Source organism: Herpailurus yagouaroundi, unplaced genomic scaffold (assembly GCF_014898765.1).
Source record: "Herpailurus yagouaroundi ecotype Mexico unplaced genomic scaffold, PumYag 253, whole genome shotgun sequence".
Taxonomy (NCBI): Eukaryota; Metazoa; Chordata; class Mammalia; order Carnivora; family Felidae; genus Herpailurus; species Herpailurus yagouaroundi.
In genome coordinates, this window is record NW_024412470.1 from 6,124,883 (window position 1) to 6,196,971 (window position 72,089).

At 40.4% G+C, this 72,089-nt stretch overlaps 2 protein-coding genes across 8 annotated transcripts in view; both read right to left on the reverse strand.

The window, feature by feature from the left end:
- HHIPL2 (HHIP like 2) overlaps positions 1–827 on the reverse strand; it is a 22,957-nt gene extending 22,130 nt beyond the window's left edge. Inside the window, exon 1 of one of the 2 annotated variants that reach the window (XM_040461038.1) lies at positions 464–825. In XM_040461038.1, the coding sequence (XP_040316972.1) occupies positions 464–766 (303 nt within the window). In that variant the 5' untranslated portion in view covers positions 767–825. Of the gene's footprint in view, positions 1–463 lie in introns of both variants that reach the window. The other variant, XM_040461039.1, reaches the window with a different exon arrangement.
- A 4,511-nt stretch (positions 828–5,338) lies between these two features.
- Positions 5,339–44,747, reverse strand: TAF1A (TATA-box binding protein associated factor, RNA polymerase I subunit A). 6 transcript variants are annotated; one of them, XM_040461041.1, is made up of 12 exons: positions 44,630–44,747; positions 42,875–43,007; positions 37,888–38,057; positions 33,145–33,258; positions 27,039–27,237; positions 23,516–23,646; positions 22,052–22,210; positions 18,253–18,319; positions 17,311–17,434; positions 16,098–16,252; positions 12,926–13,086; positions 5,339–5,413 (listed from the first exon to the last, which is right to left on the reverse strand). In XM_040461041.1, exons 2-11 carry the CDS (start codon positions 42,993–42,995, stop codon positions 12,974–12,976), a joined length of 1,353 nt encoding a protein of 450 aa, XP_040316975.1. In that variant the 5' UTR covers positions 42,996–43,007; positions 44,630–44,747; the 3' UTR covers positions 5,339–5,413; positions 12,926–12,973. The 6 variants fall into 6 exon arrangements, with proteins under 6 accessions (XP_040316975.1, XP_040316974.1, XP_040316979.1 ...); XM_040461040.1 differs by lacking the exon at positions 5,339–5,413 and having other exon boundaries at positions 12,806–13,086; XM_040461045.1 differs by lacking the exons at positions 5,339–5,413; positions 44,630–44,747 and adding an exon at positions 40,840–40,880 and having other exon boundaries at positions 12,806–13,086; positions 42,875–42,946.
- Positions 44,748–72,089: the final 27,342 nt, after the last annotated feature.

The following is a 72,089-nucleotide window of genomic DNA, read 5'->3' on the forward strand; positions in this document are numbered from 1 at the left end:
TCCTTGCCTCCCGGCTCCACGATGCTGGGGAGGGCCCCCCACCACCCCACCTCGCCACCTCCATCATCACCCTGAGGCCCCCTGGCACAAAGGACCCAGACGAGGACCCCAGCAGGTGCCTCCACTCCCTCCACCTCCCCCCTCCTCCCCGTAACCACCACCTGTACGTGCTGTGCCCCGCTCCCCGAGCAGCGCAGAGGGACCCAGACAACGCAGCCCTGAGAGCTCCATGAGGGACACCCACCTCCTCCTCCTGTGTGACAAACCAGGAGGGCCAGCAGACCCCAGGGGAGACTCTTGGAGCCCACCCCAGCACCCCCTGGCCTCAGTGCACCCACGCAGAGAGGCAGATGTCAGGTGCCCACGGAGCCCTCCACCCAGGACCCACGCCACCAAGCCCAGCACCCGACACTTCGCTAAGCCTCCCCCCCTCACTGCGCTGAGGGGTTAGGCTCAGGCCCACCTGGCAGAGGATGTCCTTAATATAGCCACCACACAGCTCGTGGCCCTTGAGGTCAAGGTAATCCATGATGACCCTGTACCGGGCAGCAAGGCGGTGGTCCTTCTGCTGGTCACAGCAGCCGAAGGACTCATAGTCTGAGCAAAATTCGAGGTGCAGCAGGGGCTGGAAGGGGGGCCCGTAGTCCAGGCACTGGGGGTGTCCCTGCAGCAAGCCCACCTGGCCCAACAAGAATGTGAGGCAGAGGTGGAAAATGCCAGAAGAGGTGGGGAGGCTGGGGGCCCGGGGAATAGATGTCCTCAGCATTCTGGGCTTGGGAAGTCTCAGGCTGCTGTGTTGGCTCAGGTTGGCTCCCTGCTGTGCACTAGCTCCCTCCCTCTCCCCCCCCCCCGGGTGTTTTGTTTCCTCCCCCCCCCCCCCCCCCACCTCCCCCAACCAGGTTCCCTGAGGTGGTTTCTGAGCAGTGTCCCTTCCGCGGTCTGGGTGGCCAAGTGTCTCCGTGAAAACAGTGAGAGGTGTCCCTGCCCCTTCCCACCCAGACACGAAGCTGGTGCCACGTTCTGCCCCCTACTGCTGAGTTATTGGGGTGCGTGGCTGCTTAGGAAGAGGCACAATGATGTATGTCCCTGGCAGGCGTGCTGTGATTCATTAAAACTGCTAAGAATTCCTGCAGTGGGGGTCTGGAGGGAGGGCAGGAAATTCACAATTTGTTTACAGTTTCTTCACAAGCTGGAGACCAGCACATATTATGTGGTTCCAGACGTCAGACTATGAAAGGGCAAGATGCTAGAGAGGTCCTGTAGTGCTGAATGGCACCCACTGGACCTCGGGTGTGGATCTGGGAGGATAGGGGGGTCGGTAGGGGGAGGCAGGGGGAGCTTATGGTTCCTGTGATCCGGACAGCTCTATATTTGCCGTGGCTGGAAGAGAGGACATTCCATGAATCTTGGATCCACAGCAAGGAGTAAGAAGAAAGGAGACAGTGAAGGAAGCGGGGAGTGTGGCCTGGTACAAACAAGGAGTCGGCAAGGGCTGTTGGGACAGTGTCTGTCCTGTTGGGACAGTGTCCTCGGGAGGCACACAACACCTGGGGTCTTTATTTTTGCCAAGTCCATACCTGCTCTCAGGGCACACTTCCCCACTTAGTTTATGTTTCAACATTAGCATTTAAGAATGTGTTTTGCTTTATACACGTTCTTGGCACATGACAGGCCTTTGATAAATATTTCTCAAATGACTGAAGGACATGGAGTCCCAAACTCACACGACCCCAAACCCAGACAGAGGCATGAACCGGGGCACAAGCCTGCAGAGGCATTAGGTTCTGAGTTCACCTTCCTTCTGGTACTTTCCACGATTCTCCTCTATCCTGAAATTTCCTCACTGGCAAAAAACCACGCTTTGAAATACAGATGAAATCAAAGACTTTTCTTGGCCTGGATCCACTTCTAAGGAGGGATCCCACTCACCACTCCAAACAGCCTTTCCAGGATGTCAAGAGGGGATGAGCCTCAGTCTAACGGGTGTGTGTTCACAGTGCTGTGGATTGCGAAGGCCCAAAATGGCATTTAAAATACAAACACACTACACTTTGGGGCACCTGGGTGGCTCAGTTGGTTAAGCATCCAACTTCAGCTCGGGACATGATCTCGAGGTTCGTGAGTTCGAGCCCCGCTTCGGGCTTTGTGCTGACAGCTCGGAGCCTGGAGCCTGCTTCGGATTCTGTGTCTCCCTCTCTGTCTGCTTCTCCCCTGTTCATGCTCTGTCTCTCTCTGTCTCAAAAATAAATAAACATTAAAAAAATAATAATAAATAAAATACATAAAAATAAAATACAAACACACGACATCTCTATAAGTAAGGGACAATTCAGGAGGGAGTGGTTAAGAATCATCAACAACACACCCCTGCTTTCCTGTCTGTACTGTTCAAGAGCATCCCTAGTTGAATGCTGCTTTTTAAAACATAATACAGGGGCACCTGGGTGGCTCAGTCGGTTAAGCGGCCGACTTCAGCTCAGGTCACGATCTCGCGGTCCGTGAGTTCGAGCCCCGTGTCGGGCTCTGGGCTGACGGCTCAGAGCCTGGAGCCTGTTTCCGATTCTGTGTCTCCCTCTCTCTCTGCCCCTCCCCCGTTCATGCTCTGTCTCTCTCTGTCTCAAAAATAAATAAAACGTTAAAAAAAAATTAAAAAAAAAACAACATAATACAGCATCCATGATTCATTGATGACTGTACTGTTTCCATGGGGTTGTTTGGTGAGAGGTTAGATAATGTCACCCTTCTGGAAGCCTTGGGTGGGAGGAGTAAAAAACACATGGACCGATTTCAGCCAGTGGATTCACACACCATGCCTTCTCAGAAATGGGAGGTAACAGTCTGACCCCACGAGGAGTAGGAATGAGTGCATTCTCTCTTTCCACGTGGGACCTGAGGGTACTTCTGGATCTTTTATTGACATTTATGTCTCAGTTTTCCCTTTGCCACAAAAAAAAAAAAAAAAAAAAAAAATACTGAGTTTAAAAGGAATGCCTCCTTCTTGGAAAATAATTCTTTTTTAAAAAAAATGTTTGAGAGAGAGAGAGAGAGAGAGAGAGAGAGAGAGAAAGAGATCATGACTGGGGGAGGGCCAAGAGAGAGGAGACAGAGAATCCCAAGCAGGCTCTGTACTGTCAGCACAGAGCCCGACTCCGAGGTGGAACTCATGAACTGTGAGGTCATGACCTGAGTTGAAATCAAGAGTTGGACACTTAATCACTGAGCCACCCAGGCACCCTGGAAAATAATGCTTAATGGCTGTGTTTACAGAATTATAGCACAGTATTAAAAAAAAAAAAAAAAAAACCAGAAAACACAAAAACAAGGTGCTTAGGTGGCTCAGTCAGTTAAGCATCTGACTTCAGCTCAGGTCATGACCTCATAGTTCGTGAGTTCGAGCCCCGCATAACACTCTGTGCTGACAGCATAGAGCCTGCTTGGGATTCTTTCTCTCCCTCTCTCTGCCCCTCCCCCCCTTGCTCACGCTCTCTCAAAATAAACAAACTTATATTTAAAAAAAACAAGAAAACAGGGGCGCCTGGGTGGCTCAGTCAGTTAAGCGTCCAACTTCAGCTCAGGTCATGATCTCGCAGTCCGTGAGTTTCGGGCCCCGTGTCGGGCTCTGGGCTGATGGCTCAGAGCCTGGAGCCTGCTTCAGATTCTGTGTCTCCCTCTCTCTACCCCTCCCCTGTTCATGCTCTGTCTCTCTCTGTCTCAAAAATAAATAAACGTTAAAAAAAAAAATTTAAAAAAAAAACAAACAAGAAAACATAAAACCTTGGACATAATAATTCCTATCTACCCAGGACATGTAAATCCAAATCAGATCTTACTGTTTTGGGCAAAGATGGATTTCAAAATTGACAGGGAGAGATTGGCTAGCAGGTCCCATCAGACACAGTGACAGCACAAATTTCTGATTATTAAAAGATGCAACATTTCAGATGGGACTACATAATATTTTAGACATAATAACATAATACAGGTGATTATATAACTATACAGTTACTAATTTTACTATAGATATTTATCATCATGCACAAAGCATGATACTGAAAGAGAAACATTTAACAGAAAATGGATGCACGAAATGAACTTTTTCAAGGAGTTTATGCTCTGAGAAGAAAGGCTAAAATCAGAGTCCAAATAATCGTAGGCAGATGATATTCAGACAACAATAAGGAAGGAACAAACTGCCCGTAGGAATCCCAAGGAAGGAGAGGGGGCATCAGACTGGAGTGGCTAAGAAAATCCTAATGAAGATGGAACAGAGTATTCAGATGAAGTCCAGGTGGAGAAGAACAGAAAACCAAGTTTTGACTGTTAGGTGAGCTTAGGAGAAAAAAATCTAGAACTGCAAGCTGGGACCAGATTGTGTAGCAAAATCACTTTAGCTCCAACCTTGGAGGCAAACAGAACATTTTTAAAAATATTGTTATTTGGTCAGCTAGGGTTGGCTGTAACAAAGTATCACAAACTGGGCGGCCTGAACCACAGAAATGTATTGTCTCACACTTCTGAATGCTGGAAGATGAGGTCAAGCTATCAGCAGGGCTGGTTTTTCTCTGGGCTGTGAAGAATTTGTTTACAGGCAATCTTGTACCCTTGGCTCGAGGACACATCACCCCAATTTCTGTCTTTGTGTTCACATGGCATTCTCTGGGTGCATGTCTGTGTCCAAATGTCCCCCTTTTTATGAGGAAACCAGTCATTTTGGATTAGACCCACCCCAACGACCTTATTTTAACTTGATTATCTCTGTAAAGACCCGATCTCCAAACAAGGTCACATTCTGAAGGATTGGGTGTTAGGACTTGACCATATCCTTTTGGGGATACACGATTCAACCAATAACAGCCACACACACACACACACACACACACACACACACACACACACACACACACTTTCATATAGAAAGTGACTTTCTTTTTTTTAAGTTTATTTTTTTAGTAATCTCTACACCCAATGTGAGCTCAAACTCATGACCCTGAGATCAAGAGTTGCATTTAAAAAAGCCATATTGAGAGGTTCAGGTCTGGTGTTCATTCTAGCATCATGTCATGGAACAGAAAAGAAAAAAATAGAAAAGGAAATGCTCTAGGGGCACTCTAGAGGCACTCTGGGGGCACCTGGGTGGCTTGGTCAGTTAAGCATCTGACTCTTGAATTTCGGCTCAGGTCATGATCTCTTTGTGAGTTTGAGCCCTGCATCAGGCTCTGCACTGATGGCACAGAGCCTGCTTGGGATTCTCTCTCTCCCTCTCTCTCTCTACCCCTCTCCCGCTTGTCCCCTCTCTCTCTAAAATAAATAAACTTAAAAAAAAAATAGATGTTCTAGCCAGTACCTTCTCATGTAACTTCGTTTTCTCTCGAAGTTTATCTGTCTTCACAGCCACAGCCTAACTGCCTTCTCACTGTATGAAAACGAACAGGTGTGTTTGAGATTAAGGAAAGTATTAATAACTCTTCATTTGTATTATGCATTACAGTTCACAAAGTATTGTCTCCCACTTCATCTCATCTGATCGTCACAAAAATTCTGAGGTAAGCAGGGGAGATACTCTATCACGAACGTATAGACAAGTGAATTAAGTCTCAGCGAGGTTCCATGAAATACTTAGGGTCCTGCTTTGGGTGAATGGATGGCAGTAAAATTTAGGTGTTCTGAATTACAGCCCAGATCTTGTTCATTCCTTTATGATGATGTATCAAAACATGAAAAGTATAGCAATCACTTTAACTTGTTTTCTTCACTTAGAAAAATCTGTGTCAGACGCAGCCTGCCAATTAAGGAGTATATTGACTGAATGAAGATCCAGGCACATCGATAAGAATGTGTGAATTCTTGGTATACGCATAATAGGAGGTAATAAATAAACAACGGACAGTGGTGTCTCTCATCGTAGGGCTGACAAGGCGGAAACAAATTCAAGATCTGCCTCTAGGGGCGCCTGGGTGGCTCAGTCGGTTAAGTGGCCGACTTCAGCTCAGGTCATGATCCTGCGGTCTGGGGGTTCGAGCCCCGCGTCGGGCTCTGTGCTGACAGCTCAGAGCCTGGAGCCTGCTTCAGATTCTGTGTGTCCCTCACACTCTGCCCCTTCCCTGCTCATGCTCTGTCTCTGTCTCTGAAAAATGAATAAACATTAAAAGAAACAAAATTTAAAATATATTCCTCTTTATATTTTTATTTTATGTATTCTTTTTACTTTAGAGAGAGTGTATGTGGGTGAGAGGGGTAGAGGAAGAGAGAGAATCTTAAGCAGTCTCCATGCTTAGCTTGGAACCTGATGCAGGGCTTGATCCTATGACCTGAGCCGAAATCAAGAGTTGGACACTGAACCAACTGAGCCACCCAGGTGCCCCTAAAATATAAATACTCTAATGCAATCCAGCAGATAAAGCCCTTGTGCTATAAATATGGATAAATAACTAGACCCCAAAAGGCTACCCCTTCATTAAAGAATGGTTGGACTGGTTTTGTGTTCGTTTTTTTGGTTTAATTTCCTTTGTTGTTGTTGTTGTTCATAATAATAAATGTTACCACTTATTGAGAAAACCAGTGCACCAAGACTCATGCTAAGCACTTTCTGCCTTTCTCAGATCACCCTGTTTTACAGAATAAACCTGAGGCTCAGTTAGGTGAGGTGCTTGGTTGAATCCAGACTTTCTGACTCCATAAAGCTAGTTGATTTTTTGGTTTTGTTTCTTTTTGGTAATAGTGTCACTGATAAAATTCACATGCCATACAATTCACTCGTTCAAAGTGCACGATTAAATGCTTTTTAGTATATTCGCAGAGTGAATTCTGCAACCATGATCCCAAAGGAACCCTGTACCCACCCCTCCGGCTATCACTTCCGCCTCATCTTCTCATCCACCCCCCTCTCCTCACCCTAGGCAATCTCTAGTCTACTCTCTCCATTTCTGTAGACTTGCTTACTCTGGACATTTCGTATAAATGGAATCAGATATTGTAGGGTCCTTTCCATTTTTTACAGTAGCCCCAAGTGCACAAAATGGGATAAACCACAACCCGTGGCTCATCATGCACTGTCAATATTAGTCCACGGAGAGCCTACCACTTAATTAAAAAACTAGACCATTAACAATAATTTACGTCCCTTAATGATGAGCTTTTCCTCCATCCTTTCGCTCTGCCCTCCCATTCAGAGGTAACCACTCTGCATGGGAGTTTCGTTTATCATTCTCTTGTTTTTCGTTTTTTTTTTAATTTTTTTTTTTATGTAGCTTCATCACAAGCTATATATATTTATAAGCATTTTGGTTTAGTTGCACTTTAGAGTTTGAACTCTATGTAGTCATGAAGTCGTACACAGGGACACGTTTCTTTCACTGTGTTACGGGGTTCCCTCTACATTGGTGTATAAATCTACAGTTTATTCATTTTTCCTTGTGCGACTATCACAATTTATCCGCTCTCATGCCACTAAGCATTTGTGGGTTTTTTCTAGTATTCCCAGTCTGTTGGTGCACACGTACAAGCATTTCTCGAGTAAACACTCAAGAATGGTATTGGTAAATGGTACCAAAAAAATCCAACCTATTTCTTGTATTTTACTCCCCATCATCTTAATTTTTGCTAATTGAGTGGGTCTGAACTGGAATTCCACTGTGCTCTTGATTTGCATATCTCGGACTTAGGTGTTTGTGGTCCATGTTTACCTTCTGTGAAATACTTGTTCATGTGTTTTGTCCATTTTTTTCTATTGGGCTCTTTCTCCTGTTCTTATTGATCTGAATTTATTTTAATCCTGTCAGTTTATGTGTTGCAAATACTTTGTTTTTTTAAGATTTTATTTATTATTTTTTCATTGTTTTTTAAATAATTTTTTATGTTTATTTATTTTGAGAGAGAGAGAGAGAGAGAGACAGCACGAGCAAGAGTGGGGAGGGGCAGAGAGAGAAGGAGAGAGAGAATCCCAAGCAGGCTCCATGCTGTCAACACAGAGCCCAGTGCACGGCTCAATCTTGAGAACGTCCAAGCAACTGGGCCACACAGGTACCCCTTTAACATTTTATTTTTCAGTAATCTCTGCACCCAGTGTAGAACTCGAACTCACAACCCCGAGATCAAGAGTCACACGCTCTACCAACTGAGCCACCCAGATACCCCACAAATCTCTTAACAGACTACATTTAATTTTCTTAAAGGTATCATTTGACAGGCAAAAGGTCCCAATTTTAGTTTAGTTATTTTGCCTGTCATCTACTCTAGATCAACTATATGAGGAACTGTTTCTCAGGCAGTGGACAACAGACAGCACAAGACCGGGATTACCGAAGAAGTGGAACTCATAAACTAAGTTCTACACAGTCTGACTTCTCCACCTTGGAACAACCTCTCCTGAACAGAGCACTGGGCCGGAGTCCCAAGCAAAGCACGGCAGTCCCGCTAAGCCAGTGAGCCGGAGATCAGAGCTGGGGGCAGCTGAGCAAGGAGGGAACTGTGCGGTGGACTGCGTATCCTCAAAAGTGTGTGAAGCCCTTGAGTCCGTGGTTGATGGCTGCACTGTCCATAGACTGAAAGATGGGTGTATTTTAGCAGAAAGCATGAACTCAACTATTGCACAATTTCTGTATTTCAGAGGCTTTTAAGAGAAAACAAGACTTTAAAATTATCTTTATTTAGTTCCTGTTATCTGCTGTCTAAAATCGTCATGATGGGTGTTCACTTAAGATTTGTTAAGTATTGGGGCGCCTGGGTGGCTGTCGGTTGAGCTTCCGACTTCAGCTCAGGTCATGATCTCACGGTTTGTGAGTTCGAGCCCCGCGTCGGGCTCTGTGCTGACAGCTCGGAGCCTGGAGCCTGCTTCAGATTCCGTGTCTCCTTCTCTCTCTGCCCCTCCCCTGCTTGTGCTCTGTCTCTCAAAAACCAAAAATAAATTTAAAAAAATACAAATAATAGATTTGTTAAGTATTCATTATTATCCTAGGCATTGGTTATATTTTTCATTCTTCATAGCAATCCACTGAGAGAAATCCTACTATCTCTCAACTACAGGTAAAGAAACTATGAAAGCTCAGTAATTTGTCCAAGAAGTCACAGAACTACCTAATGATAAACCCAGAAGTCAAAACTAAGTCTCCCGAGGCCCCTACCCTGGGCACAGGAGCCCCAAGATACTATTTCCCATACAACAGGCACACTAAGTCAATAGCTTTCATGAATTTCCATTCAGTTCTACTCAATATTTATTTCTTTAACGTTTATTTATATTTATTTTCGAGGGTAGGGAGGGGTGGAAACAGAAAGAGAGACCATCCCAAGCAGGCTCCGCACTGTCAGCACAGAGCCCTATGAGGGGCTCAAAGTCACAAACCGTGAGATCATGACCTGAGCTGGAATCAAGAATCGAACGCTCAACTGACCGAGCCATCCAGGTGCCCCTTCTATTCAATATTTAATGCGCTAGAAATTCTGTTGAGGGTTGCCGATAAAAGATTATTAAGTTCATGGGGCGCCTGGGTGGCGCAGTCGGTTAAGCGTCCGACTTCAGCCAGGTCACGATCTCGCGGTCCGTGAGTTCGAGCCCCGCGTCGGGCTCTGGGCTGGTGGCTCGGAGCCTGGAGCCTGTTTCCGATTCTGTGTCTCCCTCTCTCTCTGCCCCTCCCCCATTCATGCTGTCTCTCTCTGTCCCAAAAATAAATAAAAACGTTGAAAAAAAATTAAAAAAAAAAAGATTATTAAGTTCAGATAATGTACTATTAAGAAGGACAGGGATGCCTGGGTGGCTCAGTCGGTTAAACGTTCAACTTTGGCTCAGGTGATGATCTCACAGTTCGTGAGTTCAAGCCCCATGTCGGGCTCTGTGCTGACAGCTCAGAGCCTGGAGCCTGCTTCGGATTCTGTGTCCACCACCCCACCCGGCCTCTCCCCTGTTCGCGCTCTGTCTCTCTCTCAAAAGTTAACTAAATGTTAATAAAAAAAATGTACAAAGATAACATAACAATGTGATGATTTGAGAAGAGGCTGTGAGGGACCAGTGAGGACACAGAGGGGAGACTGACCTACCAAGCCCGGCAGAGGACAGGCTTTGCTGGAGCTGCTAGGCTCTGGGTTGCGAATCCCCTCTACTCTTTTCCTGGCTGCCTAACTCAGGGCTCTGCGGGTCACAAACACTGACGGAACTGGGAGGCAGTACACGCAGTACAGATAGAGCGCGTGCTCTCTGGAACCGCAGTGGCCAGGTTAGGGTCCTGGTGCCACCATCTATGAGCTGTGACTTTGTGCAAGTCACTTAACCTCTGAGACCCCCCTTCCTTCCTGGGTAAAACAGGAATAACTCATAAGATTGTGGAGACAGAAAGACATCATGTAAAGCCCAAAGTGCTTGATAAATTTTAGCCATTATTATTCATGAAACTGACTATAGTGGACCTAAAAATCACAGTAGATTCACACCGCTCTTACTGCATCGTGCAATATGATCATCGGGCATGAAAACCCTAGCAAGTTAAGCTCTGTGTGGAAACCAAGAACCAAGTCTACTCGTTTCTCTTGCATTCCCACCTCCATTTGCCAGAGATCATGAGAACCTGTAAATCCTACTTAACAGCTTTTGACTAAAGTTTCAGAGAGGAGATGCCCTGACAATCTCGGCCTGAGCTTTGAGACCTTGCCCGTGTCATCCGGGCATTTCGTTCCTGTAGGGCTGACCTTCCACAGAAGGGTGGGTCTCCAACCCACTCGCCAGCCCCCAGTAGTAAAGCTGGTCCTACACATGTGGTCGCTTGAACTTGGTTTATGTTGGTCTGTGGGGCACTTACGTGTTTCACATGTATATTATAAGGATGAATATTTATTGAGTCATCTTACTAAGTATAAAATATTGAACCAAGTTACTGACAAGGGATAATTTGTGCTATTTTCTTGCAGATGGTTTAAATTTTCTTTTTAATTTTTTTTTTTTTAATGTTTGTTTTTGTGAGAGAGAGAGAGAGAGAGAGAGAGAGAGAATGTGGACACACAAGTGGGGGAGGAGCAGAGAGAGCAAGACACAGAATCTGATGCAGGCTCCAGGCTGTCAGCACAGAGCCTGATGCGGGGCTTGAACTCATGAACCATGAGATCATGACCTGAGCTGAAGTCACACACTTAACTGACTGAGCTACCCAGGAGACCCTTGCAGACGGTTTAAAGCCAGTGGGGAAAATGTGAGGTTTGCCATCTAAATACTGGGCTTGTTCTAAAGTTAGTGAGCCCTTCACCTCACGCCAGTCAGAATGGCCAAAATGAACAAATCAGGAGACTATAGATGCTGGAGAGGATGTGGAGAAACGGGAACCCTCTTGCACTGTTGGTGGGAATGCAAATTGGTGCAGCCACTCTGGAAAACAGTGTGGAGGTTCCTCAGAAAATTAAAAATAGACCTACCCTATGACCCAGCAATAGCACTGCTAGGAATTTATCCAAGGGACACAGGAGTACTGATGCATAGGGGCACTTGTACCCCAATGTTCATAGCAGCACTCTCAACAATAGCCAAATTATGGAAAGAGCCTAAATGTCCATCAACTGATGAATGGATAAAGAAATTGTGGTTTATATACACAATGGAATACTACGTGGCAATGAGAAAAAATGAAATATGGCCTTTTGTAGCAACGTGGATGGAACTGGAGAGTGTGATGCTAAGTGAAATAAGCCATACAGAGAAAGACAGATACCATATGGTTTCACTCTTATGTGGATCCTGAGAAACTTAACAGAAACCCATGGGGGAGGGGGAGGAAAAAAGAAAAAAAAAAAGAGGTTAGAGTGGGAGAGAGCCAAAGCATAAGAGACTGTTGAGAACTGAGAGCAAACTGAGGGTTGATGGGGGGTGTGAGGGAGGAGAGGGTGGGTGATGGGTATGGAGGAGGACACCTTTGGGATGAGCACTGGGTGTTGTATGGAAACCAATTTGACAATAAATTTCATATATTAAAAAAAAAAAATAGCTTCACCTAAAAAATAAAAAAAATTAAAAAAAATAAAATATTAAAATAAAAAAAAAAAATAAAGTTAGTGAGCCTTCAAGGAACTCAAATACAAGTTATCTGAACCGTAAATGTGTAAGAGCTGAGACAGTTTCGAAGAAGCACTCACTCTACCAGTTACCACAACATATTACATAAAGCGCCAGCTCCTGTTCCAGGAACGCTGTTCTTGGCTTCTGAGCCAAGCTTTCCCGTTGGGCTGTGTGACCCTGGGATACCATCTCACTGGCAGATTCTTCTCCACTGTCCAGCTGCCTACTGCCACATCCCCGTTTCCAAGAGAAAGGTCAGGGACACAGGAGTTCCAAAGCATGTCTCAGATTGCTGTGCTTGGCAAAACAACAACACACTAGAGCCCTCTGAAGTCAGGCCAACCCTCTACCCGCTCTGACCCAAATTAGTCTTCTAGAGTCAAAGGTAGCTCTCTTGTCAGAAGGTCACTTAGCCCCAAGCCCCCATGTCTTAATACCCCCAAAACAAAGAGAATTCCTTTCCTAAATCCTTCTCTGTTTCCAAAATTCCTCAAGAGAACGCATGACCAATATATTCCTTATGATGGTAAACCTAAATGTGGATCGTTTAGAAACTCCAAGAATAGAAATCCACTTAACAACACTGCAAGTTATGTTTTATTATACAACAGTCAGAAGGAAATTATCTGCAGACAGCAATAACTGCCATAGACCTGTATTCTCTAATTAAACAAATATATTTCTTATTTGAAGGTTTATTTCTTAATAAATATTATATTTAATGGTACAAAAAAGAAAAATATGCTATTTACAAAGAACAAAAGCAGCGAGGCTGTTTCTTTTTTAGCTATAATTACAATAAAAGAAAATACAGAAATATAGAAAATATAGAAAAATATAAAAATATAAACTACATCATACATATGCCAATTAAATACATTCAGTAACACCTACCGAGCTACTATTCTGTAGCTACTCATCTTAAATAACTAATATTCAGTATCAGAGTCCTGGGTTTACAATACTGTGTTTTTTCACAGATTTCCTTATCCGCCTTATTTTTTTCCTTAAGACTTGATGATCTTGTTTGCAAATATACCGAAAGTATCTACAACCTACAACAAAAAAAACAAATGAAGCAAAATCAACAAAGAGTTTTAATACTTATCAAATTCTTCAAGTATATTTCCACATTTTGAAAATTTTGCTTCAACTCTGGCATACTATCGATTATTAAAATAAGATGGCTTTGTATTATCTATACCAAGGTATCCTGAGCACATTCTAAGAGCTATGACCAGTGAAACGCACACTTTCTACATATGAAAACGTTTCTGATTGGTTGCTAATGAAAGCACATACTTTAGCTGGTTCCAGCCTGCCTCCCAAGCCCCAGTTAAGGTGATATGCATATTATACATATATTCACATATTGAATGAGACTCCGCCAAAAGCAAATTACTACAAATTCTCTTTCAATGTCAGCTTGTAAAACAGCGGAAGAGGCATCTGTAACAATACAAAGGTTCTCTGTAAGAAAACCTTGATGTGAAGGATTAAAATAAACTCCTCACAGGTCAGAAGAGATGAGAACTTAACCAGCCGTTCTAACCATCCAGAGAGCAGCTGGATGGTGATGGGGCAGCTCTGACAAAGGTCTTTTCACAGTCTTACAATGCCATGGGTTCACTGGTCAAGTATTTCAAACATGAATCAAATTTCTATTAAAAAAAAACTAGACTGGGTGCGTCTGGATGAACGTCTAAATCTTGATTTCAGCTCAGGTCATGATCCCAGGGTTCTGGGATCGAGCTCCACACTGGGGTGGAGCCTGCGTGGGATTCTTTCTTTCTCTCTCTCTCTCTCTCCCTGTCCCTCTTTTTCTCTCTCTCTCCCTCTCTCTCCCTCAGCCCCTCTCCTCGACTCAGGCTTTCTCTTCAAAAAAATAAATAAAAATGTAAACTGGATATTTTAAGAGATTTTTTTAGGGGCACCTGGGTGGCGCAGTTGGTTAAGCGTTTGACTCTTGATCTCGGCTTAGGTCATGACCTCACAGTTCGTGAGTTCAAGACTCGTGTCAGGCTACACATTGTCAGTGCAGAGCCTGCTTGGTATTCTCTCTCTCTCCTCTCTCTCTGCCCCTCCCCGACTCCCTTTCTCTCTCTCTCTCAAAATAAATAAACCTTAAAGAAGAGAATTTTTTTTATATTTGATGAGTGAGACCATAAATCACAAAAGAACCAATTTCATTACAGTCTCACCATACATTCATCTTCTCTGGGAAATTGCTAGGATATATACTGTACCTACAGTAACCATTGTCCCTGAAATAGTATGCTAGAATTACTAACGGTTTATTAGCTAGAAAGCAGTGCTGTGATGTTAATGTAATAATCCGTATTTCCAAACACATCTACCACTTTAGCAAAAAACAAAATAGTTTGTACACAGATTTCTGCTTCCATCTAGAATACAGAAAGATAGAAAGAACTCTAATCTCACCCTAACACAGAGAAAAAGCCAAATAACCTACAAACTCCTTCCTCCACCAGAAGACATATAGTCACAAGGACAAAGGGCCTGGCTCGTCTTACCAGAGCATGGGAGGAAGGGCAGCTACCAGACCCTGCTCACAGCATGAAGTAAAGGCAGATCGTGACCAGAATTTGAATCCTGTGATAGAATGGGGGTAACCAGAGCACGGACAAAACCCAGCTCAACTCCTGAACAGACTGACTCAACCCCCACACTAACACCGGAAAAAAGAAATGTACCCATTTTCAGGCATGATTATGCCTGATATTCACAGAACACTTTTGAATTTATAAAGCACTTTGATGTGACGCTCACTTGATGCTTACAACAATCCCGTAGGCAGCATGGACAGGTGTTAGGAAGCCCACTCAGAGAGAGAGTCCCAAAGGTTAACTGTTTGATCTAAGTGACAGGAAAAGGTGACAGACTGGAAAATCAGTCCAGACTCGGCTCAAACACAGACACCTTTAGATATCTGTACTAGATGCCTCTACGCTCATAAGGAAGTAGAAATCTCAGTCTGAATCACATTTCTGTTCCTTGGCATCAGTGTGTTAAGACAGAAATCTTGGGGCGCCTGGGTGGCGCAGTCGGTTAAGCGTCCGACTTCAGCCAGGTCACGATCTCGCGGTCTGTGAGTTCGAGCCCCGCGTCGGGCTCTGGGCTGATGGCTCGGAGCCTGGAGCCTGTTTCCGATTCTGTGTCTCCCTCTCTCTCTGCCCCTCCCCCGTTCATGCTCTGTCTCTCTCTGTCCCAAAAATAAATAAAAAAACATTGGAAAAAAAAAAAAAAGACAGAAATCTTACAATTGTTTTCCTATTTATTTGTCCTTCTCCTCTTAGGAACCAGCATTTCATTAACCCTCGTAATCATCTGAAACACTCAATGAGAATACTAATTCCAAAATAAAACCAACGATCTCACAGCCGAGCTGAAGAATCTCTTTAGGATACCCTGAACTCTCTAGCAACAGACTGCTTACTCATGGACACGGGTGACACTCACTTTTTCTCTGACCTACAGTTTCCCTGCTCCATTGGCACCGAGCACTGAGAGTTTTGACAGCCAGCATGTTCCACGAAGAAAAGATCAATTTCCCTTTCTTTAAGAGGATTTTTAAATAAGTTAATAGGAGGTATACTCTTTACGGGACAAATGTTCCCTCCGAACCGGAACAGGTAAGTAAGTATAATGCGGAGCTATTATCAAACAATAAGGTCAGCAAAGAATCTTTTTCTATTTCTAATACTGTCAAGTGGACAACGTCAGTAAACTTTCTACGCGGTTGTTGTGGAAACAGTCTGCATCCTCTATCTTAACTGGCCCCTAAAGATACGCAAATTACAGCATAAAAAGCAAGCACCGCAATCAACAAGATGACATCAGTTTCCAGTCCACGGACAGTCCTTACAAGCAGATCACCTGGCCCCAACTCAAGGTTCATTTTTCCATTCACCAGTTATCCTCTCCAGCATCTAATGTCCTTGGGCACTGTACCAAGTAAGCTGTGACACGAATGAATGGTCGCACTTTGTCATTTCAAAATCATCCAAAAGCTACGTCTACATAAGAAGAAAACAAAACCCCATACCTTTTCCTAACAGTATTCCAGCTACCAAAGCCTTCTCACAAGCCAAAGCTATATCCTCTTTCCAATCGCTTTTTGCCCAAAAGGAGCTGAAGTGAAAGCTAGGCCACCAGGTTTTCCTGGAGTTCCACTCTTCTTGGACCCAGGCAAGGTGGTTCCTGGAAAAGAAAAATGTCAAAAGAGAAGGTCAGTGATGGAGATGGACCTATACTGGCAGAATATGAACTTAAGAAGAGTCTGTGGAAGGGAGCCTGGGTGGCTCAGTCGGTTAAGTATCTGACTTCAGCTCAGGTCATGATCTCAGGGCTCGTGGGTTCCAACCCCGCGTTGGGCTCTGCACTGACAGCATGGCACCTTCTTGGGATTCTCTCTCTTTCTCTCTCTCTGCCCTGCCATGACTTGCACGTGCTCTCTCAAAAATAAATAAACACTTTAAAAAAATGACAAGGGCCACTCCTTCTTTTCTCAAAATGGTATTATGATCAGAGGGATAGTTTTAGATATCCAGCTCACAATGGACGTAACAAACATCTGCTGAATGGATAACTGACAATGATCTTATGAGGCCCTAAAAAGCCCCACAAAAAATTGTTGAAAACCAGCTAGGAGAAAAGCAGTTTCCATGTGATCTTACAAGATGATGACACACAGATCACCAAGAGCTTTACAAACAGCCTGGCGGAGAGTGGGGATGACCCCTTTTTGTCATCATTTCCAACTTGAAAACACGCACATTCTTTAGTACTGCAGTGGTAAGGTACAGTACTTATTTGGACACAATAAAAGGAATCTTTTTTTCTTTTAATGTTTGTTTGTGAGACAGAGAGAGAGACAGAGCATGAGTGGGGGAGGGGCAGAGAGAGAGGGAGACACAGAATTCAAAGCAGGCTCCAGGCTCTGAGCTGTCAGCACAGAGCCCGATGTGGGACTCAAACCCATGAACCATGAGATCATGACCTGAGCCAAAGTTGGACACTTAACCGACTGAGCCACCCAGGTGTCCCCATAAAAAAATCTTAATAGAATTTTTGTATGTTTTACCTGTGACCTTATTTCCTTGCTTCTGATGTACCCAGAAGAAACAACTGAAGACACAATTCAAGAAATCAAAAAGCACAAGCAAAGAATGACATTTAAACATTGACAGACATCAGCTACAATACTGGGAAATTTTACTGATGCTGAGCCAGTAATAAATACTGCTTCTTTTACTTACCCCATTAAAGTTTGTCTCAGATATTTTGCCAAATATTTCCAAGCAGTTATATTTTTAGTGCATCCAGCAAAATCTAAGACTCCAAATAATACTTCCAGCCCAAGTTTATGGTGGTCTTTTTTTTCTGCAATGGTCACAACAATTAGAGTTTACACAAGATACTGAAGTGCACAAAGCTAAAAATATATATTCAGTTGATAAAATATTACTGAATTGTAAGCCTTCTAGTTTGGTTAACAGTTTAAAATAATTCATTCTGTTCATACTCTCCTGTGATAAATCTGAAATATTCAATAATTCACTAATTTCGTCTTTGCTAATGAAGTCAGAGTGGTGAGTCTGATTTCTAAATGAGCTATACTTTACTGAGAACATTAAAGCGCCTGTCCTATGTAGGCATTTTATATATGTTCTCTTCTAACAGGAGAGGGACTGACACAGTCCCAGTACCTATTGGACTTAAGCTAATTTCCTTCTATGAAGAAGTTATGTTCTGGGGCGCCTGGCTGGCTCAGCTGGTGGACTGTATGACTCTTGATCTCAGGGTTGTGAGGTCAAGCCCCGTGCTGGGCATGGAACCTACTTAAAAAAAAAAAAAATGTTCTCTTCTATACCGAGCTAAAATGCAACAGAGATTAAATGAGGTGAATTATATTGCAGCCATTTCTCTTGTGCTAAATATTGCCTCATATTCTACAGCAGGGGTCAGAAAACTTTTCCTAATAAAGGGACAGTAAATATTTAAGCTTTGTGAATGATACGGTCTATGTCACAACTACACAGCTCTGCTGTTGTAGTGCAAAAGCAGCCACAGACAACACATAAATGCTCCAAAAGAACCTGATTTATAAAAACAGATTAGGGGTGGATTTGGCCCATGGGCCATAGTTTGCTAGTCTACAGCTTATCTGCACATGGAGATACAAAATAAAAATTATTTACCTGATTTTTTCAGTAATCTATGGAATTCTAACATGAGCTTATGAGATGGTACAATCTGATACAAAATCTGGAAGAAAAAAATAATCTTGTAAATTTTACACGTGATAACAACATTCCTCAAATTTCAGCTTAGTTTCAAATAAGGTCCTTATTGCCTAATATGCCCTCAGTAAATGAATCAAAGATTTAAAACATGTTTTGTTCTTGTCCAGTTTCAATTTGGGTATAGAAAGGTGTTCTATGTAAAGCTATTTTTAAAAATCCCTGTCGGGGCGCCTGGGTGGCTCAGGTGGTTAAGCATCCAACTTCGGCTCAGGTTGTGATTTCGCAGTTCGTGAGTTTGAGCCCTGCATTGGGCTCTACTGACACCTCAGAGCCTGGAGCCTGTTTCAGATTCTGTGTTTCCCTCTCTGTCTGCCCCTCCCGCACTCACGCTCTGTCTCTCTCTCTCTCTCTCTCTCTCTCAAAAATAAATACACGTTAAAAATTTTTTTTTAATAAAAATTTTTAAAAAATAATAAAAATGCATTTAAAATGGTCAATTCTGTATTATATATATTTTACCATTAAAAAAATTTTTAAGGGGCGCCTGGGTGGCGCAGTCGGTTAAGCGTCCGACTTCAGCCAGGTCACGATCTCGCGGTCCGTGAGTTCGAGCCCCGCGTCAGGCTCTGGGCTGATGGCTCAGAGCCTGGAGCCTGTTTCCGATTCTGTGTCTCCCTCTCTCTCTGCCCCTCCCCCGTTCATGCTCTGTCTCTCTCTGTCCCCAAAATAATAAACGTTAAAAAAAAAAAATTAAAAAAAAAAAAAATTTTTAAGCAATGTCCTATAGAGTAACAACCCCAAACATCAAACAGGGATAAATTTAACAAAATATATACAAAAACTATAAAACATTTCATAGGGAAACAAAAGACCTAAATGAATGGAAAGACATATGATGTTCACAATTTGGCAACCTCCATACTGTTAAAATGTAAATTTTCTCAGAATTGATCTACAGATTGAAAATCCCAGCAAGACAATTTCTAGCACTAGACAAGCTGATTTAAAAATGTATATGGAGGGGCGCCTGGGCAGCTCATTTGGTTAAGCATCCGACTCTTGGTCTCAGCTCAGATCATGATCTCACAGTTTGTGGGACTGAGCCCTGTGTTGGGCTCTGCACTGAGGAGCCTGCTTAGGATTCTCTCTCTCTCTCTCTCTCTCTCTGCCCCTCCCCTGCTCATGGTATCCCTCTCTCTCTCTCAAAAAAAAAAGAAAAAAAGCATTAAAAAAATAAAAATAAAAATGTATATGGAAAGGGGAGCCTAGGTGGCTTAGTCAGTTGAGTGTCTGAATCTTGGTTTCAGCTTGTCATGATCCCAGGGTTATGGGATCGAGCCCGTGTTAGGCTCTGTGCTGAGCGTGAAGCCTGCTTAGAATTCTCTCTATCTCTCTCTCTCTCTTTCTCCCCCCCCCACTCCTTCTCTCTCCAACTCATGCTCTCTCTCTCTAAAGAAATAAAAATAAAATACTTAAAAAAATTAGCTGAAAATCTATCATAGACCTAAACACAAATTTGTACTACTTCTAGAAAAAAGAAAAAAAAAACATAGAAGAGAATCTTCATTATCTTGGGCTTGGCAAAGATTTCTTGGACAAAAAGTAGTAACTATAAAAGAAAAAATGCATAAATTGTACTTCAAAATTAGAGATTTCTGCTCTTCAAAAGACATTATTAAGAAAAAAAAAGGCTCGGGGCGCCTGGGTGGCGCAGTCGGTTAAGCGTCCAACTTCAACTAGGTCACGATCTCATGGTCCGTGAGTTTGAGCCCTGCGTCAGGCTCTGGGCTGATGGCTCAGAGCCTGGAGCCTGTTTCCGATTCTGTGTCTCCCTCTCTCTCTGCCCCTCCCCCGTTCATGCTCTGTCTCTCTCTGTCCCAAAAATAAATAAACATTGAAAAAAAAATTTTTTTTAAAAAAGAAAAAAAAGGCAAGCCACAGATTGGAAGAAAATATTCTCAGTCCATGTTGTGAATCCTATGTCATATGCCTTAGGTAAGAACAGATTATATAAAACTAACAAATCCATGAGAAGACAAATTACTCTCTAAAAAAAGAGACAAAACGTTTGAACAGACACTTCACAAAAGATGATACAGGAGTAGCCAACAGGCATATGAAAAGAACATCATCAGTCATTAGGAAAATGCAACTTAAAACCACATGAGACACCACTGCATATCCACTAAAATGGCTATTAATTCAAACGATTGACAATACCAAGTGTTAGTGAGGAAGTGAGAAACTGAACCTTCACATACTGACGGCGTGAATGTCAATGGTATGGTCACTTCACAAACCGGTGGGGCAAAAGGCAACAAAAGCAAAAAAAAAAAAACAAGTGGGACTACACCAAACTAAAAATCTTCTGCACAGCAAAGGAAACCATCAACAGAATGAAAAGGCAACCCAGGAAAGGAGAAAATATTTGCAAATCACCTATCTGGTAAGGGTTTAATATCTAAAATATAAAGAGCTAATACAACTCGAAAGCAAAAAACAAAGAAAAAGGTACAAACTTCCAGTTATACAATAAACCTAAGTCCTGGGGATATAATATAGAACATGGTGACTATAATTAATACAGTATTGTGTATTTGAAGTTTCTGAGAGAATAAATCTTAAAAGTTCCCATCACAAGAAAAGTAAGTTGTAACTGCGTGGTGATAGATGTAATTGTGTGGTGATAGACAGATAGATAGAATTACTGTGGTGATCATTTTACGATACATACAAATACTGAATCGCTACACTGTATATCTAAAAATAACATACCGTTATACACCAGTTACATCTCAATCGAAAAAAAAAAACAGTTGGGCAGTTTCTTATGAGGTTGTTTCAAATTTTCCAGCAATTCCACTCATACAGTTACCCAAGAAAAATGACAATATATATGCACACAAAGCCCTGTACGTGAGTGCTCACCTCAGCATTCATAGCAGGCAAAAAGTGAAAATACACCATCAAGAAGTGTATGTGTAGAAATGGAACACTACACAGCAGTAATAAGGAACAAACTACGGACACCCACAATAACACGGATGACTCTCAAAAACATGCGGGGCAAGACAAGCCACACAATAAAGAGCACATATTGCAGGTTTCACGTGTATGAAATTCTAGAAGAGGTAAAATTAATGTGTAGTGACAGAAGGCAGATCATTATTTGCCCGGGGCCAGAAAAATGTGGGTAGATAGGCTACAAAAGGGAAATCAAAGATGTTCTGAGGGGATGGAAATGTCCAGCGTCTTGATCTTCATGGTGGCTACGTGGATGTATGTCTCTGTCAAAACGCCTTCAAGTGTACACTTAAAATAAGTGTCTTATTGTGTGTGAAAGGCTCCATAAAGCTGATTTTCAAAAATTATCAAAGCAGAACTTTCCAAGAAGGGTGGCAAAGGGTTTCTGCCCTCAGTCTCACTTGGGCAGGGCGATGGGGGAACGGGCCGTGGCAGGATCCCCTCAGGGCAGCACCTCAGGGCAGGATCCCCTCTGTCCACCTCAGGGCACCATCACACAAACAGAGTGACTTGCTAGGAGTGCTAGAATCTGCAAGTTGGAAGGCACGACCTAAGGATGTTTTGAAGTTTCTTTTTTTTTTAGTAATCTCTTTACCCAACATGGGACTTGAACTCACCACCCTGAGATCAAGAGTCACATGCTCTTCCAGCTGAGCCAGCCATACGCCCCTAAGGATGTCTTAAAGTAGATCTCCGACCCTGTTCAGTCATTGAAATAAACATTTTATACCTTCAGCACACTTATCAGTTTCTCTCTTGGTGCCTTCTCCCTCTTTAGAAAGTTGTATAAGTAGACGTGAGCATTTGGATTTGACGGGAACTTTTCATCATAGGCATAATTGGTGAGTACCTCTCGGGCTCCATCTTGATCCCCATAGAACTCCAGCATCTATATAAAATAAATCATAATGTCTTCGCTAAATTCTGTAAGACAGCTGAGTGAAAGATAATGTACAACTTGACTTTGTTGATGGGTACAAAAATTCACTAAAACGACAAACAGTACTTCCTGTACAGGGAACGACAGTAACGGCAGTTTTTGCTGTCACCAGCATACGTTACAACCTCTGTGGAACACACATCACTTACAACAAAGGCCCATATGGGTTCCCATTTCTTCCTGATCACATTTTTGTTACTGAAAAATGCAGCCACTTCAACCTAGGAGCTATTCCTGAAAGAAATGAAGGCCTCAAAGCAGGGCCCACTGACGAGTGAGAAAGACCCCACGAAGCAGCTAACCTCAGTGCCGACATGACTTCAGCCACAGAAGGAGCACGTGGGAACTAGGATTCCTTCCCTTCCGTTCCCACCCACACAGGGGAGTTCCCAGATTCACTGGCATGTGGTTTCAGAGAGTATCTTTTGTCAGCATAATTATCACGTTAGCGTTTATGTAACTTTCAAAAATTCTAAAGATTTATTCCCAGTGCCAAGGCCCCCCCGCCCGCCGTCCTTTCACAGCAACTCTGAGAGGACACAGCACCCTGACGAACTTCCTAAAAGCCATTATTCTTCATCCCACTTTATGACCTAGTTTCAGATTTTTGTCTCCTGGTCTTCTCTAGTCCACGAAATATAAAATATCTTTCTGCTTGGGAACACCTGGGTGGCTCGCTTGGTTATGTGTCTGACTCTTGATCTCAACTCAGGTCATGATCTCAGGGTGGTGAGTTCAAGCCATATGTTGGCTCCGCACTGAGCATAAAGCCTACTTAAAAAAGCTACAACCAACTTTTTGCTTTCCTTCTAAATTCAATAATAATACTAACAAATTAACATTTACAAATTATATTGCTATTAATTTTATAAATATTCAACCATGACCCATTATTCTGTGGTGAGGGGAACAAAAACAGTAACATTTACAGGATATTAGTAAAATAAAAATGACTCAGACCAAAAAGACATACCATAGTCCGTCTTTTAAATTTTTTTTTAATTTTTTTAAAATTTTTATTTATTTATTTAAAGACTTTATTTTTTTTAAGTAGTCTCTATACCCAACATGGGGTTTAAACCCACAACCCTGAGATGAAGAGCTGCATGCTTCACTGACTGAGCCAGCCAGGTGCCCCTCTCTCTTTTTAAAAAAAAAACAAAACAATTTTCTCCATTTAGTTGCCTTCTGACCAAAAAAGATAAGGCTTATAACAAAATGAAACGAATAAAACTTTATGAGAAGCCTACTTGCCTCTACATAACTCTTCACAAAAGGGTCCCAAACTCCAGGAGTTTGAATCAAGGCACCAAGGTTTACCGATGTCTTCCAACTGTGGTTGAGCATAGTCTGGGATGCTGTGTTGTAAGCATAGTCATCTTCATCTGTTCAGAGATAAAAGATTTTTGAAAGTTATTCAGTATCGAGGACACTCCTGATAGTAACAGCAATCAATGAACTATCCACAGGAAAAGTTCAGGCCCTGATGGCTCCGCCAGTAAATCCTAACAAACATTTAAAGAATAATACTACATCTTCACAAACTCTCCCCGCCCACCCCCAACTCCCTCCCTCCCTGCCAACACACACAAAAGGAACAAAAGGAAGTGTGGTCAGGAAGGCATACCTGGGGAGCTTTGAGAATGAACCTAGGTGGTAGTTACCTGGATATTTGTTTTAAATCATTCATTTTATCACACATCTGTGTACACACTTTTTCTGCATGTTATATTTCACAGTCTTAAAGGTTTAAAAGGAAAGTTAGTCTAGGGGCACCTGGGTGGCTCAGTCAGTCAAGCGACCGACTTCAGCTCAGGTCATGATCTCACCATTTGTGGGTTTCAGCCCCGCTTCGGGCTCTGTGCCGACAGCTCAGAGCCTGGAGCCTGCTTCGGATTCTGTGTCTCCCTCTCTCTCTGCCCCTCCCCCACTCGTGCACGCTCACGCTCTCTCTCTCTCTCCCCCTCTCTCAAAATAAATATTTTTTAAAAAAACTTAAAAGAAAAGTTAGTCTTTCAAAAGTGACAGCTAACCGAAACAAAATACTTTTTATTTTTGGCCAAAATAACAGCCCCTCCCCTTCCCCAAAATGCATAGGTATTCTTCTCCCAGAGGATCAACTAAATATATATCAATACGGACCTGAATATGAAGTGATAAAGGGAAAATAGGTTAAGAAACTACAAAGAATTTTAAAAGGAAAAAAAAAGCACACCCCTGAGTCAGTAGAAGTGGAGTGTGAATTTACCGTGGAAGGGGGTCTCCAGTCACCAGTGCGTCAAACCCAACCAGGAGAGGCCAAGAGCAACAGAGAAAAATCCCAAACCAATACTGAGCATTCGTTCAGGTGTTATGTTCTCATGAGTTTAGTTACACAGAACCAGTCCTAACCTTTCTTTATGAAACAAACATCCAAAGTTAAAGATGATCTAAAGAGCTCCACACATTATGTCATCTTTATGTCTTCTTGGTAGCGAACAAGCCGTCAGCTGCAGAAAGGTCCTAAATCATCTACCCGTGGAAGAGACCGTGCAAACGCCATGTTCCTACTGCTTTTATCATCAATGGTTGAGTTCCACCTAACCAGAAAGGTTAGGAAAAGGCAAATACTGGCTTTAAAACTCATCTAATCAATTAATATCAATAAGCCTTTTTTAGTTCTTTAGGTTTTATGTATTTTGAGACAGAGAGACAGAGAGCGTGAGCAGGGCAGAAAGGCAGAGGGAGGGAGACAGAATCTTCAGCAGGCTCCACGCTCAGCACAGAGTCCACGCAGGGCTCAATCCCACAAGCTGGGATCGTGACCTGAGCTGAAATCAAAAGTCGGACACTCCACCAACTGAGCCACCAGGTGTCCCTCAATAAGCCTTCAAAAAAAAAAAAAAAAGAAAATTATACCAGGCATTATGTCAAGGTTAACCAAAGAAATAAGAGATATGTAACCTCAGAAGACTGATTAGTCTAGAAGAAAGAAGAGATACAACATAAAGCAGACATGAAAAAACTTAGGACAATTAAAAAGCAAGAGGTAAAGAGTCAAATGATATAGGTCAGACATGGAGCTATGAGGTTTATGGTATGAGAATGAGGGGGTCTCACGAGTCATGGAAGGGCAGATGGCCTTCTAGACGGAGAGGAAGCATGAAGACTGGACAAGATTATCACAATGAAGACAGCTTTTCATGAGTGTCTTGGGAGAGATCATACTCAGAAAGAGGGAATGGAACTTTGAGATTAGTGAACCTGCATATCCAAGAGACCAAGGGAATACTATATACATGTAAGTATCGTAAGGAATCACTGCTTATACATATGAGCCAATATATACGGGGACTGAGATTTGGATGGAGGATGAGGAACTAAAAAGGGTTAATCCTAGAGAAGCTATGGAGGAAAACTACACAAGAGAAGGAAGATGCAGAGAATTAAGCACAAATCCGGGGATAGGAGAGGTAACATCACCACTGGAAGCAAGAGAAAGGGGACTCTGAGAAGTAGGGACATGCAGCCAATTCCTGGTGTGGTCAACCAAGAAAATCATGACCTTTGTACAGAAACAAAACAACTTTACCTTGCCCCATTCTCTAAGCATATTAGAGAAGAATATGAAGAATATGAAGAATATGAATGTGAAGAATAACATCATAAAACAGGGGCACCTGGCTGGCCCAGTCAGAAGGTCGTACAACTCTTGATCTCAGGCTGTAGGTTCAGGCCCCACACTGAATTTAGAGATTACTTAAAAAGAAATTTCTTTTTTAAAAAAACGAACATTATAAAACAAACTAAACTCCATTCTAAACACACAGGAAAATGGGGCACCTGGCTGGCTCAGTCAGTAGAGAGAGCACGCAGCTCTAGATCTTGGGGTTGTGGGTTCAAGCCCCATGCTGGGTATAGAAACTGCTTACATAAATAAACTTTAAAAAAATAAATAATAAGAAATTTAAAAAACAAATAAATACACAGGAAGAAATGTTTATTATATGCAATAATGTCTACTAAAAAAAATTTGTAACCTTTCTTGAAAATACTTAAAAAAACAATAAACTGGGGCACTCGGGTGGCTCAATCAGTTGAGTGTCCAACTTCGGCTTAGGTCTGATCTCGTGGTTCGTGAGTTCAAGCCTTGCATCAAGGTCTGTGCTGACAGCTTGCTCAGAGCCTGGACCCTACTTCAGATTCTGTGTCTCCTTCTCTCTCTGCCCCTCCCCAGCTCACGCTCTCTCTCAAAAATAAATAAATGTAAAAAAAAAAAAAAAAAAAAAATTAAAAAAACAATAAATCTAACATGGTCATGGACTTAATTTATGCATCATCTAATTTATGTCTGAAAAGTATGATATATCAGAAATATTACAAAGGATGATCAAGAATTTTACATCAATAGATATGTCTGTTCTCTGCAGTATCTGGAAAGAGCCAGGCTTCAAAGTAGGGGAATGAGGTTATTCCTTAATATCCTGTTTGTCTAGGGGCACCCAGATGGCTCAGTCGGTTAAGCATCTAACTCTTGATCTTGGCTCAGGTCATGATTTCATGGTTCGTGAGTTCAACTGCCACATCGGGCTCTGCACTGGTGCCGCAGAACCTGCTGGGGATTCTGTCTCTGCTTCTCTCTGCCCCTCCCCCACTTGCGTGCTCGCTCACGCGCACTCTCTCACTCACGCGCACTGTCTCTCTTTCAAAATAAATAAACTTAAAGGAAAAAAAAAGATCCTGTCTGTCCCTCTGATTTGGTCTCATAGCCATAAAAAGTACACTCATCTTCGCTCACCAAGATTAGACAATTCCATCTTCTTTTTAGACCAAGTATAATACTGCAAAAGCCCTTTATAGGCCTGAATAAGGTTGATTAACACTTCCTGGGACGATGACTTTTCCCCGTATCTCCACGTCTCTGCACGACTGAGATTTCTGTTTGCATCCTCAAGCATTCCATGATGCAGAAGGTATAATGCATGTTGTAAGGAGATCTGCAACAATAAAAAGAAAAAGCCCGCTGACAAACAGGTCATTAGATATCCGTTCATCCAAAACTTCAGTAAATATACATGCTGGGGCTAAATCCTTGGTAGTACATAGGTGATGTAACAATATTGTCTCTATCATCAAAAATGTCACTTTAGCAAAGAGGAAGATACATGAAACAATTAACATTATGCAAATGGGAGCTAAATTATGTAAACTCACAAAAAGAAAGCAGTGTCATTTAGTGAAACAAACAGACGCTTTCAAGACAGATAGTCCTGGCTCAGATGCTACTTAAAGCTACGTAAACCTGAGTATGTTACTTGGCCTGAGTCTTACCTGTTATATGGAACAATTATTATTAACCCTTCAGAAGGATGTTATAAAGATTAAATGAGATAATACCTGCATCCCACCTACTGCCTAGTTTGGTCCACAGCAGGTGATCAATACATTATTTTACAGATGTCATAGAAGCTCAGAGAAAACATCTTAAAAAGGACTACTGAAGAATGTCATTGGTTCAAATGGAAAAGTGAATGCGTACTATAGAAGCAAGAAGAACAACTACACAAAGATTGAGCATCACAAGTAGGGAGGATATTAAAGAGGGGAATAACGGGAAGTACAGTTAGTCATGTGAGTAGAGTCAGAGTTCAAGGCCTTCGTCACAAACTACTTCAGTAATTTCTGAACTGGTCTCTCTGATCTTGTCCCTCTAAAATCTGCCTTCCATGGGGCTGCCAAAGAAACCCCATCTTGATACTCATTTGTGTGAAACCTTCAATGGCTCCCACTGCCTACAGAGGAAAAACTAAGCTCCCTGGGGATGGCACAGAGGACCCAACCGACTTCCCCTGGCTTCTACCCAAGTGACTTTTAGAGTAACTGAAGCACTGGATGCAGGGCTATCAAATTCTCATCAATCCCTGCCTTGCCCGCCCAGCTTTTCCTCTGAGCTGCCCAGTGAACACCCACTTGTTTTTTCAGCCTCAGCCGAAGCATCGATTCTTTCCGTGACTCCCCTATGCATTTAATCCCAGCCCTCTCTGATTCCAGAGCTGACCATTCCCTCCTTCGTCTTCTCACTGTATCTTGTGTTTCTACTCTGGTACCCATAATTGATTCCACGTACATGCCCGTCTCCCTCTACTGCAAGGACTATGTCTAGCACATTATCTGGAAAATAGCAGAAAGTGTTTTACAAGAAATGTTTTACTGCCTATCTTAATTATCACCCTCGGACTCCGGAGTGTGAAATACGGTTCCTTTCAGGTTTCTTTACTTCAACTGAATAGATTCTATGGGCTTAAAAGAACCCAACCAATAATTTAGTTAAAATTCGACCCTCCCTCCCCAATCAAATGGCTAACCAGTGTCTTCCTGAAAGAAGAGAGGGGAGCACACACCAAGACAGGCCATTTCTTTTTCCAACCGTTCAGCTGGAAAGTTCTTCCTCAAGCAGAACCATAAGCTGCTTCTGTTTAAATTCCACCCGTAGCATACCTGGGCTACCAGAGAATAAGATCGCAAGAGAGCACCTGGCACGTAAGAAGAAACTCCGGAAATTTTTTCTAATTAAGAAAAGAATCCTAAACTGGGAGAAATCTTTCTTCAAAATAAGAAAGCAGTGAGAATGTAAAATGGTGCAAAGTTAAATGTAGACTTGTATCTTTGTATATTTTATATTTGCTTACATACAGATTTACATACATTTTATATGTATAAAACGTGACCCAGCAATTCTACTCCTAGGTATATACCGAAAGGAATTCAAAACAGGAACTCAAAGAGATACTTGTACACCAATGTTCACCACCAACAACGGATGAATGTGTGAACAAAATGTGATAGGTACATACGATAGAATGCTAATGAGCCATAAAAAGCCATAAAAAGTTCTAATGCTTGCCACAACATAAATAAGTCTTGAAAACACGATGTTAAGTGAAATAAGCTAGACCCAAAAGAACCAATACTGTTTGATTCCACTTATGTAAAATACCTAGAATAGATCAGGGTGTCTGGTGGCTCAGTCAGTTAAGCATTCGGTTCTCAGTTTCAGCTCAGGTCACAATCAAGTGGGATCAAATCCCCCGTAGGGCTCTGCCACTGACAGTACAGATCCTGCTCGGGACTCTCTCTGTCCCTCCCCCAGTGGTGCACGGGCGTGCACTCTCTCAAAATAAATAAATAAACATTGAAAAAATCTAGAATGTGTAAATCCATAGAACAGCAAACATATTAGAGGTTACCAGGGGGCTGGGAAGAGAGAATGGGGAGTAATTCCTTAGCGGGCATAGAGTTCATGTTCGGGATGATGAAAAATGTAAACCAGTGGCGATGGCTGTGCAACCCTGTGAATGTCATTAATGCCATTGAATTGTACACTTAAAATGGTTAAAATAACATATTTTATGGTCTATATATTTTACCACCATAAAAAAACTGGAAAATAGAAAAAGTAAAAACAAAACAAAAAAAGAACCACAGAGTAAATATTTTAGGTTTTACAGGCCATATGGTCTGTCACAACTACTCAATGCTGTCATTTGTCACACTAAAAGCAGCTGTGGCAATGAAATGAATGGGTATGGCTGTGTTTCAAGAACTTTAGAGATACTGAAAAAAATTAAAAAGCAAAGCATTTTAAAATTTTATTGAAAAAGTACTCTTTTAGTTAAATGTATACCACAGACAGGGAAGTGTCTACCATTTTGGAAACATCACAATGTTTCTGGATGAGACTCAATGTTTTTGGATGAGGCTTTAATAAAAAAAATCTAGAAAGGGAGCTCTGCCTACACATTAGGACCATTAAAACATTTTTATGAATGGATCGGAGAGTTAATATGCTAAAATGTCCATACTACCCACAGCCATCTGTATTTTTTTCCCTGCACATTCTATAATTTATTTATTTTTTATAATTTACATCCAAGTTAGCACATGGTGCAACAATGATTTCAGGAGTAGATTCCTTAAGCCCCTTACCCATTTAGCCCATCCCCCCTCCCACAACCCATCCAGCAACCCTCTGTTTGTTCTCTACATTTAAGAGTCAGAGCCATCTATAAATTCAATGTAATCCTATCAAAATTCCAGGGTCATTTTTCACAAAAGTAGAAAAAACAATCTTAAAATCTGTATGGAGTCACAAAAGACCCCAAATAGCCAAAGCAATCCTGAGAATGAACAATGCTGGGGCATCACACTTCCTGACTCAACTACATTATAAAGCTACAGTCATTAAAGCACGCGGTGCCTGCATAAAACAGGCACATAGACCAATGAACACAATCAATAGCCCAGAAATAAAGCCACACATATATAATCAACCAGTTTTTGACAAGGAAGCCAAGAATACTCAATAAATAGAGAAAAGACAGTCTCTTCAATAAATGTTACTGGCAAAATTAGATACTCTCAAAATAATGAAATTCATCCTCTATTTTCTACTACTTACCAAAACTAACTCAAAATGAATTAAAGACTTAACTACTCAGACACGAAACGATAAAACTCCAAGAAGAAAACATAAGAAAAAAAGGTCCTTGACACTGGTCTTGGCAATGATTTTTGTCACCAAAAGCACAAGCAACAAAAGCAAAAATGAACAAGTAGGACTATATTCACCTACTCTGCTCCTGGACAGCAAGAGCAACCATCAACAAAATGAAAATGCTATGGAATGGGAGAAAACATCTACAAGTCATGTATCTGATGAGGTTAATATCCAAAATAAATGAGGAACTCAGACAGTTCCATAGCAAAAACCCCAGCGGTGCCTGGCTTGCGTCTCTTGATCTCGGGGTCGAGTTTGAGCCCCACGTTGGGTGTAGAGATAACTTAAATAAATAGAACTTAAAAAATAAAAGAACATCTTTTTTTAAAAATCCAATAAAAAGAATGAGTAGAGTGGGAATGCAAACTGGTGCAGCCACTCTGGAAAACAGTATGGAGGTTCTTCAAAAAATTAAAAATAGAACTACCCTAAGACCCAGCAATTACACTACTAGGTATTTATCCAAGGGCTACAGGTGTGCTGTTTTGAAGGGACGCATGCACCCCCATGTTTATAGCAGCACTATCAACAATAGCCAAAGTATGGAAAGAGCCCAAATGTCCATCGATGGATGAATGGATAAAAAAGATGTGGTATATACCTAAATGGAGTATTACTTGGCAATCAAAAAGAATGAAATCTTGCCATCTGCAACTACGTGGATGGAACTGGAGGGTATTATGCTAAGTGAAATTAGTCAGAGAAAGACAAAAATCATATGACTTCACTCATATGTGGACTTTAAGAGACAAAACAGATGAATGTAAGGGAAGGGGACAAAAATAATATAAAAAGAGGGAGGGGACAAAACAGAAGAGACTCCTAAATATGGAGAACAAACTGAGGGTTACGGGAGGGGTTGTGGGAGGGGGGATGGGCTAAATGGGTAAGGGGCACTAAGGCAGCTACTCCTGAAATCATTGTTGCACTATATGCTAACTAATTTGGATATAAATTAAAAAAAAAAAAAAAAGAATGAGCAGAGAACTTGAACGGACACTTCTCCAAAGACATATTATTGGCCAACAAGCACATAAAAAGGTGTTCACCATCACTAGCCATTAGGGAAATGCAAATCGAAACCAGAATGAGACATCATCTCACATCTATCAGAATGGCTATTATCAAAACAGGAGATAACAAATGCCGGCTAAGATGTGGAGAAAATGGAACCCTCACACACAGTTGGTGAGAATATAAATTAATACAGCCACTACAGAAAACAGTGTGCAGGCTTTTCAGAACACTAAAAGTAGAACTACATATCATTCAGCAATCCTACTTCTGGGTACATATCCAAAGGAAATGAAATCACTATCTTAAAGAGATATCTGTACTTCCATATTCATTGCAACATTATTCACAATAGCCAAGACATGAAAACAACCCAAGTGCCCATCTAATGGATGAACGCATAAAGAAAATGTCATATGTATCTACACACACTTATACACAATGGAATATTACTTGATAATAAAAAAGGAAATCCTGTCATTTTGGCTAATGTGGATGGACCCTGAGGGCATTACCCTAAGTGAAGTCAGTCAGAGAAAGACAAATATTGTAGGATCTCACCATCTACATGTGGGATCTAAAAACACTGCACTCACAGAAACAGGGAGTAGAATGGTGGTCGAGGGGGTGGAGGAAATGAAAGACGTAGGTCAAAGGGTACAAACTTGGCGTTGCAAGATGAGTAAGTTCCAGGGATCTAAGGTAGAGTACGGTAACTATAATTAATCACACTGGATTGTATACTTGAAAGTTGCTATGGGAGTAGCACTTTAATGGTCTCACCACAGCAACAACAACAAGGTGGCAGTGTGAGGGGAAGGATGCGTTAGCTAACCTTACGCGGTAAACATTTCCCAATATACACGTGTACCGAGTTACCACACCATATGCCTTAGACTCACCCAATGTTATAGGTCGATTATACCTCAATAAAGCTGGGGGGGGAAAAGCCACTTTCACATATTCAAATTCCCAATTTGTTTTAGCTGCTTCCTTTTTCTAAGAGCATGAATTCCTAGAGAACCCAAATGAATTAAGCAAAGAGGTTAGAATTTGGTCCAACGTCACAATAAGACATAAGTGCCATCTCTTAAGGACTGGTCCTGGCAGCCGGAGATAAACAAAGACAAGGTATTTTGCCTCAGAGAACAAGGCAGGCAGCAGGAAATGGAGGAATAAATGGTTTTCACAATACTACTTCCTTTCAGGCTCTTGTATTTATCCTCTTACCCTTTTTCCATGCCTTTTACATCATTACCTACCTCATCACTGAGAAGATTTTTTTAAGAATGAGCACTGTCAATGTCAATTCACAAAGCCTGCATTCTCTCACCTTTAAGTAATTCATGACACCCATGTTTTTCATCCTGTCAGCAAAGGTATTGAAAGTCTCCATGTTGCTTTTGGGATGATAAAATAGAATTTCACTTCCGAGCTTCCAAATAATCTGTCAAAACAGAAATTACTAATAAAAAGTAAAATCCTTCCCTTAACCAATTTCTGCCTAAGGACCCTATCTTTTTTTCTGCTTACAACCCATAATTCGTTTTCCTAGATACTACTATCAACATTTTACTATACTTCATTTCACCCAGTAAACTAATTATATCTCATGCAATAAAATTTTTCCATCCATTAAATAAAAATACCAGATGGCTGTAATAGTGCCATTTTAAAGTTAGTAGTCTAAAGAAGGTACGCAGCTCAGATCCATATTGAAAACAGAATTTCTAACTGGCATAGGGGCAAGAATGTTAAAGTCAGAATACTTAGTTTCTGTTAACCCTGGCCTTTTCACCATTCTTGGTCTCATCTGCAATATGAGGGCAATGAACTAGATGTTTCCTGAGATCTATAAAGCTCTACAACTACTGACTACATTTAATCTATATTTAGAACTCCAACTTAAAATTTCTCATCAGCTACAGTCAAATTTTAATCAAGTATTATTTTCTCCCCAGAGCACCAAAACTTTGGTAACAGAACCTGGAGCGCTTCTTGGAGTAAATCTCTCTTTCTCTTACCCAATGAAAATATTTCATTACTGATAAAAAAAATTTTTTTTTAATGTTTGTTTTTGAGAGAGAGAGAGAGAGAGAGAGAGAGGGAGAGAAAGTGTATGGAGGAAGTAGGGGCAGAGAGAGACAGAGACACAGAATCCAAAGCAGGCTCCAGGCTCTGAGCTGTCAGCACAGAGCCCGATGAGGGGCTTGAACTCACCAACCATGAGATCGTGACCTGAGCCGAAGCCAGATGGTTAACCAACTGAGCCACCCAGGCACCCCTATTTCATTACTGATCTTAAAATAAATTTAGGAGAATTTTAAATCAGTTCTGTGAATATACATATTGGTTGTTTGGTATAATCCTAATACTCACCTTTCCAACTCAGAAAGAGAAATCAAGATTTCCTTTATAGAAAAACCAAATTGTAGTATTTTGGAGCTTATAGAAAATTTGTAGACTGTAACAGTTGTTCTTAGACCCAGTTGTATATAAGAATTACCTGGGACACCTTTTAAAAATAAATATTCTAGGGGCGCCTGGGTGGCGCAGTCGGTTAAGCGTCCGACTTCAGCCAGGTCACGATCTCGCGGTCCGTGAGTTCGAGCCCCGCGTCGGGCTCTGGGCTGATGGCTCAGAACCTGGAGCCTGTTTCCGATTCTGTGTCTCCCTCTCTCTCTGCCCCTCCCCCGTTCATGCTCTGTCTCTCTCTGTCCCAAAAATAAATAAACGTTGAAAAAAAAAAAATTTAAAAATAAATATTCTAGGGATTCAGAGTCTGATCAGTACAGGGTAGAGCACAGGAATCTGTATTTTCAACAAAAGCCCTAGAGAATTCAAAAAGCAGCAGACAAGTGTCTGGAAACCACGGATTCAAATCCTTCATTTTATAATACAAATTCTGGACAAAAAGAACCTATAACTTGTCCAATGTTTTACAGATGAACATAGCTTTGTCCATAAACTAAATTTTCAACCAATAGGTTTTTTTCTCTCAGATTTTTTTTGGGCTTTATTAAATATCTACCCGATGCGATGGTTACTATATTAGTAAGAGCTATTTGAGAGCTTCATGTGAAGTTATTTATGGATAAACTATATTTTACTGAACAAATTTAAAAGTATATGCCAGGCCCTGCTCTAGATCCCTCTGCTCAGGATATTTACATTCTATTGTAGAGAGACAGACAATAACCCAGAAACAGAATTAAATCGGCAAGTATGGTGGGAGAAGAATGGAGCACACTAAGGGGGTCAGGAGTGACAGCTGGAAAGTGGAGGGGGCGGTATGGAGTTGCATTTTAAACAGTCACGGTAGGACTCACTGAAAATGAGACTTGACAGATGGCTATAGTGATATCTGAAGAAGGACCTTTTCAAGTAAAAGGAATCGGTACAGCAAAGGCAATCAGGCAAAAGTGCAATGGTCTGTTCAAGCAAGAACCAGGAGATTAGGGAGGCTGGAAGAAGGAAAAAAACCAGTATTTGAGTAATAGGAAATGAGATCAGAAAGGTCAAGGGGGAAAGGGAATGAGCAGATCATACAGAACTTGCAGGCAATCATTAGGACTTTGGCTTTTACTGAGTGAAATGGGAAGCCATTACAGAGTTTAGCAGAGAAGGGACATGACCAATCCTGTGTTTTAAAAGGATCATGCTGCAGGGGCGCCTGGGTGCCTCAGTCGGTTAAGCGTCTGACTTTAGCTCAGGTCATGATCTTGCAGTTCGTGGATTCGAGCCCCGCGTCGGGCTCTGTGCTGACAGCTCAGAGCCTGGAGCCTGCTTCAGATTCTGTGTCTCTGTCACTCTCTGCTCCTCTCCCTCCCACTCACTCACTCTCTCTCTCTCTCAAAAATAAACATTTAAAAAAAAAAAATTAAAAAGATCATGCTGCATCATTAGTCACTAGGGAAATACAAATCAAAACCACAACAGGCTACCACCTCACAACCACTAAGGCAGCTACAATCAGAAAGACAGACAATAACAAAACCTGGCAAGGATGCAGAGAAATTGGAACCTCATAGATTACTGGTGGTGACGTAAAATGGTGCAGGTACTTTGGAAAACAGTCTGGTAGTTCCTCAAGAGGCCAAACACAGTTACTGTATGACCCAGCACTCTGTTCCTTGGTACGTACCCAAGAGATATTTCCACAAACATCCCTAACAAAAACGTGAATGTTCATAGCAGCGTTACTCATAATAACTAAAAAGTGCAAATAACGCCCATGTCTAACAACAGACGAAGGCACACACAGAACAGGATGGAATGTCACCTTCTAATACAAAGGAAAGAAGTACTAATAAAACCTGCAACAAGAATAAATGTGAAAACACATCCAGTGAAAGAAGTCATGCACAAAGACCTTGTATCATAAAACCCACTTCTCTGAAATGTCCGGAAACGGAAAGTAGATGAGTGGTTGCCAGGGGCTGGGGAGTGGGGGAAGGAGGGACAGGGCAGAGAGTGACTGTGAGTGTATTCTTTTGGGGGGGGGGGGGTGGGGAGGAAAACGTTCAAAATTTAGATTGTGGTAATGGCTGCATATCTCTGCAAATATATGAAAAAACATTGAATTGTACCATTTAAATGTGGGAACTGTATGGTGGTTTATTTATAAGACTATTTTTTAAAAAGGATAACCCTGGTCGCTCGCTATGCTGAAAAGAGACAAGGGGGTGCCGGAGGGCAAGCAGTCATCTACGGGAGACGACAGTGGTTTGGGTTGACGTGCAGTCACGCAGCTGGCGAGAAGTATTCAGACCGAATTCTGAAGGAGAGCCAATAGGATATGGGGTATGAAAGAAAGGCAACTTCAGAGTCGGGCCCCAGCGATTAGATACTTAAAAAACCATCATCTGAGATGAGGAAAATTAGGTTTGATGGTGAAGACCAGAAGGTCCACTTTAGGTACGCTGGTGTGATACGACTGTTAGACACCCGAGCGCTGATGCGGAACAGACAGCCGGACAGAGGAACGTGGGCTTGGAGAGATGTCAGGGCCGCAGATACACAACTGGGAATCGTCCGGCATACAGACCAGATTTAAGGCCATCTGAGAAGAGGACTAAGGACTGAGTTCTGGGGAACTCCCAAGTCAAAAGGCCAGGGAGCAGACGAGCAATCACAGGAGGCTGAGGAAGGCCAGTGAGGCAAGACAGAAAAGTGAGAAACAGTGTCCTGGAAGCCAGATGAAGAAAGCTTATCACAACACAGGAGGCAGTGATCTACTGTCTTCAATACTGCTGACAGGTCAAGTTACTCGAGCGCTGAGAACTGGGCACCAGATTTAGCAACCTGGAGATCACTGCTGACCCTGACAAAGCAACTTGGTAGAAACGGTGATGCTGGTGGGCAGAGGGGCCTAACTGGAGAAGGTTTGGAGAGAACAAGTATGCACAACCTTTCAAGGAGTTTGGCTGAAAGCGGAAGTGGAAAAATGGCACACATCTGTGGAGAAAATAGGGGTCAAGAGATGATTTTAAGACGCAAGAAACAACACGTTGGTATGATGATAGGAAACATCCTATGGAGAGGGAAAAATAACAACACATGGAAAGGAGGGAGAATTACTAGAAGGAAGGAATGAATAGTGGGGAATCTGAGAATTCAGAGTTCAAAATATTTTTAGTTTCCTTCAAAATCCTAATAAGTAGCCCTTCCTGGGTGGCTCAGTAGGTTAAGCGTCCGACTTCGGCTCGGGACATGATCTCACGGTTCGTGAGTTTGACCCGAGTCGGGCTTTGCACTGACAGTGCGGAGCCTGCTTGGGATTCTCTCTCTGCCCCTCCTCCCTCTCTCTCTCTCTCTCTCTCTCTCTCTGTCTCCCCCTCTCTCTCTCTCTCTCAAAATAAATAAATAAACTTAAAAGATAAAATAAAATCCTAACAAGTAAAAAGATGTGCAAGAAAAAATGTCCCAGTATAAATTCTCCACCCAAAACCACTTTCAGTAGCTTTTAGAAAAATCAATTTGCGATCCTTGCAAAAGCTATTCTGGGTGGCGCTCAAGGGGCAGAAACTCTCTCGGGTAGCTGTAATCTCCTCCCACAGGCTCACACTTCACTTACCTCGGGTGCAGCCTGCCTCTTGTGGCTGTCTGAATCTTCCAGGATCTGGAAGTAACTGTGCATGTACCCTGCAGCTTGTGGCCACTGGTGCTTCAGCAAAGCTTCTTGGATACGATTCAAACAAGCACTGGTTGTCTGAGCAAAATCCTTCTCCTTTTTTCCTCCAGTTTCTACAGATTAAAAAGAAGTCTTAACCCACAGTGATCCCAATTCAAGTTTTAAAAAAGTCCTTTCTGATAAGCAGAAATTTTAACAAGCAGGACAGTAATCATTACTCAACCCAGCCCGGCCCTAATATCAAAGCTAGTTTCCCTTGGGGCGCCTGGGTGGCGCAGTCGGTTAAGCGTCCGACTTCAGCCAGGTCACGATCTCGCGGTCCGTGAGTTCGAGCCCCGCGTCAGGCTCTGGGCTGATGGCTCAGAGCCTGGAGCCTGTTTCCGATTCTGTGTCTCCCTCTCTCTCTGCCCCTCCCCCGTTCATGCTCTGTCTCTCTCTGTCCCAAAAATAAATAAAAAACGTTGAAAAAAAAAATTAAAAAAAAAAAAAAAAAGCTAGCTTCCCTTGAAACAAACTCTCGCACGCTATTTTTACTAGTCTCAGCAAATGGAAAAGAAAAACCTGACTTGATGTTCATGGGCTACCGGGGTACCAGAGCTTCCAGATCAGATCCAATCATCCTTTCATTTTGCACCAAACAATCTGGGCCCCAAAAGCAAGTCCCAAGTATTTAGAATGGGTAAAAATCATTAGGGTTATCCTAGACAAGCATGTCCTGTATTAACTACCAGTATTCTGAAAACTCTCAGAGGTGGGCTTTCATTATTCAAGGACCGAGTTCCAGTAACTCAATGACATTAAACACAAATGAGATTTAACAGCTGAAGACATTAGCGTTTATATTTCTAAAGGATCAACAATCCTCACCTTAAGAACATCTGGGCTTAGTTACAACTGTGTTTTAATGTTTATTTTGGAGAGGGAGAGAGAGGGAGAGAGCGAGCTAGCACACGCACATGTGAGTGGGGCAGAGGCAGACAGAGAGAGACACAGAATCCCAAGCAGGCTCCAGGCTCCAAGCTGTCAGCATAGAACCCAATGCGACGTGCAAACCCACAAACCGTGAGATCACTACCTGAGCTGAAGTCAGAGCTTAATCGACTGAGCCACCCAGGTACCCCACAACCCCGTTTTAGGAGTAACAGGTGCCATACTGACACCTCCTCTTTCCTTCCCACACTACCACAGGACCCCACTAGGTCAGTGGTCCTCCCGCGGGGTACCCTGACCCCTGGGAATACAGAGAGACTTACAGGTACTGTGCAAAGACAGTTTCAGAGCAATTGACTTGCAGATCTTCAACTTCCTCACATACTCACTCGTGCCTAAAATTAATCTCCTAGAGAACCATGCTACAGTCAAGGCTTCACAATCAAAATCAATATATATTACCTGAAGGTGAAAATGTAGGTGTAACTATTGTGACAGTGACTGACTAACAAACCCTTTGGCAAGTCAGGTGATTTCCAAGTCTTTGCTTATCAAAAGCGTGGAAGGACTTAAGAATTCTTTATAACAGATCACTACCCAATTTTGTCATGAGTAATTCAAGAATTCAAAGACCTGATACATTGTTACAATTACACTCTATCCAATGCCATCTACTTATGCAACTAAGGTTTCTCAGAATTACATCAATGAAAACAAAATAGAACTGAAGCTAAATCTTTTCTCATTCCAGAAATACATGCTACTCCTTCACGGATATATCAAATCATTGGAAAAAAGTGATAACCTTATTTATTTTATTGAAATAAAGAAGTCATAAAAATTTACTTTTAATTAAATTTTAACACAACTTTTTAAGGTTTTTTTTTAATGTTTATTTAGTTTTGAGAGAGAGAGAGACAGAGACAGCGCATGAGCAGGGGAGGAGCAGAGAGAAAGGAAGACACAGAATCTGAAGGAGACTCCAGGCTCTGAGCTGTCAGCACAGAACCCAATGCGGGGCTCGAACCTATGAACCGTGAGATCATGACCTGAGCCGAAATAGGACGCTTAACCAACTGAGCCATCCAGGTGCCCCTAAATTTTAACACAACTTTTAATACTTATGTTGTTAGCATCAGTTTTGTAAAACCATTAATTATGATGTCTCACTCCAGACAAAATCTTAGTACCTAAAGTCCTACAGGATATTAACAAAAAATAATTAAATGTAGATACACAGTTTTATTGTAAAAACAAAAGTATGAAAGGAAAACAAACAGTATAAAATCTTCATCAATTAAAATCTTTTTCAGGGTGCCAGGGTGGAGGCACTCAGTTGGTGGAGTGTCTGACTTTGGCTCAGGCCATGATCTCACAGTTCCTGAGTTCAAACCCCAAGTCAGGCTTGCTGCTGTCAGTGCACAGCCCAGAGGGGATCCTCTGTCCCCCCCTCTCTGCCCCTCCCTAGCTTGTGCTTTCTCAAAAATAAACATTAAAAAAAATTTTTTTTCATAAATATGTTTAAATGGATGGTGAAAGGCATCACATTCCTATGCTGCTTAGATTCCACTGGATATATTTGTAAAAGTAATAAACTTAATTTCATTTAAAAATGCCAAAATTTCAGGCTCTGGGCTGATGGCTCGGAGCCTGGAGCCTGTTTCCGATTCTGTGTCTCCCTCTCTCTCTGCCCCTCCCCCGTTCATGCTCTGTCTCTCTCTGTCCCAAAAAAAATAAATAAACGTTGAAAAAAAAAAGAAAATTAAAAAAAAAAATGCCAAAAGATGTTGGAAATTAGATCTTTTGCAACTATTCAGCTTACAATAAACACAATTTTTAGATGACACTTTAAAACCATGCAAGGCAGTACATAATTGAAAGGAAAAAAAAAGGGTACTCAAACAAAACAGGTTTCAACACAACGGCTCTACACTAGGGTTTCTCAAACTTTTTAAAAATACTTACAAATCTCGTGGAGATCCTACTGCTTGCTATTCAGTGTGGTTCTGGAAACAAAAGCCTTAGCATCACCACGGAACTTAACAGAATGCCCCACCCAGCTCTCTGAATAAGAAGCTGCATTTAGCAAGATCCAAGCAGCAGCTGGTCCGGGAAACTGACAAAATACCTCTGCCCTAAAACCTCATTTATTTACCTAAAGGAGGACTGACCTCAGGCCAACCTCTCAACTTTTCACTACTCAGCCTGGAAGTCGGGACTTTAGACTACTGTCCTTAAATTCTTGGAAAATTCCCCTTCTGTCTTGCAATTCAGCCTAGTTACCTCAGGAATACCTCTCATTTCATTCTTTTACGAGCAAAAGATAATCCTATTTGTTGCTGATACACTTTCAAAAATAACTGCCTAGGAAAAGAAATTTTGACATGAAATGAGCTACAATAGAGAACCAGCACCATCAGCCTATCTCTACTGCCCTTGAAAGAATCTGGAAACTTGTCAGTCATTTTTTGAGCACTATTTTGTGCCAAGTACTACTCTAGGTACTCGACGCTGTTTTTTTGTTTGTTTTCTAAAATTTTATTTTTAAGTAATCTCTACACCCAGCGTGGGGCTCGAACCTACAACCCTGAGAGCAAGAGTTGCACACTTCATCAACAGACAGCCAGGTGTCGCGTAACATATAGTTTTAATTCAGATTGGCCTCTGCCTTCAAAGTTTTTATTCTAAAGGGCATACCCTTCAAAACACCAATAGATATTTACTAGAATAAAAAAATTAATAATTGCTGGGCAATTTTGTTTTCCTAGTATGGTCATTTATCACTACAATGTCAATATTACCTGAAACTATTGTTCACTGCAGGCATAAAGTATTTTGGGTTTAACAGGCTATTCATAACTTCTAAAACATTTCTAAGCATGTAAATTCTGGTGTTAAACCTGTCTGCTTTCAGACTGACTCCAGTTCTCTATAGAACCCTGATGACAAAAACTTGCCCAAGTATATCTTAACCAGCAGGAACTTGAGATTACTAGTTCCCTATCAGGCGGGGAAGTAGCATTCACTCTTAAGTACCAACCATTCAAAGCTAGCTTAAACCATGTACGGTCGTTAGCAAAATTAAAATGAGAAGAGAGGAAAGAAACTATTGTTTTTTCCAACATTCACTATGTATGAGGCTCTGCACTAAGCACTTTACATATAATACCTCATTAATAAAATTATATTTCGGTTATCAAAAGTATAAGCTTTGAGATCAGATAGACCTGGTTTAACTCCTGATACCAACATCTAGAGTTTAACTTCTTCGAGATTCATTTCCCTCAACTCTAAAACGCCCAGCAAATGGATTTACTGAGGATTAATTTACTGAGATAACTAAATGAGATAATATTAAAACTAAAAGATAAAGAAACGGGAGCAAATTCTAGGAGCCAAAGAATCTCAGTCAAGGGGAAAGATGGCTAGTCTACGAGAGATGTTTTGAGGGTACTAAGTGCCAGTTCTGATATATTCCCAGAAGTATACCATCCAACAGGTCAATAATATACACATACCTGGTTCTTTTATATATTCTTACAGGGAATATACTCCACAGAAACATATGCTTATATTTATAAGAAAAAAGTTCTTTTTTTGGAACCTATTATAGATCAATTATATTAGGAATAATTTCAATGCAAAACAACAGAAATTTCTTAAAAACACTTCCTACATATGTACTCCTCACTGCCAGTGACCATATATTATTCATCTATGTATCCCAATATTTAGCCAATGCCAGGCTTCTAAGTGACTAATAAGCATTACTGGGGGGGGGGGGGAGGAATCTACCATAATACAGATTATCTGTTATGTTATTAGTTCAAAGGAAAAGTAGGAAAGGGATCTCTGTTTTAAATGATCATTTTGCTTACAGCCTCAAAACCCGAATAGAGGCACATCTTGCAACTGAACTTACTTATTAATTTTGTGTCCATACTGAATCTTACCATCTCCTTGCATTAAAGTTAAAATGGCTAGATGTTATTTTACTTACCCACAGTGTCTATATGCTTTTGGAGCCAAGGAAAATACATTCCTGTACCAGACAATACACATGATTCCTCCTGGTCATCCTCTGTCTTGGACCTTATCAATTCTTCACTGAAATCACTCATACCTGTTCCAAACTGAGAATATCAGTTACCACCTGTACATCTCATTTCCCGGCCTTCTTAGTTATATTAAAAAAACTGCTACCTTTTTATCTAATAGATAATATTTGATCAGCAAAATTCATTCTACCAGGTAGCTCCTGCGTTTTATTTACTAACTTATTTATTTTTTGAGCAGGCTCTACACCCAATGTGGGGCTTGAATTCACGACCCTGAGGTCAAGGCCTTAGCTGAAATCAAAGAGTTGGACACTCAGCCGACTGAGCCACCCTGGCACCCCCCAGGTAGCTCCTATAAAGTAAGAAATAAATTTAATTATGTCAACAACAGCCCAAATAAATGATCCATTCAAAAAAAATTTTTTTAATCTTTACTACTATATTACAAGAACATACAAAGATAGATAAGATACTGCTCCTAATTTCAAAAAAAAAAAACCCACAAAAACAAAAAACACCCAACTCAAGTCTAGAGGAAGATATAGCAAAATGACACATAATAATAAAACGATGCAAATACATAACAGTATTAGTAATTACCATATATTGATCCTTCTCTATATACCAAGCATAAAAACTATCTCCCTTAATCCTTATAAAAATCCTGAGGGGCGCCTGGGTGGCGCAGTCGGTTAAGCGTCCGACTTCGGCCAGGTCACGATCTCGCGGTCCGTGAGTTCGAGCCCCGCGTCAGGCTCTGGGCAGAAGGCTCGGAGCCTGGAGCCTGTTTCCGATTCTGTGTCTCCCTCTCTCTCTCTGCCCCTCCCCCGTTCATGCTCTGTCTCTCTCTGTCCCCAAAAAATAAATAAACGTTGAAAAAAAAATTTAAAAAATAAATAAATAAAAATCCTGAGAGGACTATTATTTTATTTCATTTTCATGTTGGAAAAAAAACTGAGGGGCGTAATGAAATTATATAAACTGACCCAACATCATAAAAAGGTGAGGACAATACTCTAGAACTAGAGCATCAAACTACTTGGCACAGAGTCTTGGGTCTGCGTGGAGGACGGGGTCAGAAGACTGAACTGATGGAGGGAAACGAATCTAGAAAGACGGCCATATGCCAAGCGAAGAATGGACTTAATCCTCAAGATGCTCAGGGCTCCTGTCCCTCATTCCCCACATCCAATCGATTCTTTGGTCCAGCTGATACTAACGGCTGGAATTTCTCCAATTTTCCCTCTTGTCCGCAATCCTACACCACTACCCCAGTTCAGGACAGGACATCTTCAGACTGTGTCCTGATCACTGAATTAGCTTTCCAACTAGTTACCCCACCTCAAATCCTGCTACTCCAACATTACAGCCAGAGTACATCTTTTAAAATAAAATTCTGTGGTTTAGGCGCCTGGGACTGACATAACATCGAAATTTGCATCCGACGCACACGTACTTTAACGAGCCCTTACAGAAGCAGCTCTCCCAATTTCTCCAAATTCTAAATAACTAAGTTGTTGCCATGCAGTTGCCACGGTACCCACAGCTTCTCCGCCCCTTTCGCCTTGTGCTCAGAAATAAAGGTTTCAGAACATCAGGAGAAAGTAGCAGCAGAACATGGGTTGGTCCTAGCACAGCCCTTCAGGTTCTACTTTGAATGCTTGCCATAATTGATGGACAAAAGAGGCGACACTTACCCGCCTGAAGCCGACTCTTCCCCGCAGCAATAAACGCAGCCGGCTGCTGCTCGTGAACTGCACGAGCGAACCCCCACCGGAAGCGGAGCTAGCGCCTGCTTCGTGTGAGCATGCGCAAACTCCGCCGCCCTCTCAGATGGCACGCAGACGCGGCTCCGCCCCTAACTCCTCCTTCTGTGGCGGAGGCGTCTCCCTCCGCCTCTCAACCCTGGAAGTGTCCGCGCGCAGCTGTCCTCCCACCGAGTTGGCTTTTCGTTTGCGTCTTACTCTGTTCCAGTTGGAAAATGGGAGACTTTAAGTGCAACTGGAGAGTGGGACGAGGGGATGGTGGCTGGTTGAGTTGAGCAATCGAAAAAGCAGAATGCAACATTACCAGAGTAATTCACTGTACTATAATCTTTAAATTAATTAAATTTTTTCTTGGCCCAAGGGCGCACTGCGCAAATCTCAGAGGCGTGGTTAGTGGTCCTGTACAAGATAAATGTGCATAACCTCTTAATTGCTCCCTTGACATCTTTTTTTCTCTTCTTTTAAAGTTTTATCTTTGAATTTAAGTCATTTGGCACCCTCCCCCAAATTTGAGCAAAGAATATCTTTTCCCTCTCGGCTGAGAGGACTCTGGGGACCCATCTGGGGGCCACTTTTCATGAGGAGCATTGACAAACTTACATGAAAGAGGGACAAAAAGTAAGATGATTAAATGTAAATGAGGGAAAGTTGAGGAGTTCTGGGTAAGATGACCCTGGAGAGGCAGAGACCCATGGGAACACAGTATGTATCTCCACAACTGGGAAGGTTGGTCTGTGAAAGAAGGTCAGACCATTTTTTCAAAGCTTCAGAGAACAGAACTAGGACTAAGGAGGAAAAGTTACAAGGAGTTAGCTTTAAAGTCATTACATCCATTTTGTTCATACTTAAGACTGCACAAATAATGGCATAGGAATCTGAGTTTTCTGTACCCTGAAAGCAAACCATCTGAGCAGAATCAATGCTGTAGAATTGATGAAAGGGTGTAGTAAGGGTTTCTATAGGAATTCCTTAAAATGGCAGAAATACTTGATTCTGAATTTTCCTCATAAGCACCGTGCAGTAGCTATGATTTTGCAAGAAAAGTTCCAGGGGCGCCTGGCTGCCTCAGCTGGTAGAGCATGCAACTCTTGATCTCGGGGTGGTGAGCTTAAGCCCCACATTGGGCATACAGATTACTTAAAAAGAAAGAAAAATTCCTACTGCTGCTTCTTTGTGCTGTAACTCTTTGCAGTGCTCTGCCTCTGCAGCAAGGCTGACCTAAATGATGTGGTCCAGCAAAGCACACAAACAAAATAACACAGCCATAATCTTCTAGTCTCGAGGCTTGGTCTGGCTACAGTTCTTCCTTTGCCATGAAGTTGTTGACCTGAAAAGTAAAACGGCTTATTATTTTGCCAGCAAAATGTGTTTATTCAGGACTAGTAGAGGAATTGGAATTTGGGACAAGGAAGCTATAGCAAAAGCCTTAGGCAAGTCCAAAGAACATAGGAAAGGACCACTCCTCTATAGAGGATAGGGGGGAGCTGGGGGAGCTGTTATAAACAACAAGTCCATTGCAGTAAACTGGGACTTTGAAGTATAGTGGCTTCTCATTGGCTGAGTTGTGACAGTTCGTCACTGGCTGGGCTGTTGCTGGGCAAAGGGAAAATCCTCCTTTCTCCTACTGGGATAGTGAAGTAGGTTTCTTCCTATTGGGAATGCAAAGTAGTCTGGTCCTATTGGATCTACAAAGGGTTGCAATGAGTGGTGGGGTCTGAGAGCTACCCTTTCTGGCCTCCTGGCTCCATCTTAAAAGAAATTTCCTTTAATGAGTTCTGCAAGGTTTAATTTCACCCAAATTCATGCTCTCACAAAGATGGAGAAGAAATTTCTTGTTTACCTTTATATTCTCATACAGTTTTAGGTAACTGTAGATAAAAGGAAGTTAAGAATGAATCTTTATATACTCTACCTAACCCTTCCCTTTCCCATAGTACAGTTCTGGTGTAAAATGTGTTGGGGCGCCTGGGTGGCGCAGTCGGTTAAGCGTCCGACTTCAGCCAGGTCACGATCTCGCGGTCCGTGAGTTCGAGCCCCGCGTCGGGCTCTGGGCTGATGGCTCAGAGCCTGGAGCCTGTTTCCGATTCTGTGTCTCCCTCTCTCTCTGCCCCTCCCCCATTCATGCTCTGTCTCTCTCTGTCCCAAAAATAAATAAACGTTGAAAAAAAAATTAAAAAAAAATGTGTTGGTGAAGGACGTAAAATAAAAGTGACTGTACTATATCTCATCCAATAACATAAACAAGATTTAAAAAAAAGAAACATGGTAAAAATGCAAACATAAAATAAAACAAAGCACACAGAAGGTTTTCTAAACTCAATCTAGAAAGAAACATATTCTAAGGAACAGAAAGATGTCCTTACAGTTGCCTTACAGGGCTAAAGAGAATTTAATTTGATAATAACTTTTTATTTTTTTATTTTTTTAATTTATTTATTGTCAAGTTGGCTAACATACAGTGTAGTCTTGGCCTCAGGAGTAGATTCCCGTCATTCATCACTTATGTGCAACACCCAGTGCTCATCCCAACAAGTGCCCTCCTTATTGGCCATCACCCATTTTTTTTTGTTTATTTATTCATTTTGAGAGAGAGAGAGAGAGAGAGAGAGAGAGAGAGAGAGAGAATGTGAGTGGGGGAGGGGCAGTGAGAGAAAGGGAGAGAGAGAATCCCAAGCAGACCACACTGTCAGTACACAGTGGGGCTCAAACTGATGTGGGGCTCAAACTCACGAATTGTGAGATCGTGACCTGAGCTGAAATCAAGAGTCAGGTGACTGACTGAGCCACCCAGGCACTGCTGATAATGAATAACATTTTTTTAAAATTATATTTTAATTTACATCCAAGTTTTTCAGCATATAGTACAACAATGATTCCAGGAGTAGATTCCTTAATGCCCCTTACCCATTTAGCCCATCCCCCTCCCACAACCCCTCCAGCAACCCTGTGTTTTTTCTCCATATTTAAGAGTCTCTTATGTTTTGTCCCCCTCCCTGTTTTTATATTATTTTTGCTTCCCTTCCCTAATGTTCATCTGTTATGTATCTTGAAGTCCTCAGATGAGTGAAGTCATATGATTTTTGTCTTTCTCTGACTAATTTCACTTAGCATAATACCCTCTAGTTCCATCTACGTAGTTGCAAATGGCAAGATTTCATTCTTTTTGATTGCCAAGTAATACTCCATTGTGTGTGTGTGTGTGTGTGTGTGTGTGTGTGTGTGTGTATACCACATCTTTATCCATTCATCCATCAATGGACATTTGGGCTCTTTCCATACTTTGGCTATTGTTAATAGTGCTGCTATAAACATTGGGGTGCATGTGCCCCTTCGAAACAGCATACCTATATCCCTTGGATAAATATCTACTAGTGCAGTTGCTGGGTCATAGGGTAGTTCTATTTTTAATTTTTTGAGGAGCCTCCGTACTGTTTTCCAGAGTGGTTGCACCAGTTTGCATTCCCAGTGAATAACATTTTTAAATGTTTACTTATTTTGAGAGATAGCATGCATGCACACATGAGCCAGGGGAGGGGCAGAGAGAGAGGTAGAGAAAGGATCCCAAACAGGGTCTGCATTGCCATCGCAGAGCCCGACTTGGGGCTCAAATCTACAAACCTTGAGACCATGACCCAAGCCAACATCACGAGTCGGACGCCCAACCAAGTGAGTCACCCAGGCACCCCAAAGTCAGGCTTTAGATAACCAAACAGTTGGAGACACATCATCATAGTCTATACTGTATCATAGCTGATAATATTAACAAGATAAAAAAGGAATGTGGCAAAAATGAAAGCAAAAAACAAAGACAGCTTACATAATGATATAGAGAAAAATATTCTCTAACTACAAACTCCTAAAATACATGGACTAGGATCCCATCCCAGGCTCAGAATTGAGAAAAAAAATTATATCCTCAAAGGCACAGCTTCATATTTTGCCCATTTGATGCCCTGAGCCACTCATTAAGAAGTTCAGGCAATCTTGGGGCATGTTGGTGGCTCAGTCAGTTGAGCATCCAACTGTGGCTCAGGTCATGATCTTACAGTTCATGAGTTCAAGCCCCACCTTGGGCTTTGTGCTGATAGCACGGAATCTGCTTCAGATTCTCTGTCACCCTCTTTCTGCCCCTCCCCCACTCACGCTCTCTCTCAAAAATAAATAAACATTTAAAAAAATTTAAAAACAAAAATGTTCAGGCAATCTTGCTGGAAAGAAAGACCACAGGAAGAAAAAGTTTCTGAAAGATGAAACACCACGCGGAGAGAAGCCACATGAAGCCACCAGTCTGCATCTTATCCAAACACATGAGGAAGGCCTTCCCAGACCTTGTGACCCAGATCTGCCAACAGCTGAGTTCAACTGCACAAGTGAGTCTAGTTAACAACACATGAAAGAGAGGTGAGTTGTTCTCACTGAACTCTGTGAAAATTCCTGACTCACAAAATGTGAGCAATAAAATGGTTGTTGTTTTAAGCCACTACATTCTGGAGTACTTTGTTATGCAGCAATAGATACCTAAAACACTGATATTGATCATTTGCATCTTCCATTTCTTTTTCTTCATCTGTCTAGTTAGAGATTACCAAATTATTTATGCTGTGATCAGAAAACAAACTTTGTCAGATATCAATATTATAAAAATTGCTGAGACTTATTTTGTCCCCCCCAAATGTGGTCTATCTTGGTAAATGTTCCATGGGCAGTGAAAAAGAATGTGTTCTACAGTTGTGGAGCACTGAATTCTATCAATGTCAATGGGGTTAAGGCAGTTGATAGTTTTGTTCAGATCTTCTATATCATTATTGACTTTTCATATAGTTTCACTATTTAATTACCAAGATAGGGGAGTTAAAATTTCTTACAATGGATTTGTGTATTTCTTTTGTCCTTTAGTATGGTCAGTTTTTCCTTTACATATTTTTATTTTTATTTTTTTTTATGAAATTTATTGTCAAATTGGTTTCCATACAACACCCAGTGCTCATCCCAACAGGTGCCCTCCTCAATACCCATCACCCACCCTCTCCTTCCTCCCACCGCCCATCAACCCTCAGTTTATTCTCAGTTTTTAAGAGTCTCTTATGGTTTGGCTCCCTTCCTCTCTAACTTTTTTTTTTCCTTCTCCTCCCCCATGGTCTTCTGTTAAGTTTCTCAGGATCCACATAAGAGTGAAAACATATGGTATCTGTCTTTCTCTGTATGACTTATTTCACTTAGCATAACACTCTCCAGTTCCATCCATGTTGCAACAAAAGGCCATATTTCATTCTTTCTCATTGCCAAGTAGTATTCCATTGTCCTTTACAAAGTTTTGTTATTTTGAGCACATTAACTGTGTTGGTTCTTGTGTCTTCCTGATGAAATAATCATTTTATCATTATGAAAAATCCTCTTTGTCTCTGATAACACCTCTTAAAGTGAAATTTCTCTTATGTTAATATAGTCACTGAAGCTTTCTCAGCTTACTGTCTGTGTTCTATATCTTTCTATCTTTCTACTTTTAACCGTGGTTTTTTAAATGTGCTTCCCTTGTAGACAATAATTAGCTGGATCTTCCTATTTTTAATTCAATCTGACAACCTCTACCTCTACCTATTAATTGGTGTGTTTATCCATTTATATTAATTATAATAATTTATTTTATTGAAATTAAGTCTGTCGTTTTGATACTTGTTTCTAATTTGTTCCATTAGTTTTGTGTTCCTCTGTTCTTCACTTACTGCCAGTTTTTGGATTAATCAAATGTTTTAGTATTCCACTTGAATTCCTCGGTTGGCTTTCAACGGTATCTTTTTGCTTTATTGTTTTAGCAATGTTTTGGGGAATTATGGTATGCATTCTTAGGTTATCAATATTCCTAGAGTTAAAATTGTGATACCTCATATAAAATAAAAGAGCCTTTCACCACCACCTGCAAATCCTTTATGCTTCATTGTGTTGTATGTTACATCTACATTCATTATAGTTTTTGCTTTAAAATTTTTTTTTTCAACGTTTATTTATTTTTGGGACAGAGAGAGACAGAGCATGAACGGGGGAGGGGCAGAGAGAGAGGGAGACACAGAATCGGAAACAGGCTCCAGGCTCCGAGCCATCAGCCCAGAGCCTGACGTGGGACTCGAACTCACGGACCGCGAGATCGTGACCTGGCTGAAGTCGGACGCTTAACCGACTGCGCCACCCAGGCGCCCCTATAGTTTTTGCTTTAAATGGTCATATGTCCTTTAAAAAATTAAGAAATGTGTATGGTGTCTTTTATATTTATCTATGTTTACTATTTTCAGTGCTTTCATTCCTTCTAATAATCTTCAAATAGCTGCCAGAAATTCTTTCCATTACCACCCACATATGCATGTTGCTTCTCCCAATAAGATGTACAGTCTAGAGGCGCCTGGGTGGCTCAGTTGGTTAACCATCTGACTTCAGCTCAGGTCATGATCTCATGGTTTATGAGTTTGAGCCTCGCATCAGGTTCTGTGCTGACATCTCAGAGCCTGGAGCCTGCTTCAGATTCTGTGTCTTCCTCTCTCTCTGCCCTTGCCCTGCCTATGCTCTCTCTCAAAAATAAATAAACATAAAAAAAAAAAAAGACGTAGAGTCTATTTCTCCTTCCCTTGAATCTGGGTGTGTCTTTGACTTGCTTTGATGAACAAAATATGCCAAAGACTGATGCCATGCCAGTCCTAGATGTAAACCTTAAGAAGGTTTGCATCTTCTACTTTTATCTTCTAGAAATCCAGCCAGCATGTAAATAGGTTTGGTCTAGATTAATGAATAATAATAAAAAAAAAAGCATTGGAAAGAGAGAGTCCTATCCCAGCCGTTTCAGCTACCACATCTGAGTCACCAAACATGTGAATGAAGCTATTTTGGAAGTTTTAACCCTGGCTGACTTCCCAGCTGAATGCAGCCACATCGGTGAAGTAGGCCAATAACACCCAAATCTGAAGAACCACCCAGTTAAATCTAGCTAAGGCACAGAATAGGAAGAAATAATAAATGATAATCATTTTAAACCACTAAATTCATTACACAGTAAAAGAAATTAAAACATTATAGATCTCAATTTTCATCAGGTAAGTCATTGTCTTTAATCCTGAAGAAATTTTTTAACATTGTTTGTGGTATAGGTCTATTGGTGTTGAATTTTCTGTTTTCATTTACCTGAAAATGTCTATTGTGTCTTCTGTTTTAAAGGATACTTTTTCTGGATATGGAATTCTGAATTGGCAATTTTTGTCTTCCCATTCTTCAAACCCTTCCATTGTCTTTTTTTAAGTTTATTTATTTAGAGAGCAAGTGAGAAATCGTGGGGAAGGGGCAGAGAGAAAGAGAGAAAGAAAATCCCAAGCAGGCTCCATGATCAGCTCAGCACCTAATGTGGGGCTCAATCTCACAACGGAAAGATCATGACCTGAACTGATATCAAGAGTTGGATGCTTAATCAACTGAGTCATCCAGGCACCCCTCTCTTTATTTATTTTAAAGTAAACTCTACCCCCAATGTGGGGTTCGAACTTATTACAACCCCAAGATCAAGAGTTGCGTGCTCTACCAACTGAGCAGCCAAGTGCCCTGTCTTTTGATCTCTTGTTTCTGATGAGAACCAGCTATCATTTTTACCATTTTCACTCATGTGTAATGTATCACTTTTCTCTGGCTGCCTTCAAGACTTTTTCTTCCCCGTTTGGTTTGACTATAATGTGTCTAAGTATGGGTTTTGTTTTGTTTTGTAAATATTCTACTTGTTATCCACTGAATTTCCTATATGTGTAAGGTTTTTTCCCCACTAAATTTGGGTTATTTTCAGCCATTATTGCCTCAAATATTTTTTTTCATGCAGTTTTCTCTCTGCTCTCTTTCTGGGATTCCAGTTGTATGCATGTAAGTTCTTTTGATGTTGATACATTACTGAATCTTTGTTCATTTTTTTCTTTCTGATTTTTAAAGCAGATATTTCTACTGATCTATTTTCAAATGAACTCTGTTGTTTTTTCAGTGTTCAATCTGCTGATAAGCCCATTTAGTGAATTTTTCTATTTTAATTACTGTACTTCTTAGTTCTTGGAGTTTTTCTTTAAAAAAAACAAGCTTCACTTATATGCTGACATCCCTTATCTCCTCATTCATTACAATGATGTCTTCATTTAAGTCCTTGAAAATATTTATGAATGTTACTTAATTTTTTTCCTGTTCCCCAAATCCAGGTCATCTCACAGAAATTTTTTATAGACTACTTTTCTCTTATGGTTCACATTTTCCTAAATCTTTGTAAGTTTAATAATAATTGTATGTTAGATAATACATTATAGGGAGTCTGGCTAATCCTGTCTTCCTTTAAAGAATATTACATCTATGTATCATGCAAATTAATCATTGATTGGTCCTTTTGGTTATGTTAGCTTTGGTCTTGTTATTTTCATCATGTGTTTATTTTGGTTTTATACTTGGTCCTAGCATGTCCTTCTTACTTTTTTTTTTTTTTTTTTTTTTTTTTTTTTTTTTTTTTTTTGCATGGTTCTTTCTCTTAAGGCTTGATTCTGGATTCTCAATTATGTGCCTAAAGTTGCTGCTCTTGGGCTGGGCTGCAAATCCAATGTCTCAGCACTACATGACTTTTAGGATCGCTCTTCAGCCTTCCTCTTGCAACAGGCAAACTTGCCTGGCACATTTGTGTCCCTCCACCCCCACATATGTGCACACATGCACACACACATACACACCGACACTACAGCAGCTCAGGTATTCTAACCCACAAAGTTCCAGCCACTTCAATAACTTTGACCCCTGATAATTTTCTCTTCATCTCAGGAAGGCCACTACTTTACTTGAACTTCACCTCCCTAATTATGGAGCTTACCCTGTGTGCTTTGTTCTCAAGTATGACAGTCACATGCTGCTTGTTTATCAGTGCATGAAGATTGTTCTAAGGTTGTTAGAACAATCTAAGATGAAGATTGTTTTACGTAGTTTGTCTAGTTTTATGCTTTTTTGTGGCAGAAAGACAAGTGCAGTACCTGTTACTCTATTACAGTTCAAAGTAGAAGTACTATATTCCTTTTATCTTTGTCCATCATAGTGATAGAGACATTCACTCACGTCAAACTGCTTAGAAACTTTCGAATATCTCACAGATTCAACAAATATTTCATTGTCCATGGAGTCCAAAATCAACTTAAAAAGTACATTTAAAAATAGGTCTCTGAAGGGGCGCCTGGGTAGCTCAGTCAGTTGAGTGTCCGACTTCAGCTCAGGTCATGATCTCATGGTTCGTGAGTTCGAGCCCCACATCGGGCTCTGTGCTGACAGCTCAGAGCCTGGAGCCTGTTTCAGATTCTGTGTCTCCCTCTCTCTCTGCCCCTCCCCCACTCATTCTCATTCTCTCTCTCTTTCAAAAATAATAAACACTAAAAAAATTAAAACAAAATAGGTCTCTGAAAAATGAACTGGCCAAAATTTGCAAGGTAACCATACTGAACTAATAATTTTTACTCATAGCTTTATGAGTATAACATCTATAATCAGCAAAAATAGTAAAACTTAATGGATAGACTTATAAAATGTTCTACTACAATCCAATAGACAGCCTTTTATGATACTTTCATATGTTAGATGATAGCTGTGAAATTATTACACAATATTAATGAACAACTCAACTCATGGACTCACAGTTTTCAATAATGTTGAAAAACTGTATCAATATCTGTAGTCCCAAAATTTGATCCACCTCAAAATTCTCTAGAAAAGACATTTCTTTTTTTTTTTTAACGTTTATTTATTTTTGAGACAGAGAGAGACAGAGCATGAACGGGGGAGAGTCAGAGAGAGGGAGACACAGAATCTGAAACAGGCTCCAGGCTCTGAGCTGTCAGCACAGAGCCCGATGCGGGGCTGGAACTCACGGACCGTGAGATCATGACCTGAGCTGAAGTCGGCCGCTTAACTGACTGAGCCACCCAGGCGCCCCTAGAAAAGACATTTCTTAAATCTGGGCACAATGAACTTCACCAGGATTCTCCACCTCTGACATGACACATGAAGCTTTCTAGGGAGGAGACATTGGTCCCAGAAACTCACAGTTCCTTGATCTTATTTCATAAACCCATTCTAGCCATAAGAAAGAAAAATTATTTGTGCATATTTTCTCTTGACTTTTAACTTATAATCTACAGCAGCGGTCAGCAACTTTTTCTGTAAAAAGATAATGAATATTTTAGACTTTTCAGTTGATACAGTTTCTGTCACCACTATTCCACTCTCCTGTTGCAGCACAAAAGCAGCCACAGATAAATGTAAATGAATGAGAATGTTTGTGTTCTGAATAAAACCTTATTCACAAAAGCAGGTGGCAGACTGGATTTGGCCTGTGGGCCACAGTTTGCCAACAGTTGTACCAGAGTACTAATTCATGTTTAGTCTCACCAAAGAGGTTTGGTTGGGATGTATACATATATACACACATAGAATTTTAATTTTTTAAGTTCATTATTTATTTTGAGAGTAAGAGACACAGTGTGAGAAGGGAAGGGGCAGAGAGAGAAAATCCCAAGCAGGCTCCACACTGTCAGCACAGAGCCCAACATGGGGCTCAATTCCACCAAGCGTGAGATCGTGACCTGAGCTGAAATCAAGAGTTAGGCGTGTAACCAACTGAGCCACCCAGGTGTCCCACACATATAATTTTAAAAATACATATCCACCCTAGTGATGATTGTTGCATCCAAACAGGGATCTACTAAAACATAATTACTGATATCATCATACGTCTCAGTCCTTATGATAGTCACTGACTGTATATTGCTTCACTTGGATCCTCTAACATACAGTTAGTAGATGTTAACGCTAAGAAGTAATTTTATGTTCCATTTTGGAGAAACGTGATTATATTAGGGTAAATGAGATCAGCCATCATGAAAATGATACGTATTTATCATAATTACTATCCTAATAATTCCACATACTGCATCTCTACCTATATTCCCCTACATTTTAATAAAGAAATGTGTTCTTTCATTAAGAAAAAAAAACCCTCTACATTCATTCCAAATAATTCAAAATGTGACTATTAACAATACAATTTATTCAGATCTAAATTTAAGAGAAGACAGTGTGGAAGAGGGAACAAATGTGAGAAAGTGGAAGTAGAACAATATATGACCATTCTTGGAGGAAGAAAAATACAAATTCAGAAGTGTGAGATATCTAGTAAGGTGGTTTTAACTTTAATGACAAAAACCAAAAAAACCTGTAAAGCAAAATCATTGGAATGTACAGGGACTCTTTTTTTTTTTTTTAGGTTGATATTATAATCTTTTTCTTTTAGCTGATAAGAGAAACCACAAAACACGGGATATAGAATATTTACAAATATGGGCGTATTTTTTAAAGATTTTATTTTTAAGTAATTTCTATGCCCAACATGGGGCTCAAACTCACAACCTCAAGGTCAAGAGTTGTATGTTTCACCTACCGAGCCAGCTAGGTGCTCCAAACATGGGTGCTTTTTACCCATCAGATTTTAACAAAAGTCTCAAGCAGTGTATCCCAAGTAGGAGGGTGGTACCATTCTTACAAAGGGGAATTTGGGAATGCATGGGGGCAATTTTATTCCGTTGCCGTGATGAAGATGATACTAACATTTCATGGCCAGGGCCAGAGTTGTTGTATACCCTGCAACTGGTTGGACTGTCCCACCCAAAATGCCAATACACCTCTAATAATTAATAACTTATATTATAAATAATTAAATAATTATATTAAATTATTAAATAATTAATAAATAAAGTATTAAATTATTAAATAATTATAACTTAATGATGGCCATAGCTCATGATTTTTACTAAAGATTTCAGATTCCTCCGAAGAGGCAATGAAATTTTTAGATATTCCAACAAAAATCTCAACCTCTAATTGCAAACAAACAAAATTATTGGGGGGTTTGAAATAACTACCACTGTTCTTTCTCTTTCTGCAGAAATTCCAAAAGAGCCTAGCCAAAAATATTTTATATCCTGTAACAGATTTTTAAGGTTTGCTTTTCTTTAAGTGTGTGCAGATAATGTATAAATATATGGTATGGATCTGGTGTTAATTTTTAATCCCTGCTTTCTAGAGCTGTGCTCTTTTTAAATGTGCCTACTCTGAATTGAGATGTGCCATAAGTATAAAATATACACCAGACTTCAAAGGTTTCATATGAAGTGAAAAATGTAAAATGTCTGGGGCACCTGGGTGGCTCAGTTGGTTAAACTTCCAACTCTTGATTTCTACCCAGGTCATGATCTCACCATCATGAGATCAAGCCCCATGTCAGGCTCCACGCTTAGCATGTGGAGCCTGCTTAAGATTCTCTCTCTCCCTCTCCCTTTGCCCCTCTGCTCCTTGCACACACATACACACAGCCTCTCTCAAAATAAACAAATAAATAAATGTAAAATATCTCATTAATAATTTTTATATTGATTACACATTAAAACGATAATATTTTGGATATACTGGTTTAAATAAAATGTATTATTAAAGCATATTTCATCTGTTTTGCTTTGCCTTTCTAATGTGACTTGTACAAATTTTAAATTATATTTGTAGCTGGCATCATATTGCTATTAGACAACATATTCTAGAGAATGCACAAGAAACAAGGGAACCATCAGATTATGTTTAGATTTTCTATTTAATCATTCTGGTTTAATATCATCCTTTCCTCCTCATATATTCCATTCCATTTCATATTCCATGTAGATTTAAATGGAATGAGCTTTCATACCTGCAGGGAACTCCTACACTTTCTGTATGCAATTGTTTGGTGTTCACACTTGAATAGTCTTCATAATGGTATTCGTGTTCCTGTTCCTAACTTTGTACTGCATGTATTCATTAAAATGCTGAAGATTCAGGAGATTTGCTTTGTCCTGAGGTGTTATCTGTAACAGGTCTTCTGTGACTGCATGTTACCCTGAAGAATAGATTTTCTCCCTCTCAGTTTTTAAAGTCTCCTCCAGGAGGCGCTTTTGAACTGCCAAGCACACCTTGTGGGGGATGTTACCTGCCCTCCTGATTTTTAATAAGGGAAGTTTCTAGGGAAGGTAGTATCAAAAAAGGTCTCCTTTGTGACAGTCACTGACTTACTGAGAATCTTAACCATCCCTGATTAACCATCCCTATTGGCTAAGAGCTGTTTAATTACTTAAGCAACATAATCAGCCTGTTAATATATTATCTCATTTGCTTCTTAAAGAAACACTTGGTTTTAACAGTAGCCCCAATTTTATTGATGAAGAATCTAAGACTCAGAAAAATTGATGGCTTGCCTAGAGTCATGCGATTGGACTTCTCATACCTAGTTCAGTACTTCTGATTACATTATTCGCCTCTGCTGTTGTCTTCAGTAAGGAAGTAATTCATATCTGAAAACTGTAAATGGAGGAAGCCAAACAGTCTACACTGTGGATATTGGGTTGTATAGGCCCCACCCTGGAATCTGTTCTGCATTTGTTTCAAAGCATCAAATATTTGACTTCTGTGAAAATAGTGCCAAAGTAAATTAGGTGGAACCGGACACAGGAACTTATATGTCTGTATATTAGTGGCAATTTCAGATGTTTGAGTTTCTCTTTTTGTGCAATAGAAATTGGGATAATATTTGTCAGGACTAGACAAATAGCACATGCTGATAGGTATTCTTGCCTTGTATATGACTCACTCTCAGTACAACATACCCTTTGACATGACTTTGACATGGTTTTTGATTGTGGCGAAGAATTTTACCCTATTGGCCATGCCCAGCACAGAACTCCATTCTCCGTGGCTTTCAGAACAAGATATTTGCTTTAATTCCACTTCAGTCATATGATCACTTAAAGTCTGATAGCTTTCTGCTTTTTACTCTAGTAAGTCTAAGTTTTGTGCTTGATTTTCAAGGACTTGTGTAATCTGACCTACTCTGGCCACCGAATTTATCTCCCACTACTCTTCACTAGGATCATTTCACTCTGGTAACATTAGATCCCCTTACTGTCCTTTAAACATTCTGCCTCTTTTCTCTTATGTTGCTTTCTTCACTTGCCTTTTCCTTTCTTTTTAAAATCTAAATCCCACCTATTCACCAAGACCTAAGTCAAGTTCCACCACTATCATTTATTCTCCTCCTTCATCGAACTCTTTAGTGCTTAGAATTTTACCTGTTTTGAATGTGAAACTGTGTTTTCATGTTAGCACTTACTGTGTGGCAAGTTGTGTCTGCCTCCCATCCCCCCCCAACTTGTTACAAAGAGAGATGATTATTATTAACAAGAGAGATTTGTTTATCTTTTAGGAGTTTCCACTCTGAAGAATATAATAGGATCCAGAGTCCTCCCCCACCCTTGAGAATTAGAGCCAAGGTTGGGCCTCCTTGGGCACAGCCGTAACAGGTGGACCCATCTCCTAGACACTGGCTACAAAGGATGACACTGGACACAAAAGAAGTCAGAACTCTGGGAAGAGAGAAGATCTCAGGATGCCTAGCAAGAAATGATACTGTGCAGGCTGATCTGACTGAGTAAAACAAAAATGTATTTGTTTCTTTTCTGACTCACTGTTTTATAAATAATTGCAGGGTTTTCATGTTTAACTAAGACCTTTACTAGGATTTACCTGGTTTATAAATATTCAGTTACCTTTAAGGATAACAGTATTTTATCTCTCTCGGTGAATTATTACAAATTATTTTTCTTAGTATAAGTTTTTGACAACTCTGTTGAGATATAAGCATTATTTTTCTTTTATTTTAGAGAGAGAGAGCATGAGCAGAAGGAGAGAGAGAATCTTAAGCAGGCTCCACATTCAGCACAGAGCCCAACACAGGTCTCAATCCCACGACCCTGGCATGGTGACCTGAACTGAAATCAAGAGTCAGACACTCAACTGACTAAGCCACCCAGGCTCTCTGAGCTATAAATGCTATTTAAAAATGAATGAATGAATGAATGAATGAATGAATTAATACTATTTAAGTATTTAAATTATACAGTTTTCTAAGATCTGACATAGGCATACACACCTGAGACCATCACACACCCCCAGGTTTCTTTGTGTTCCTTGCCTCCCTGTCCTGTTATCAAGCAGCAACTGTCATTGTAGATTAGTTTGAATTTTCTAGAATTTTATGTAAATAGAATTATAAGTATATATTTTTTGGTCTGGTTTATTTCACTCAGAATCTCCTTACTGTTGCTGGTATCAACAGCTCCTTATTACTGATAAGCAATATTCCAAAATTTAATATCTGTTTATCTGTTGATGGACACCTGGGTTGTTGTTTGGTGCTTTTTGTTTTTGGGGTTTGTTTGTTTGTTTTTACTATTACAAATGAAGCTACTATGAACATTTGTGAACAGCTCTTAGTGAGGTCATTCTTTTATTCTTCTTGAATAAATACCTAGGAGTGGAAAGACTAGGTTCATTATGGTGGATGTGGTTTAATTTTAAAAGAAACTGCCAAACTGCCAATTATAACCAGCAGTGTCATGAGAAATCCAATTGTCCTCATCCTTGTCAACACTTGTATAAGTAGACTTTTAACTTTAATAATTTTAGAGGATATGCACTAATATTCATTGTGGCTTTGATTTGCATTTTCCTAATTACTAATGATGTTGAATATCTTTTCATATACCTGTTTTCCATGTGTGTATCTTCTAAGGTGAATTCTCTATTTAAATCTCTGGCCCACTTTTTTGAAATTGGGATTGTCTTCTTATTTGTAAGTTGTGAGAGTTATTTATATATATTCTAGGTTTAATTCTTTCGGATATATGTTTTGCAAAATTTTCTCCTTGTCTCTGTCTTACTTTTTTTTTTTTAATGTTTATTTATTTTTGAGACAGAGAGAGACAGAGCATGAACGGGGGAGGGTCAGAGAGAGGGAGACACAGAATCTGAAACAGGCTCCAGGCTCTGAGCTGTCAGCACAGAGCCCGACACGGGGCTTGAACTCACAGACCGCGAGATCATGACCTGAGCCGAAGTCGGCCGCCCAACCGACTGAGCCACCCAGGCGCCCCGTGTGTCATACTTTTCTATTTTCATAACAGTGAATATAGAGATGAGAGCAAAAGGTTTTTTTTTTTTTTTTATGAAGTCCAATTTATTGATTTATTTCATTTAGAGTTTTTTGTGTTTTATTTATTTATTAAAACATTTTCTCTAATGTTTATTTATTTTTCAGAGAGAGAGAGAGAGACAGAGCAGGAGCAGGAGAAGGATAGAGAGGGAGACACAAAATCCAAAGCAGGCTCCAGGCTGTCAGCACAGAGCCTAACGCAGGGCTTGACCTCACGAACCATGAGGTCATGACCTAAGCCAAACTTGGACGCTTAGCTGACTGAGCCACCCAGGCACCCCTATTTTTTGTGTGTATTTTAAAGGCTTGCCAAACCCAAGGTGACAAATATTTTCTCTTGTTTTCTTCTAGAAGTTTTATAGCTTTAGTTCTTACATTTATGTCTATGAAGTATTACCAGTCATCTTTTGTATATGTTATGTGGTAAGGGTGGAGGTTAGTGGACTTTGTCCATTTCATCCTAGTTGTATCATTTATTGGCATAAAGTTGTTCATGATATTCTCTTCATATTCTTTTAAAGTCTGTAGGATCTATAGTGATGTCCTCTCTGTTTCATTTCTGGTATTAAGTGTAGTCTTACTTTTTTTTTTCTTCCTACTCAGTCTGACTAGAGATGTATAAGTTTTTTTTTTAATTTATTTATTTTGAGAGAGCGCGCGCGCACACACACACACACACACACACACACACACACACGTGAGTGGGGGAGGGGCAGAGAGGGAGAGAGAAAATCACAAGCAAGGCTTGATCTCTCGAACTGTGAGATCATGACCTAAGCTGAAATCAGGAGTTGGAAGATTAACCAACTGAGCCACCTAGCTGCCCTGAGGTTTATAAGTTTTACTGAGATTCAGAAATGACCTTTTGGTCTCGTTGGTTTTCTGTTTTCTTTTTGTTTTCAATTTTGTTGATTCCTGATCTTATCTTTATTATTTCTTTCCTTCTGCTTGGGTTTTAATTTGTTCTTATTTTTCTAGTTTCTTAAGGTGGAAACTGAAGTTGTTGATTGGAAACTTTTCTGGTTTTCTAATATAGACATTTAAGCTGTAAGTTTCCCTCTAAGTACTTTCATGGTATCGCACAAATTTTGATATGTTGGGTTTTCACTTTCATTCACTGTGAAATACTTTCAGATTTCCCTTTTGATTTATTCTTTGACTCATGGGTTATTTAAAAGTTTGTTACTTAATTTTCAAGATTTGGAGATGCTCCAGATTTTTTTTGTTATTGATTCCTAATTTAATTTCATGTGGTCAGAAAACATACTTTACCTGTTTTGAAAATTTTTAATGTATTGTTTTATGGCCCATGATCATGGCAAATGTTCCACAAACAGTTGAAAAGAATTCATATTCTACTGTTGTCAGGTGGAGTGTTCTAGAGACATCAGTTAAGTCAAATTAACTGTGTTTAAGTCCTCTATAACCTTATTGACTTTCTCCTTACTTGTTCTATCAATTATTGAGAAAGTGATATTGAAGTCTCCAAGTATAGTTGTGAATTTGTGCCATATTCCCATCAGATTTGTTTTTGCTTCATGTATTTTGAAGCTTTCTTATTAGGTGTATAAATATTTAAAATTGTTATATTCTCCTGATGAATTGATTTCTGTAAATTTATGAAACATTTTCCTTTACCCTTGGTAATAGTCTTTGTTGTGAAATCTTTCTCTGGAAACAAAACAAATGACCAAGGAGAAAAAGAGAGAAAGAGAGACAGATCAAGAAACAGATTCAATTATAGAGAACAAACTGATGGTTGGGGTGGGGGGTTGCTAAATAGATGATAGGGATCAAGGAGTGCACTTGTGATGAGCACAGGCTGATGTATGGAATTGTTGAATTACTTTATTATACACCTGAAACTAATATAACAATGCATATTAGCCAACTGGAATTAAAATTACCTGGGTGGCTTAGTTTAAGTGTCTGACTTCCGATTTTGTCTCAGGTAATGATCTGGTGGTTTGTGGGTTTGAGCCCCGCGTCAGCCTGGGTGCTGACAGTGCAGAGCCCACTTGGAAGTCTCTCTCTCCACCCCTCCCCTGCTCACTCACATGCACATGCATGCATGCTCTCTCTCAAAATAAATAAATAAAGGGGCGCCTGGGTGGCTCAGTTAAGCATCCAACTTCAGCTCAGGTCATGATCTCATGGTTTGTAAGTTCGAGCCCCACATTGGGCTCTGTGCTGACAGCTCAGAGCCTGGAGCCTGCTTCGGATTCTGTGTCTCCCTCTCTCTCAGACCCTCCCCCACTCGCACTCTGTCTCTCTTTATCTCTTGAAAATAAATGTTTAAAAAAATTAAAAATGAGTAAATTTGAAAAAATAAAAAAACATTAATTTATTTTGATATATTTTTAAATGTTTACTTCTTTATTTGTGAGAGAGAGAGCAAGGGAGAGGCAGAGATAGGGAGAGAGAGAATCCCAAGCAGGTTCTGCACTGTCAAGCACAGAGCCCAGCTTGGGGCTTGATCCCATGAACTGTGAGATCATGACCTGAGCCGAAATCAAGAGTCAGACGCTTGACCACCTGAGCCACCCAAGCGCCCCATAGTTTGTGTGATATTAATATGGCTATTCCAGCTTTGTTTTCTGTTAGCTTGGTTTATCTTTTTTATTTAAAGGGTGTTTTCCTTTTTTAATTTTATTTTAGAGAGCAAGCACAGGGGAGAGGGGCAGAGAGAGAGAGAGAGAGAGAGAATCTTTTTTTAAAACTTTTATTTAATTTTTTAAATTTACATCCAAGTTAGCATATAGTGCAACAATGATTTCAGGAGTAGATTCCTTAATGCCCCTTACCCATTTAGCCCATCCCCCCTCCCACAACCCCTCCAGTAACCCTCTGTTTGTTCTCCATATTTAAGAGTCTCTTATGTTTTTGTCCCCCTCCCTGCTTTTATATTATTTTTGCTTCCCTTCCCTTCCCTTTATGTTCATCTGTTTTGTCTCTTAAAGTCCTCAAATGAGTGAAGTCATTTGATATTTGTCTTCCTCTGACTAATTTCACTTAGCATAATATCCTCTAGTTCCATCCAATCTTGCAATGGCAAGATTTCATTCTTTTTGATTGCTGAATTATACTCCATTTTATACACACACACACACACACACACACACACACACACCACATCTTCTTTATCTATTAATCCATTGGGCTCTTTCCATACTTTGGCTGTTGTTGATAGTGCTGCTATAAACATTGGGGTGGATGTGCCCCTTCAAAACAGTATATCTGTATCCCTTGGATAAATACCTACTAGTGCAATTGCTGGGTCATAAGGTTGTTCTATTTTTCATTTTTTGAGGAGTCTCCATACTGTTTTCAAGAGTGGCCGCATCAGTTTGCATTCCCACCATCAATGCAAAAGAGATCCTCTTTCTCCACATCCTCGCCAACATCTGTTGTTGCCTGAGTTGTTAATGTTAGCCATTCTGACAGGTGTGAGGTGGTATCTCATTGTGGTTTTGATTTGTATTTCCCTGATGATGATTGATGTTGAGCATTTTTTCATGTGTTGGTTGGCCATCTGGATGTCTTGAGAGAAACAGAATATTAAGCAGGTTCCACGTTCAGTGCAGAGTCCAACATGGGGCTTGATCCCATGACCCTGGTATCATGACCTGAGCCAAAATCAAAAGGCAGATGCTTGGGCGACTGCATGACTCAGTCGGTTAAGCATCTGACTTCAGCTAGGTCATGATCTTGCAGTTTGTGAGTTCAAGCCCCACATTGGGCCATTGGGCTCAGTGCTGGCATCTCGGTGCCTGGAGCCTGCTTAAGATTCTGTCTCTCTCTCTTTCTGCTCCTCTCCCACTCGTGCTCTGTCTCTGTCTGTCTCTCTGTCTCAAAAATAAACATTAAGGGGCGCCTGGGTGGCGCAGTCGGTTAAGCGTCCGACTTCAGCCAGGTCACGATCTCGCGGTCCGTGAGTTCGAGCCCCGCGTCAGGCTCAGGGCTGATGGCTCAGAGCCTGGAGCCTGTTTCCGATTCTGTGTCTCCCTCTCTCTCTGCCCCTCCCCTGTTCATGCTCTGTCTCTGTCCCAAAAATGAATAAACGTTGAAAAAAAAATTAAAAAAAAAACAAAACATTAAAAAGAAAAGGGCAGATACTCAACCAAATGAACTACTCAGCCTCCCTAAAGTGCGTTTTCTTGTAGGAAGCATATAGGTGAGTTTTGCTTTTTATAAATTGAATCTGAAAATCTATGCCTTTTAAAGGAGTTTTTAGATCATTTACATTTAATGCAATTAATGATATGATTATGTTTAAATCTGTGGTCTTAGTATTTTTCTTCCTGTTTGTATACTCTGTTCTATGTTCCCCCTTTCCTCTTTTTCTCTCTCCCTTTGGATTAATTAAACGTGTTATTTCCTCCTCTGTTGATTTACTAGCTCTACCTCTCTGTGATTTTGTTGTTGTTTGCATTGCTATAGGGCATTTAGCTTGTACACACCTTTAGCTTATTATAGTATACCTTCATGTGATATTTTATCACTTCCCTTATAGCTGTAGGTCTTTACAGCAGTATAGTTCCATTTATCCTCTTCTGCCTTTATCTAATTGTGGCCATACATTTTACTTGTACATATGTTGTGAACCTCACAAGATGTTATTATTTTTGCTTTAAATAATTATTAAGAGATTTTTTAAATAAGAAAAAATATTGTATATTTTATGTGCATTAAATAGAAACATATTTCGTATTTACCCACACATACATTTCTTGTATTGTTCTTTTGTTAGACTCAGATTTTCATCTGGTCATATCTGTCTGCCTAAAGAGCATCAACATTTCTTGCAGTATAGATATGGTAGTAATGAATTCTTTTAGCTTTTGTGTATCTTAAAATATATTCTATCATCTTTTTGCTTTGTTTTTTATATTTAGAAATTTGCTTTTATGTGATGGGAAATCTTTTTTTTTGTAATAGTGTTATTTATATATAATTCACGTAACTAAACAATTCATCTATTTGAAGTGTACAATTCAATGGATTTTAGTACATTCACAGAGTTGTGCATCACACAATCAATTTTAGAACATTTTGGTCACACCCCCAGAGAGAAATCCTGTACTCTTTATCTGTCTTCTCCCAATACACCTATCTCTTCAATCCCTAGAAAATCAATAATCTACTTTCTGTCTCTATAGATTCAAATATTTTGGACATTTCATATAAATGGAGCTATATAATATATGGTCTTTGTGGGTGGCTTTTTCACTTAGCACAACATTTTCAAGGAACATTTCTGTTGTAGTATATATCAATATTTCATTCCTTTTTTATTGCTGTTGTCTTGATAGACCACCTTTTACTTATTTTTTTATTTATTAACTTGATGGACATTTGGGTTGTTTCCAGTTTTGGCTATTATAAGTAATGATGCTATGAATATTTGTATATAAAGTTTTCTGTGGATATATTCTTTATTGCTATCAGTTACTTACCTAGGAGTGGAATTAATTAGTTATATGTTAACTCTATGTTTAACCTCTTGAGGAATTGCTAGGTTGTTTTCCAAAGTGTTTGCACCTTTTTACACTCCTGGTCATTGTATATTTTCTCTGGAGAAATGTCTATTTGAATTCTTTTCTGTGTTTTTTTTTTTTTAATTAGGTTATTTGTCTTTTTATTACTGAATTTTAAGAGTTCTTTATATATTCTGGGGCATCTGGGTGGCTCAGTTCATTGAGTGTCCAACTTCAGCTCAGGTCATGATCTCATGGTTCATAAGTTCGAGCCCGACACCAGGCTTGCTGCTGTCAGCATAGAGCCCATTTCAGATCTTCTGCCCTCCCCCTCTCTCTCTCTGCCCCTCTCCTGCTCATGCTCTCTCGCTCTCTTTATCTCTCTCTCAAAAATAAATAAAACATTTTAAAAACACATAAAATAAATAAAAGTTTTTTTTTTTAATTTTTTTTCAACGTTTTTTATTTTTGGGACAGAGAGAGACAGAGCATGAATGGGGGAGGGGCAGAGAGAGAGGGAGACACAGAATCCGAAGCAGGCTCCAGGCTCAGAGCCGTCAGCCCAGAGCCCGACGCGGGGCTCGAACTCACGGACCGCGAGATCGTGACTTGAGTCGAAGTTGGATGCTTAACTGACTGAGCCACCCAGGTGCCCCCTAGATACAAATATCTTATCATGTATATGAATGGCAAATACTTTCCTCCTTTCTGTGTGTTTATCTTTTCACTCTTTTGATGATACCCTTTGAAGCACAGAAGTTTTGAGTTTGAAAAAATCCAATTTATCCAATTTATTTTTTCTTTGGTTGCTGTGCTTTCAGTGTCATATCTAAGAAATAATTGCATACACCAAGATTTTTCCCCTATGTTTTCTTCTAAGATTTTTATAGTTTTAGCTCTTACATTCAGGTCTATGATCCATTGTTAGGTTAATTTCTGTACGCGGTATAAGGTATGGTTCAATTTCATTCTTTCACATACGAATATCTAGTTGTCCCAGCACCATGTGTTGAAAAGACTTCACCTAATCTTTGAAAAATATTTTTACTTAGTATACAACTCCAGAGTGTCATTCCCCACCCCCAACCTCACCCCCACTTTAAATATGTCAAACAACTGTTTGGCTTCTATTTTTCCAATGAGAAGTCTTCCGTCATTTTATCTTTGCTCCTCTGTACATAGTGTGTCTGTTTTCTCTAAATTATTTTCAATTTTGTTTTTTAATTACCCATGGTTTTAAGCAATTTAATATGCTTTGGTGTTTTCTCCATGTTTCTTGTGCTTGGGATTTGTTGAGTTTTTTAGATCTGTGAGTTTTCAGCAAATTTGGAATGCTTTTATTATTCTTCAAACATATTTTCTGCCTCCCATCTCCTTTAGGGACCACAATTATACATATATTGGACTGAAGTGTGTGTACTGATGCTCTGTTCATTTCTTTTTTTTTTTTTTTTCCAACGTTTATTTATTTTTGGGACAGAGAGAGACAGAGCATGAACGGGCGAGGGGCAGAGAGAGAGGGAGACACAGAATCGGAAACAGGCTCCAGGCTCTGAGCCATCAGCCCAGAGCCCGACGCGGGGCTCGAACTCACAGACCGCGAGATCGCGACCTGGCTGAAGTCGGACGCCCAACCGACTGCGCCACCCAGGCGCCCCTCTGTTCATTTCTTTCCATCTCTTTTCTCTTTCTTTTTGGAGAGTTTATATTGCCTTGTCTTCAAGTTCAGTAATGTTTTCTTCTGCAGTATCTAATCTGTTATTGATCCCTCCTATTAATATTTTTCATCACAGCCATTGTTTTGTTTACCTAAGTTTAATTTGGATCATTTTTACATCCTCTATGTTTATACTTTGCATGCTTATGCTTTTCTATAGCACAATATGTATATCCAATATACATAATATAACTGTGTTATATTGTGTAATAATTGTGTCATTTGTGAAAATTTCTATTGATTGATTTTCATTTTCATTATGCATTGTATTGTCCTGCTTCTTTGTATGCCTCATAATTTTTTATTGGATTCCAGACATTGTGAATTTACCTTGTTGGGTACTGGATATTTTGTATTCTTTTAAATATTCTTTAGCTTCGTTCTGGAATGTAGTCAATTTACTTGGAACCATTTTGACATTTTCAAGGTTTGTCTTAAAGCTTTGGTAGAGGAGCTTTCAATCATAGGCTGACACTTTCCCCTTTTCTGAGCAGTCTACCTGATGCCCTGCTTATTACAGGTTTTCCACTCTGACTGATGGGAGCACAAACTATTCTCTACAACAGTTATTCTTCCTGTCCTCTCTGGTGGTTCTTTCCCTGGTCTCAGGTAGTTTTTTTACACACAGGTGCTTATCATTACTCAGCTGAAGACTTGAAAGCACCTTCTGCAGATCTCTGGAGCTCTGTTTGTGCAGTTCTCTCTTCTCCATGCAGCTCTCTTCTCTCCTATTCTCTTCCCTGCAAATTCCAGCTGCCTTGACCTCCCCAAACTTTCAAATCTATCTCTTCAACTCAAGTAGATCACCGGTTTGAGTGTCCTTTCTCTGGTTATGGCCAGGAAACTTCACCCAGAGAGTAAGCTGAAGCAATCATAGCAGTCATCTCATTTGTTCCACTTATCTTAGGGATCATTGTCCTCTACTGGTTATTGTCCAATGTCTGAAAATTGTTTCATATATTTTGCCCATTTTTTTCAGATATTTAACACGGTGGGGGGGGGGGGGTAAATCTGACCCCTGTTATTCCATCTTGCCTGGAAGACATATAAATATGTCAATAAATATTTTACACCATTCTCTGAACTCTGAGTGGTTTCATCATTGGCAATAAACTGGGTTCTTTCTGGAAACTTTAGTATTAGTCCTACTAGAAGTTCCTGGGCAGGCACCATGGGAAGGCTACAATTATATATGTTATTATTCTGCCTTCTATTTGTTTCAGATGTATTTCTCTTGTCTTCTTAAGCAGACTGCAAAATATTTAAGATCAGGAGCCCTCCATGTCTTATTTTTTATGCCCCCCCAACATTTTTTTAACTCTTACTCAACCTTTACCTCCACCTTTACTCAACCTTTACTCAATTTTACCTGAAAATTCCATTTGAGGTGTTAATAATACACTTAGGATTAGAATTTATGTTAAGCATCAGGACCAGATAATCAAATGCTATTAAAAATGAATGCCTGCAGGAGCACCTGGGTGGCTTAGTCGGTTAAGCATCCGACTTTGGCTCGGGTCATGATCTCACCGTCCATGTGTTTGAGACCCACTTTGGGCTCTGTGCTGACAGTTCAGAGCCTGGAGCCTGCTTCAGATTCTGTGTCTCCCTCTGTCTCTGCCCCTCCCCTGCTCATGCTCTGTCTCTCTCTCTCAAAAATAAATAAACATTAAAAAAATTTTTTTAAAAATGAATGCTTGGGCTCCTGGTGGCTCAGTTGGTTGAGTGTCTGCCTCTTGATTTTGGCTCAGGTCATGATCTCATGGTTCACGGGATCGAGCCCCACATCAGGCTCCATGCTGACAGCTCAGAGTCTGGTTGGGATTTTCTCGCTCTCCCTCTGTCTCTCTGCCCCTCCCCCACGTGTACACACCTTCTTTCTCTCTCTCTCAAAATAAATAAATAAACTTAAAAAAATGAATGCTGATTTATCCACTATAATTATATATATATACATATATATATATATATAATTACAGGATAAATATACAGTGGATTATAGTATATATATACTATATATGGAAGTATATATATATATACTATATATGGACTACCACCATCACCCTCATTGTGGTCAGATGAGAAATTTTCTCTCCATCTAACTTGTTAATATCTTCTTAAGGCAATAATATAATAATTAAGAATGCAGATAAGTGAAAACCTGGAAAATCAACAGACTTAGCAGGCAGTTCTTCACCAACTGAGAGCTCTCATCCTTCATGTAAAAGCATATCTGAATATTTGTCAAAGTAAATATTAGCAAAGTAATACGGAATTAGATCATTTTGGAATTTTGCCCTTTCCGCCAATGAATTATCATTAATTCTACTCTAAATAGAAATTTAAAAAATTAGAATTACTTTTATCTGCCTTACCTATTCTGGTAATACATAGGAAAAAAATACACAGTGATTTCATTCACTCTCTCCACAACAAATATGCCCTTAATCAACAATAAATGTATTCCAGGTTCTGTTCCATGTGTTGAAGATCCTGCTGAGCGGAAGACACAAAATACCTTGTTCTTATAGCATATTTTCTCTTGGTACTATTTACATATGGAGGCTCCATGTAGGTTAGTGGTGTAATATATTTATCATATGTGAGTTATCATGGGTTCATCTAATGAATCATTTGTTGAGTACCTCATACATCCCAGACATTTTTCTAGACATTTATGTTATAGCAGTGAACAAAACAAATTTCTTGCTCCCAAAGAACTTCTATCTGGGGTAGGAGGCAGTCAGATAAATGTAAGGCTGGTAGCAGTGCTCTAAAGAAAAGCAAACCAGGATGATGAGCTAGATAATCACGAAAGGAGCTCTATTTTATATAGAGTGATCAAGAATGGCTTCTCTAACAAGAAATAGTGTCATTACAGACACTGGATGAAGTGAGGGAACTAGTTAGGTGGACTGTTTGGGGAAACTGTTCTAGGTTGATGCAAAATTGCAAGTACAAATGTTTTGATGCAAGAGCGGACTTGGCGAGTTTGAGTGGAACTAACACAGAAAGAAGAGTGTTAGGAAGTGGGGGTAAAAGGGATGAGCTAGGTCAGATCAAATAATACAGTACAGTCCATCATAAAGTCATTGCATTTTAGTTGGAAATGGAAAGCTGTAGTAAGGTTTTGAGCAGAGGAGAGAGATGACCAAATTTACATTGTGAAATGATCACTGTGGTTGCCGTTGACAGGGTAGACCTTAGGGAGGCAAAGGCAGAACAGTGAGAAGGCTATTGTAACCTTTCAGGTGAGAGATGATGGTGGCTTGGCCTACAGTGTTAACACAGGAGATGGTGAGAAGTGGTCAGATTCTAGATGTATTTCCAATGCTTTCGCTGAGTGAATAAAGTCAAACAAAAAATGAATATATACTGTACGATTCCATTTATATCACATCCAGCAATTACAAATCAATCTATAGCAACAGAAGGTTGTTTGGAGATTGGCAGAAAAGGGGAGGGAAGATTACAAAGGAGCATGAGGACTCTTATCAGTGATGGATACATGATTTATCTTGATTATAATGATGGTCTCATGGGAATATACATATGTCACAACTTATCAAACTGTCCACTTTAAATGTGGGCAGTTTATCATATGCCAATTACATTCCAGTAAAGTTATTAAAATAAAGAACACCCAGGATTGGCTGATGGGTCGGATTGGGTGTGAGAGAAAGAGTTGTCATGAATGATTTGTAAGTTTTTGACGTGAGCACCAGGAAGATGGGAATTAAAATGGCATTTATTGAGATATGGAAGACTAAAGGAGCGGGGTTTGAGAGAGAAAATAGTTTGGTTTTTAACCAATTAAGTTGAAAATGCCCATTAGATACACCTAAGATTCTAGCGCAAATAAACAGAGTAGAAAAGAAATGAACCCCTGAGGGCACTATCCTTGGATGCCCAGTGACCTTATCCATTGTACATTCTCTCCAGAGAATTATGGGAACTACACTGGACCAATGGGATATCTCATGGCCCCTATAGTCAAACAACTGTGAACATCTATGTGAACATCACATCTTTTTCTTTATTCAACACTATGGATCGCATGGACAGGCCACATTCTTTCCTCTTGCTTTTCTG

Coding starts and splice junctions, on each gene's coding strand:
- TAF1A (XM_040461041.1), bottom strand. CDS start 42,995: ATGAGTGATTTCAGTGAAGAATTGATAAGGTCCAAGACAGAGGATGAC. Junction 18,320..22,051: donor AACTGATAAGTGTGCTGAAG/GTATAAAATGTT, acceptor TTTTTCTTCCAG/ATTTTGTATCAGATTGTACC. Junction 13,087..16,097: donor TGGAATACTGTTAGGAAAAG/GTATGGGGTTTT, acceptor TTTTTGTTGTAG/GTTGTAGATACTTTCGGTAT.